This window comes from Mauremys mutica, chromosome 5 (assembly GCF_020497125.1).
Source record: "Mauremys mutica isolate MM-2020 ecotype Southern chromosome 5, ASM2049712v1, whole genome shotgun sequence".
Taxonomy (NCBI): Eukaryota; Metazoa; Chordata; order Testudines; family Geoemydidae; genus Mauremys; species Mauremys mutica.
Window position 1 is genome coordinate 5,838,120 of NC_059076.1, and position 72,089 is coordinate 5,910,208.

General features: G+C 45.6%; 1 long non-coding RNA gene across 1 annotated transcript; it reads left to right on the forward strand.

Moving 5' to 3' along the window:
- The first annotated feature begins 2,030 nt into the window (after positions 1 to 2,030).
- On the forward strand, positions 2,031 to 49,912 carry LOC123370975. The gene is made up of 3 exons (XR_006579676.1): positions 2,031 to 2,091; positions 25,763 to 25,876; positions 49,691 to 49,912. It is a non-coding gene; the product is annotated as an uncharacterized LOC123370975 (long non-coding RNA).
- The last annotated feature ends 22,177 nt before the right edge of the window (positions 49,913 to 72,089 follow it).

Consider the following 72,089-nt stretch of genomic DNA (forward strand, 5'->3'; position numbering starts at 1 on the left):
TGTCTAAGCCCCTAGAAAATATATTTTTGTTTTTTTTATCAAACACTTATGCAAACTGTAACCCTAGATAATGTACAGAATTAAATAATTTGAAACAGTAGATGAGAGACCTGAGACATTGCTGAAATCAAAGGGGTCATGATTAAGTCCTAATGCAGAGGGCCTGCAGGGGAAATGAAAAGGTACAGCCGAAGCGGAAGACAGTATGATTTAAGAGGGGTTCTGGGGCTACTTTGCAATGGTCCAGATGCCCCAACAGCCTATATCCCTCATACACAAGCGCTAGGGCTGGGTGGGCCTTTGTTAGCGGAACAGGCCGCTCATATACCTCTTCTTGTTGTTGACAAACTGTAACAAAACTTCACATATACTACAGGGGCAACCTACTGCTCTTTTGACAAACCCTACACCCCTTGCACTCCATAAACACGCTTCTCATCGTTATTTTCAACTGACATTGTATCTTACAACCCACCGTTTTGTTCCCCAAACACGCTCTGTTAGTGTTTTTTCTTAGCAAGATTTTGTAATTTGCTGAACGATGAAGACATTCAACATTTCTCATTAAACGTTTATCTGTTGGTTTGATGATTTCATCTAAAATGCTATTTGGGTCCTCGGCCTCTGTCACTTTGTCCACCAATTCTGCCCCTAGAGCTAAATGTTCCTGGGTTAAACAGAGGCACTACAGTGTATATCCCAATGTGATGATATTTAACATACTCTTCATACACAAACTACTGCTAATTTCTTTAATTTTACAGTTCACATAATCTACTTTTATAAATAGGTTCTCTGTGTTTTTAACCCAGGGCTGTTTTTGCATGCTAGTTTTCTATTGAAACACATATGCAAATGGGCTAAATGAAGGGATGTGTCTTTTCAAGTGTTTATATCCTTATAACCCTTAATATAACTTTCACCTCTATTTGTTAAAAAGTGGGGAAACAAGCAATCTTCTTCTCTCTGATCCACTGACTCACAGATGCTGTTTTTGCTGCAGCTTCAAATTGTCCTCACTAAAAGCACAGGGAAAAGCTTTTAAAAACTTTTTGTTAGTAAGGGTTTGTGGGTTTAACCCTGGGCTATTTCTGCATGCTCATTTTTTATTACAACACATGCAAAAGTGCTAAAATAAAAGGCTGTTTCTTTATATAAGTTTGTCTTTTCAAATGATTATTCCTTTACAAAACTTAATATAATTAATTCAGGAAAATTAATTCTAGGACACTGCTGTAGAATGACATCTGATTGATCTGATTCAAAGACGGTGATAACAAGTCTGAGGGGCTCTCACCCTGGGAAGTTGGTTCATTCGGCAGAAAGACTGGAAGGATAAACGTTTTCTCTCTCTGATTCAACCACGTGCTGTCTATCTTTACCCTTTGCAAAGGGGCTTTCTTTTCCCTTTTCTTGCCCTGTTCTCTCTCTTTACCTCTCTTTATATGTTTCTCTTTTATTTAATTGTTTTTTAAAATGCTCTTTTCTTAACCTACCCTGGTATTTAATAGTTTAAATGTTTTTCTATTCACTTTTTAACCATGTGCTTACTAAACAGGCTTTGCCTTAATAAATTCCCTTTTTAAACCTAGTTTTCAATATTATTTAATGTTTTGAAATGCTCATTTCTTAACCTACCATGATATTTCATAGTTTAAATGTGTTTTTCTTAGCCAGCCTTTATAGTTTTTACCATGTGCATACTAAATAGGCTCTGCCTTAGTAAATTTCCTTTTTTGGTCATGTGTGTTCTTTTTAAACCTAGTTTTCTTTTTTCTTTAACTCTTTTTAAATGCTCTTTTCTTAACCTACCCTTATGTTTAAGGGGGGAAGGAGGGGGGTGTTGTGTATTTGGTTGTCATGGGTTTTGTTACTATGGCAACTGAGTTAGACTATTAAGGGATAGCTCAGCCGGTTTCAACCGGCTGAGTGAGCTCTCTGTATCTGTAAATAAAATGGAGGTTTTGGTTAGCTGCCTGCTCTCTGGCCTCAAGTGATTGCTTCCTACACCGGCTGCCCCAAGGATATAACACTGGCGATGAGGGTGGGATCCTGGTGCTGCTCCAGTAACAGAAGGAAGTAGAAGTCAAGGTAAAGACCAAACAAAGAAAAAAAGCTGCTTGTTTGCACTGACTGTGAAAGTGAAACTAAAAATCATGGCTACTCTGACCAGGCCCCTGGAGCCTTTTGATGAGAATACAGAGCAGTGGCATGTGTATACTGAGTGTTTTGAGCTTTTTGGTATTGCAAATGACATTACAGAAGCGAAGAAGGTGCCAATATTCTTAACTGTTGTAGGGGCTAAAACCTACTCTCTGCTATGCAGCTTACTACACCCTGTTAAGCCTGAGACTAAATCTTACAGTGACATTGTGGAAATCCTGGGGTCTCATTTCTCCCCAAAACCACTGGTAATTGCTGAAAGATATAGGTGGGGGAAGGATAGCTCAGTGGTTTTAGCATTGGCCTGCTAAACCCAGGGTTGAGAGTACAATCTCTGAGGGGGCCATTTAGGGAACTGGGGCAAAAATCTGTCTGGGGATTAGTCCTGCTTTGAGCAGGGAATTGGACTAGATGACCTCTTGAGATCCTTTCCCTCCCTGATATTCTATGATTCTACACCTTTTACATTTATTTAATAACATACCAAACTAGGCCTTTAAAATCATCTCTCCTTACTCAACCTCACCAAATAACCTTTCTTTCCTCTTTTCCTTACCCAAACTTTCTTTTTAATCTTTAAACTCTCTCACTCTATTATTTCAACCTTTTCTCTAAATGTATCATATCACAAGCACACAACACTTCCGCTATGCAAACATAATTTTTTTTCAAAATGGCCAATGGTGCCAAACTTAGGCACCAACGGGGATGGAGAGAGGCACATAAGCCCTAAATGGGGCGTGGAAACCTATCAAAATACATGGTGATGAATGCTATTGAGGTATATACTACTGGCATCTATCACAAAGGGTCAGGGGGCAGATTTCAAAAGAGGCCATTGTAATAGCAATAGCAATCATGCAAGAAGCAGGAGAGGAAGGGAATTCTGGCAGGAAGGTATTTTGACAGCAGTCCAACAAAGTTTGTGAGGCAAACAGCTGACACAGGAAACAGATGTCTATCACATCAGTGGAAGATCAGTTTAAGCAGTTTGAAAGGGGTTTTGGCTTCCACCCAGGAAATGGAGGTCTTAACCTTTGCTGAGCTTTACTGCAGACATCCAGGAAAGCTGTTCTAGATCAAAGGAAGATAGTGTCTTTGCAATACATAGGGCCCTTACCTATTATAAGTCCAGCTGTGGGAAATTACAATATACCAGGACAAGATTGAGTAAGCAGACCTTTTTCTTTCTGCCTTTTGTTGCTGCAGTCTGTGTTGTTTGATATTTAATTCCAGCCCTTTATGCAGCTGAATATTTTTATATGATATAATAGAAGCTCTTTTTCTTTACCATAGTGAGCTCTTTAAATGGGTGTGTGTGTGGTTTGAAGTGAAGATAACAGTCAGATTTTCTCCTGTTACTGAAAGACAGAAGAAATAAGGCAACTGCAAAAAGTACAAATGTCACTGTTGTTAAAAAAAGAAGTGGTTGTATCAAATGAAATAGTTGAATGCCATCTGCTTGTTGTATGGCTCAAGAAACTTCCCGATCCTCTTTTTTCTTTTCATTATGACACTGTGTAACTGAGCTTTTCGTGGAATATCACAGCAGGCATTGATGCTACTCAGTGTTGAAATAGAAATATGCATTCTTTTTTTAGGGGGCAATTGTAGTTTTTGCCCTGAACATGCAATGTCCTTGGGGCCTAGTGGTTTGATCTCCACTGAAAATGTTATGAAAGATTTTTATACAATTACAACTCTGTGCTTCTGTGTTATCCTGTGTATGTAGAATCTCTTGTTTATTTAAATTTTGGTCTTATGCAGACTCCACACCAAGTGCTGGGACCCTGGCCCTGTGTAAAAGGAACAAGTAGCATAGGGCCTGGGTCACTTGCTGGGATAATTTGGGTATATCTCACTGAAACAATTCCCTGCCAATGCAGGCGCCTGGGCTTTGGTGCACCTCAGTCCCTCCTGTTCTGTGCTTGTGGCACAGAAGAGTTGACTCTTGTGAGGGCTGTAATACTTTAGTTTAATCCAGGCTATTGGGCTCAACTTGGGGTAACTGGGTGCAGATTAGTGGCCTGTGATAGGCAAAAGGTCAGACTGGATGATCGGGTGGTCAGTCTGGCCTTGAACTCTGCGACAATAGGGGAGATGCAAAGTAAGTCAGCAGAAGCAGCAGCACTCCTTCTTCCCACCCTAGCATGCAGCATTTGATCAGCCATGTGATCAATACAGTTTAAACTCCCACCCCAATTGTGCTTTTCCTTTCCCACTAGACAAAATCCCTCCCTCTGCTCTCCCCCAGTTGCTGCTCAGAGATGGGATAGAGCTGAGTGGTATGGAAATGCCAGCGTTTTTCCATCCCAAAGCAGGACAAGAAGCTAAAATTTGTCATGGAATTTGTCTGAAAAATTTCTGTTTTGGAAATAGCAAAACCCTTCATTTCACTGTTAAAGTGCATTTTCATATGGAACAGCAAGAGAGTTGGGGTTGGGAAGCCTGAAGCCCCCATGCTCTGTATTGGATGGGTTCCCTGGCTGAACTATATCTCCCATGGTGCACCACACAGCTTGGGCAGAGGGGAGTCTGCATTGCATCATGGGAGTTGTAATCCAGCCCGGGGAGCCTGGCCCATAGGGAAAAGTGGGGGCCCAAACTACAACCTCCATGAAGCGTCATAGCAAAATGTAATTTAATATTGAACTGACTCAACATGAAATGTTGAGTCAGTTCAATAAATCAAAATATTCCAAATTGGGTCAAAGTAACCCAAAATTAAATGTTTTGTTTCAATTTTCCTGACTGAAAATTGAAAACTTTCAGTGCAACTATAATTCACATGGGAAAACTACAATTTCTATCAAATTGATGTTATCTTGTAAAAAGTCATTGGCAGAAAACTCCCAACTGGCTCTAGTAGTGGCGTTAGCAGTATGCCCATTAGCTCAGCAAATTCAGGGTATTTTGGTCCTGGTTGGTCAGGACAGGGTCCTTAAAGTGAAAGTGGAGTGGGATGTACAATGAAGGGGATGGAGTGCAAAGATCTCTGCTGATTGTAACTGATGGCTGGGGGTAGGGAGAAAGGTTCCAAGCATTTATACCTCAGGAACTTAAACCCTACCTGGAAATCAATAGGCAGCCCCTGCAGATCCCAGAGCACTGGTAACATATGCTGTGACCAGGAGGCACTGCTTAACAAGCTATACATGCGCATGGATTTCAATGTATGGGTGTGTACTCACAAGTACAGCTCTGACTGATAATTAGGGGGAAACACTCCTTGTTTAAGCCATATGTGATGCAGAGGGGGCTTTTGCCATAAATGTTACCCAGAAACAACCCCTCCTCCAGTATAAGCGCCTACTCTTTGAGAATATGGGGCAGAAGTCTCTCTGAAGTCTGCTGTCTCGCAGTCATATGTGGGACTCAAAAGTTCAGTGTATAAACACATATTAGCCTTTGACATCTAGGCAGGATTTTCCTGCATACTGTGCTTAATTTCAGAGTCCCCCAATATCATTAGCGGGATCGAAAAGCTCTCTGCTCCTTCGTCTGCGTCTCCCACTGCTCTCCTTTTCCTCCAAATGTTCTCAAGATTGTCCCTCAGGCTTCCCTAAACTTTCTGAGCGTTGGCTCCTCCCTAGTAAATTCTGCACAAACGTAATCCTGTCTCTGTGACTTCAGAGAACCTGGCAATAATAGGTAAGAATCATAGAATCATAGAATATCAGGGTTGGAAGGGACCTCTGGAGGTCATCTAGTCCAACCCCCTGCTCAAAGCAGGACCAAACCCAACTAAATCATCCCAGCCAGGGCTTTGTCAAGCCTGACCTTAAAAACCTCTAAGGAAGGAGATTCCACCACCTCCCTAGGTAACCCATTCCAGTGCTTCACCACCCTCCTATGAAAAAGTTTTTCCTAATATCCAACCTAAACCTTCCCCACTGCAACTTGAGACCATTACTCCTTGTTCTGTCATCTGCTACCACTGAGAACAGTCTAGATCCATCCTCTTTGGAACCCGTTTCAGGTAGTTGAAAGCAGCTATCAAATCCCTCCTCATTCTTCTCTTCTGCAGACTAAACAATCCCAGTTCCCTCAGCCTCTCTTCGTAGGTCATGTGCTCCAGCCCCCTAATCATTTTTGTTGCCCTCCGCTGGACTCTTTCCAATTTGTCCACATCCTTCTTGTAGTGTGGGGCCCAAAACTGGACACAGTTCTCCAGATGAGGCCTCACCAATGTTGAATAGAGGGGAATGATCACATCCCTCGATCTGCTGGCAATACCCCTACTTATACAGCCTAAAATGTCATTAGCTTTCTTGGAAACACTGTTGACTCATATCCAGCTTCTCGTCCACCGTAACCCCTAGGTCCTTTTCTGCAGAACTGCTTCCTAGCCATTCGGACCCTAGTCTGTAGCAGTGCATGGGATTCTTCCATCCTAAGTGCAGGACTCTGCACTTGTCCTTATTGAACCTCATCAGGTTTTTTTTGTCCCAGTCCTCTAATTTGTCTAGGTCCCTCTGTATCCTATCCCTACCCTCCAGCGTATCTACTACTCCTCCCAGTTTGGTGTCACCTTCAAGATAAAGAAGGAGCATAGGGTGACCAAAGTGTGGCCTGAAGAGTCCTGCGATGCAACCCAAGGCCGCTCTTTCTTTTATAATGAAGGACAGCACCCTGAGACTACATGCTTCAACTCCCTCATGAGCTGAGTGGATAAAGGAGTAACATATGGTGGCACCTGGATTCCCCAGCCATTTAGAGTCAGGGCATCTGAGAGCACCTCCTTTTTATAGGAATGCGAAGAGGCCTTTTGACTCCTGCACATGGCCATGCAGCCCTCCCTTCGGCACTGAATGCAGGCTAGGTCCCTGTCTAGAATTAATGCACACACATGCCACATTGCATGTCAGTTAAGGTTAGTCAAATGCACAGGGTATCCAACAAAGCCACCAAAGCAAGGCAAAGAAATGTTAAAGCAATCAGCAGCACATACCCTTTGCTCCTCCAGCCAGAGACGCTAACAGCTAGCACCATACAGCAGAGATGATGCACCATATGGCAGATCCTCAGCTGCCGTAAATTGTTGTAGCTCCCTTGAAGTCTCAGTGGAGCTTTGGGCAGTTTGCATCAAGAGGATCTGCCCCAGTTGCTTTAACTCTGCCCTGCTAGGGCTGCCAGACTTTCAGCACCCCATTCCTGAATTCCACCACCCACACCACCACAGACAGATCAAACTTCTGCACAGTTCTGTGAAACTCCACATACTCAGGTTTGGGGGGTTGTCTCTACTGCAGTCCTTCCACTGTCCTGTTGTACACCAGAGGGGTTCTTTCCAGGTCATTGCACCTGCCTGATGCGGTATCTTTGCCAAATCTGTGTTTTTAGTTTTTGTAAAGCCCCAGTCCCCTGTCAGGAACCTGACAACTTTGTGTTTAGTTTAAAGCCCAAATAACAGCTGATTATGAACGTAAAAGACTGACTGATGCAGGTTAAATATTAGCTTTTTAATTCACAATCAATTAAAATCAAATTGAGATCTGTTAGGCTGTGGATTAGTCTGCCAAGGGAAACGGTGAGGCCTCATTGCTTGAGACATTCAAAACTAGGATGGACAAAACACTGACAGTGTAGGAAACAATCCTGCTCTGCCAAAGGGTAGACTGGATGATGGCAGAGGTGTTATCCATCTCCAGCTCCTGTGACTCTAAAATTGAAGTCATTAAGCAAATTCCCCCCTATGGGAGACGACAACAGAAATATTACTCAGGAAAGCAAAGATTTCTCTGGTTTAAAATCTAGAAGCACCTACGCGATTGTTTTCAATTTTGCCAAACGGAAAATGCAGTTGTTTTCACATACCAGCAGTTATCCTTTTCTGATAGTTTTCAGGAATAAGAAGTCTCTTGACCTGAAATTATACTGTCATGGTAGCACCACACAGTTCAGATAGTGGGTAGCTTACTGTTTCACAGCCAATTATTCTAACATCAGTGGGGTATCAGCCAATTAATGCAGTGGATGTTAAGCGCAGTCCCTCCCTGGAGCGAAGTGTGGCTGTTGGATCTATAGAAGGGAGAAGACAGATGATCTTATCTGTTGGAAGTGAAGGGGTTGTAAAACTCCCTCCCTGCCATCCCACACATCTTCCAAGCTAGCACCCAGATTACAGTAAAGGCAGGGAGTCGGGTACTTTGCTGCAGACTGCTCTGTCGGGCCTGGTCTTTCCTAGAACCCGCTCCAGAGGGCAGTCTTTGCCTTGCATTCATTCGTCATCCCCGAACAACACATGGGCTTTATTAACACAGAATAGGCATGTTTGTCACCGAAGTGCAAATGTCATTTTAGCACTTCACTGGTCACAACACCCTTTCTGGCCTTTATACGAAATGACATATTCCTGTGTTCTTTGTCTCCAACATATGCTGCAGTAGGAGCTGAGCATTTATTATGTTTTATAAGGTTGGCTGGAAGACACCGAGTGCTGTAGGCAGAATATTTCAGAGCAAGGATTAGGCTGTAGCATAGCTTGGGAGTTGGGGATACAGTATGGCAAAGAAAGATCGGTCTTGTTTCAGTGTTGGGTTCCCACAACCCGTTTCTTTGGCCTGAGCCACAACTCTCAAGTGAGGGTGGCACTGCTCTCTGAAAACTGATGTTCTGGGTTCTCCTCTGCAGCACAAGCACCTTCCTGAACCTGCCACCATCCAGACCCTCCGTGCTTGTGTTCTGAGGGGCAGAGATGCTTCTTGAGGCTGCTCTGTAGCACAGCGATGGGCTGTGCCAGGGATAGATTTGAGCCAGGGATAGATTTGAGCCAGGAGCCTGTGACAGCTGAGGGAAGGAAGGTTAGAATAGGTCTATGGCCTATTACAAGGCCGCTCCCTCAAAAGGCAATAGCGCCAACAAATGGCCAAGTCCTGTCTGCCTCTTCAAGATGCGGAAACTTGCTTTTAATTCCAATTCCAGCTGGAGCCCACGGTGCCAGCAATACAAATGCTGCAGGGGTATGCGCGAGCTGTCTGCTCTGCTTCCATCCCCACTGCCTGCACTGAAGCTCCGTGCCAAGCGATTGTCCCCTGGTTCTGCACCCCAAAGCTGGAGCACTAAAACCTCCTAGCCAGGGGTGGCTCCAGGCCCCAGGAGCCGCGGGACCAGCAGACCCTCCGCAGGCACGTCTGTGGGAGGTCCACCGGAGCCGCGGGACCGGCGACCAGCAGAGCGCCCCCTGTGGCGTGCCGCCATGCTTGGGGCGGCGAAATTGCTAGAGCCACCCCTGCCCCTAGCGTTAGTGCCACAGTGAGGAGCAGCACCCGTTTCCAGTGGCAGGGTTTGGCTTTGGTTAGAGCATGGTAGAAACAAAATCCTTTGAGGAAATGTATTCGGCTGCTTTTTTTCCACAACACGTTTTCATGCTGTAATATTGTCATTTTAGCCTATAGGGGAGAATAGATACATCACAGCAGATGTCGGTGGGAGCAAGGCCATGGCCTAATATGCTAATGTCTGCCATAATATGCTAAAATATTCTTGGTCAGCATGTGACATGCCCTCCCCGCCACCTGTAGCCTGAGGAGGGAAACAGCACTGGGGCAATTAGTTTTTGAGCAGGTAGGATCAGTGCACTGGGCTGGGACTCAGGAGAAAGGGTGTCATTTCCAAAGAATTCTTGTGGGAGGAAAAGCTGGGTCTGCATAGAGAACTTTCTGTGATTATAGTACATCCTGCAAAGTCTGGGGGGAAGGGTGAGGTTACAAGTGGAAGACATCATGGAGCATGTAGACCTATGAAAAGTCAGGGGAGGGGGGAACGGTCCCCCATGTCTAATAGCAAATGACACCCTTCCCCAGGAGACCTAAGGTCTATTCCCAGCTTAGCTACAGGCCTGCTGGGTGACCTTCGCCAAGTCACTTTGCTGCTCTGTGCCTCAGTTTCCCCATCTGTAAAATGAGGGTAGCAATCCTGACCATTGTAAAACTCATAGAGACCTATTGATGAAAAGTACAATCTAACAGCTGGGTATTATAGGCCCTAGCCAAGATCCTGGACCACATGCACTGCACATGCACACAGTAAGACAGTCCCTGCCCTAGAGAACTTTCAGTCCAACTTGACAAATCAGAATGCTCATCCCCATTTTACAGACTGGTAACTGAGGCACAAAAGGTCACAGAAGGCGCCTGGGGTAGCCCTGGGAACTGAACCTTGTTTTTCTGCATCTCTGGCTTTGTCTAACTGTGTGTAGAGTACATACGCTGCATGCCCCCAGCACAGGTAGGGTATAAATAGCAGTGCAATGGTGGGTCACTGCTTAGGCAATCAGAGTAGAGACACAACACAACCTTACGGGGTACACCCTTCACTGCTCTGTACACGCTTGGGCAGCACCTCCCTGTTTTTAGCAGTGTGGTGTCCCCTGCCAGCCCCTTTCCCCGCAGCAGCCGTTTGTGTAGCAGAATACATGATGTGTAGATTTCCATAACCCTGTCATCATAGGCAGGCAGGGTTCTCAGAGGCCGTGTGCATACTTAGGGGGTGCAGGCCTGGGTCACAGTGGGCTTGCACTGGAGTGTGAAAGGCATAGGGCTAAGCAGACTGGGTCACTGTCTGACTAGTTTCATTCCCTATTGCAGGAGGCTGAGTAAGGGAGAGCTTTGGCTCACATGCCTGGGGTCCCTTCAGAATCAAGTGTGACAAAACTGGTGGTGTGCTTTGGAGACAAGCCCTTACCTCGGGGAAAAGTTTTTGCAGTCAGCTACGAGCTGACCTCCCCCAGATGAAAGCCACGGCTAAACTCCCACACAAGAGCCAAGGGGCACAGCCAGAAGGTGCAGAGAAGCAGAGTGAGGAGAGGAGAAGGAGGGAGAAAAGGGATGATTTAGAAGGAAGAGTTTCCCAAGTGGGGAATGTGTTCTGCAGGCTATGGTGGAAGTGCCAGGGAAGGTAAAAGGGAGTTGTTGAGAGGGTATCCTGTGCCTACGCCTGTCCTTGGTTCAGCTGCTGGGACGGGATCATGGTCTGCTCCGAATGCTGCCAGACACAGCAGAAATCTCCAGCTTCTGTTCGTCAGGGCTCAGTCATTTCACAGGAGGCCATGCCAGGGGTGAGCGCTTTCTTTCAGGCCATAGGAGGGGGCATAGCTGATGGCTCAGGGACAGATGCTCTCACAAAGCCCAGGCCCTTCTTCCCAGACTGCAGGAGGTGAGATGGTTTTGGGTCTGGGAACCACTGCTCAGTGTGTCTTTGCTCCTCGCCGCCTGCTTACCTGTGCTGGTGAGGTGAAGCAGCTGGACTGCAAACGGGACACGCGTTTTTTCCTGCAGTGGGCAAAGGCTCCCAGTGGGGCTGGCAGGAGTAAAGTACAACAAGCCCCATCTCTCTTACTCCAGCGGTCGGTGCCAGGAGCATCCAGTTCCTCCCAGAGCCTCTGCTGTGCACGTCAGCAGCCCCTCAGGCAGACGGTGGAGCCCGGGCATGCCCTCTCCTTGCTCAGAGCCTCCCCACGCCCCCAAGCGCTTCCTGCTACTCAGCGGTGCAGAGGTGGCCACACTGGGGCGTTCCAGTCACTGCCCTTCGTCAGGGTGCATTGGGACTGCCTCGTGTGGCATGCAGGCTCGTTCCCTATGCCCCTGCGCTACTGAACTGGGTCTGGGCACTACAGTCCTCGCGTCGCTACCCTTTAAACACCTTCCTAACGGGAAGTTGTGGCAGAAGAGCCATTGCATGTCTGTGTGGAGGTCACTGCATTGCTCTCCGAGGGCCTTTCCCGAGAGCTAAGTGCAGGAGGCAGAACGGCTCTCACACTCTTCCCTGGGTTTGGTGTCTGGGCCATGCAGTCTCCAGGGCAGGGGCTTTACCCAAACCTGGGCAGCACTGGCCAGTGGAGGTATCAAGGAGGTGCTCAAGACACAAACTTAAAAATCCAGCGCAGTCAGTGTATGAGCTGGGGAATTTCCAACTGCTTTGTCAGCTGTAGCCATGTACAGTAACAGCAGCAATCCCTGTGCCCAGGAACGCTGACAGCCCTCCAAATCAGCCAGGCTCCAGGGGCGTGGAAGGGATGGGGTGGGGGAAGCCCTCTCCCTGGAGGCCGGTCATTTCACGGGGCCATACTCACCAAGCCCAGTTTGTGCGAGTCTGAGGGGATCACAGCAGTGAAGCTGCAGCAACATGGGCTTCAGGATGGGCTGTACAAGCCCGTCTGGAATGCTGGGTAATTACTGGGGTGGCTGGTCCGTGCTGCAGCGGCTTCATTGCTCTGGTACCCTAGCGAGCTAGATTAGAAGCAAGCTCAGGTGTGTGTGCCCAAGCTGCGATCACAGTCTGAGACTGCAGTACAGGCACGACCCGAGTCTCGCCTTGGAGTGGACCACTCCATGCAGCAGCAGGATGTCTACGTGATGAGCCATACAGCTAGCCCCAGAAATACAGACCCTCCATCGTCCCGCTGGGTGCATGCCAACAGTGTACGCCCATAACTGAGGGGTAAAACAGAGCAAGTCTGTGGCATGCATGGAGTTGATTGTGGGCACACCCTGAATTTCAGCATTCGGTTGAGACAGAAGCATCAGGTGACATTTGGTTAACATGACCTTGAAGTGAGAAAGGGGCCTCCCAGCCTGGAGATATCTTGAATAAATTACATTGCAGGTGCCCGGAGTCAGCAATTGCATGCTCTTAAATCTAAGTTCCGTGTAGTCCCGAGCAGAAGGAGTTAATTCAGATAACTGTATTACCGTGTGATCGCTGGTGTGTTCTGACTCCCTGCTAGTTCCTGCTCTTCCTAGGGAGAGCTGTCGTGTTCAGTTCCCCCAAAGTGCTCTTACGGGTCTCCTGCCAGGCCTCTGCAGTACTGTGAAAATGCTCGGTGGGGCGCTCTATTCTTTAAATGAAATCAGGCTTTGTCTCTCAGTATGGGAAAATATGAATACGATGCATCATTCATTATCCATGCAAGTTAAAAGGTAAAATGCGACAGGGAAAATCTCCATTTACAATCTAATGCCCCTTTTCGAAGGTCTTTTGTATTTTACTACTGATAACAGGCTTGATTCTCCTCATATTTATGCATCAGTTTCATACTGGTGCAATCCTACTGATTTCATTGGAATTACTCCTGATTTACACCTGAAGAGAATCAGGCCCCAAAATATAGATTTAAGGAGGATTTTCTTACAGAGTTGTTGCCTTACCCCTAAATAAACAGATTGACAAGTGTTATCCTCATTATTCCTCCCTTAATGACAAGGGTTTATACTGTATTACAGTACTGAATCCACCTTTGATCTTCTCATTGTATCCTGCAAAACATCAGCACTGTAAGCTCATTCCAACAATGTTGTACAATTGCATTAGGGAACTGGAATGATAATACCACAACCTGTAATTCTGAATATATTTGATCTTGGCTTTCAGCTGTTTCCCTAAAGAAGCCGGCTAGGAAACATGACTCAAACTGAGCAGAGATACAGGGCAACAAAAAATGGGTTTTCAATATTTCATCTGATGCCCTCCGTGTGGCTAGATACCCAGAGCCAGAATGATCTGCCAAAGTACAGAGCATCCCAATACTTACAAATCCTGAATCTGTAAAGTGGGCATTGTACTCCCCAAACCTTTTACCGTGAGGGACCAACCACTTTCTTTCCCCATCGTGCAGGAGAATAATCCCAGGGCACACAAGTGTGGCTGACGTCCTCTAAGCAAGAACCTAATAGGCAGATCGACCTCGCTGCTCCAGAGTAATAAATGTCGAAGACACCTCAAGACATGGCAGCTTCATTAATATGCACGCGCAGCCCCGTTTCACCGGGCCCAGTATCCAGTGCCACATCCATTTTTAATTTAAACAAGGCAGAACAGCAGCTGGCTAGCAAGATAGTGAATTCTAAGCATAGCTTCCAATTACACAAAAGGAAGAAGCATGCAGATGGTCATGAAATTTTTAAGCCCCTCTGTTTTGGATACTTGGGGCAGCCTGCCTTCTGGGCCACACAGTCTTCATTAGAGGGCCGTCTTTTTAATAGAAGAGACAATGCTGTGCAGTAAGAAAGGTTTTATTCGAAGTGCCGCCTATAGGGAGCTTTACACAAGGTTAAAATAGGACTCAGAGCTGAGGAGCTCTGTTATAGCAATAAAGCACAGCGTGGCATGCCCTTTCCCGTCCACACACATGGTGGGTGCGTCGTAAGCATGAAAGATGGTCTCAACGCAGGGTCTGATTCCTGGCTTTGCCATAGACTCCGTGCGTGACCTTAGGCAGGTCGCTTGATCTGTTCCAAGCTGCCCATACGGGACGTGCCCTCGTGGAGATGAAGTTCATTGGTGGGATGAGGTGCTCTGGGACTCTGGCAATGAGTGGCTACAGAGAACTAACTGCAAGCCAGTGGAGAGAGAGAGGTGGTAACAATGTATGAGCCACAGCATTTTACTGAGGCATCTGTCAAACTCTCTCTTTACAAACAAAACAACCTCCCTTCCCCGCCCCCATAAATCTCAGTCTGATCCTGTTTCACATTAGAGACTGTTTGGAAAAGTGGCAGCTCCCTGTCCTTTCCTTCCTCCATCCCACAGCCCTGTTCCACAGTGACGTTTATCTCAGTATCTCATCACATTTGGCAACCAGCTGTCTTCAGCTCCCACGCGTCCTTTCCCAGGGTCCCCGTGAAGGGAATGCAGGCAGAGCACGGGCAATAGCCATAGGAACTGGTGAGAGCCTAGCAGACCCGCTGTGCCAGGCCTGAGCCCATGCTGATGCACAGGCCTGCCCATAACCTTACTCTGTCGCCTACCTGTCCTTCAAGACGCTCTCATCACAGGGATATGGGGAAGGGACGAAGTTGGGGGTGGGTGCTGAAGGAGGCTTTGATGGTAGAAGGGTTAGTTTGCTGGGAGAACGATGCCGAAGTTACTGTACGCAGACTGGTGGATCCTGTGGCACTGTTGGCCAACATTATGAGCCTTGCTCCTGTGGTGGCTGGGGTTTGGGTGGGGCAGCTGACGTGGGAACTGCGGGGAAGGATATGGGGTGAAGGGACAGACTGTAGGAGTAGGTGTTCAAAGGGAAAAAAGCCTTTGCTTTGCAGCTCCCTGCTGTTTGGGAGCAGCTGCCAGGGGCAGCCCCTGGAATGGAAGGGGTAGAACTGGGAAATGTTTAGCAGGGCGTGGCCTCTGTTTCAGACTCTGCGTAGGGCTGGGGGGATATAGGGGAGCTTTGCCAGTTGGGCTGTATCAGACATGGGGGGTAATGGGCAGGTTAGCAGGCACACCTGTGTGTGGAGGAAGGGGTAGTGCTGTGGTCACCTCTGTGGGCTCCATTCGCTCTGAGGACACCACTCAGGGGATTACTAAGGAGGCAGGGGGGACCTGACCAGCGGGAAAAGTGGCCCCAAAGAGGCATTTTTGAAAACCTGAAGATGGGTCTGTTGTTTCCCTTGCCCTTGAGGGTCCCAGCAGCACAAAGGGAAGCCCCAGGGCTGAGGAGGGAGCACAAAAGCCTGGTGTGACTGAGGAACAGTGACAGTAAGGAAGGACGAGGCCTAAGAAGAAATCCCAGCCGCAGTCCCAGCCAGTCAGGATCGGGTTTCTGGGGAAAACGGCTCACAATGGAAGCATTGCCCTAGGATGCCCTGCGGCTTGACTACATGGCCTGGGGGACGTGGTCAAATGTCCAGGAGAGATTCTGTTGTTGGACTCTTGTTAAAACCCTTAACAGGAGCCGGGCAGGAGAGGCTGCCTGGGAGCTTTTTCTCTAACAGGGAAGGGGAATTTTTCTGGGAGAGGTTTGGCATTAGGAAGGGAACAAGGAATTGGGACGATATAGTAGCAATTTTTTAATTCCAACCTGCTCTTAAGCCTGTGACTCTTTTCTTCCTCAGTGAAAACATACTCAAAGTGGATGTTCTGCACTGGGTTTCATGTTACTCTAAAAAGTTGCAGCCTATAATTTGTTTGATTGATTTAGCATTTGGAATGGTGAATTTAAAGGCACCATTGAATTCCTCCGGGTTAATAATACAATGCAACGTCTCCCCAACATAATTTATTTAGGTTCTGAGCAGGGTTACTCAGGTATCCCTGGAAGAGTAGGTAGTCTGGGCAGCCAGGCACTTGTTTTACCAGCGGCTCTGCGGAGCGTTTGAGTGGGAGCTGTGTTTTGAGGAAGTGCATGTGCGTGGGTCTAGTGCATACCAGATTGAGGAGTGCAGGGACTTCATTAGTTTCAACACATGTGGGGGAAAATGGATTTGTTTATCGGCAGTGCCCAGCGGCATGGCACAATAGGAAAGACATCATTCCCAGCCTCGCAAGAACCCTTCCTCCTTCTCTGAGCCAACGGGTTGGAGGATTCCACTTAACCCCTTGAGGATTGATGAAAGCCCCGTTTTGAGTGCTGGGGCCTTTCTGTTTGAGGAGCGGAAGGACTGACTTTGTCCTTTACTGATACGAGATTGGGAAGGAGTCAGGGTGAGGGAGTGGGAACTGTTGAGATCCAGGATGATACAGGTAGGGACATGAGCACTGGGAATTTGGGGGGGACTATTGGAGATGCAGTGGGGGGAAAAAGAGAACCTGGGGAAGGAACATCCACAGGCGCGACTGACTATGCCGTAATCCCTGTCACAAAAGGAAGGGGTTGCTGGGCTGTGGCAGATCCTGTAGTTGGGAAGCAGGTTTTGTTGGGCTCAACTTCAGGAGCCGGAGAGATGTTTGAAATCAGACAGGGAAAGAGGATCCAAGAAGTCCTGCTGGGGTTATAGCAGCTGAGGGTGACCTACAACTGACCTAACCAAACAGCATTTCCACAGTTCAAATGGTTAACGGGTTTTCTGTATTCGGCCCCGTTGTGGACGAGAGAGACCAGAGAGAGGAGCCTATGGATGTGTAACAAGAATATGCACTGGGGGAAAGGGACCCAGGAGATACTGGGTTTGAGCAACGCCAGAAAGAATGATCAGAGTTGGGGGTCAAGGTCTGGGGACTCAGGAGGCCGCCCAGGTGAGAGTAAATGAGCCATTTGACAAGGAACAAGTGGCTAAAGAAAAGGAAAGAGCAAGTGAGGGGGTGAGTTGCGGGTTTCATAGCAACACCAAGGCAATCACCATGACTGGGATCTCAAATACTGTAATGACTCAGACCTGAGCCTGTGTTTCGATGGTGCTGAAATCTGCAACTTGGAACATGCACTCCCTCCTGAGTGTGTGCTGGAGGCAGATGAGCTTGCAGTTTTTGGAGGGGCAGGATTAGTCTTGTTTCCTGGATCCCCACTAGGTCCTATGTGACATTTTGGGAGCTCAGAGGCACTGGAGGAAGGGTCCATATTTTTGGTCCCCGGGGCCTGATACTTACGCTGGGGTAGGGGAATGGTTTTATACTTATGCAGGATTGGTGCAGTGGGTGGTAGAACTGTAGCCAGGGAGGAGTTTCATAGTTGGTTTCTGTTATTTGGGTGTGAGGTATTGTTGTGTCACCATCTATGGCCCACACCATTAGAAGCTGAGGAAAGATCTTTTTAGAGAAGTTGCTGCTTTTTTATTGACTGTCAGCGCGAAGCAACCTACAGGGTTACAAGCTGCTGAAACTCACTTACAAGCAGTGTGTGATGCCGCTGGCTTAAAGAATGGCTTTGGGCATGCTCATTTAAGGATGGAGGAGGCAGTTATGTTTTTAGAAGGGAATCTGGTAGACAATTGGACAGGGTGTGTGCTAAAGCTACCTCAATACCAGACAACGTTATCGCATTCCGGGGTGCAGCTCAGACCCGTAACCCTGAGTGCCTCAAAATGTCCTGCTACTGTAGCTCCATTGCTGGGTGCTTCCAGCCAGCATCTGAGCATACACTGAGTGTCTTTAAGCGTTGTTACATCCCTGCCACACTCCAGCCTCCATCCACCTTAGTTACACCTGGCAAGGTGACCCCAACAGGCCCTATTTCCAAATATTCCCCAAACTGTGTGCTCTGCAATGTCCAGCCCTCTCCTGGACCGTTCAGAGAGAGATTAAGGTTTGTTTGTTCCTTTAAAGATACGATACTCAGTAGCTTGCCACATTAACTGGAGCTGACATTCACTTTAAATCAAACACAGCATTGGGTTGGTTTCGATTAAAAGTAAACTAAGTAATTGACAAAAGGAGGTAGGATTTTAAGTAAGTTCAGGTACAGTGTTAGAAATGGTGACAAGCAAAATAAAGTGAAAAGCACTTTCTAGCAGCTAAGACTTAACAAAACAAGATACAGCCTTTGTTCAAGATAGTTTCCTTACCAACCTACTTTTCAGCAAGGTGGCTGACCACCCCTTGGTCAGGATCTCCCACCAAGTCCAAAGTGCTTGGTTCCTTTGTCTTCTTAGGTTGAAAGATCCCCTGGGGTTCTCTGCCCTTCATTATAGTCCAGTGACCCTTTGAAATGGATTCTTCTGAAGGCTATCCCCCCCGCCCCCCATGCCCAAGCTGTGAAAAAGGAGACGTGAAGTCTCCTGGTGAAGGAAGTTTCATGCTGGTGTCTTCCTGCACTGGTGTTTGCTAAATTGTAAATTGATCTGTTCCTGCAATCTCCTCCCCTCCCCACACCATCATGATGATCCTGATGTAATTTGCATCCCCATTGTCTCTTAATGTACCTTGGAAGTACCTTCAAGGTGGCAGAACCACATTCCTTTGTCTAGTGTGGGGTAATTTCAGCCCTGTTTGGCAGACACATTTTAAGAACATAATTCCGAGTATGTTTGTAATTTTGAATTTACATAAGAACATAAGAACGGCCGTACCGGGTCAGACCAAAGGTCCATCTAGCCCAGTATCTGTCTACCGACAGTGGCCAATGCCAGGTGCCCCAGAGGGAGTGAACCTAACAGGCAATGATCAAGTAATCTCTCTCCTGCCATCCATTTCCATTCTCTGAGGAACAGGGACACCATTCTTACCTATCCTAGCTAATAGCCATTTATGGACTTAGCCACCATGAATTTATCCAGTCCCCTTTTAAACATTGTTATAGTCCTAGCCTTCACAACCTCCTCAGGTAAGGAGTTCCACAAGTTGACTGTGCGCTGTGTGAAGAAGAACTTCCTTTTATTTGTTTTAAACCTGCTGCCTATTAATTTCATTTGGTGACCCCTAGTTCTTGTATTATGGGAATAAGTAAATAACTTTTCCTTATCCACTTTCTCAACATCACTCATGATTTTATATACCTCTATCATATCCCCCCTTAGTCTCCTCTTTTCCAAGATGAAGAGTCCTAGCCTCTTTAATCTTTCCTCGTATGGGACCCTCTCTAAACCCCTAATCATTTTAGTTGCCCTTTTCTGAACCTTTTCTAGTGCTAGAATATCTTTTTTGAGGTGAGGAGACCACATCTGTACACAGTATTCAAGATGTGGGCGTTCCATGGATTTATATAAGGGCAATAATATATTCTCAGTCTTATTCTCTATCCCCTTTTTAATGATTCCTAACATCCTGTTTGCTTTTTTGACCGCCTCTGTGCACACAGCATACAATAATATTAATGATCAGTGAGTTGTTAGCTTTCTGTTGGTGTCTTACATGACACCTTTTGGATATAGGTTATGACATTAGTGAGATGGGGTGCACTGAAGTGACTGGGCTTGCTGGAACTCACTACAAGGGACTAGCGAGCCCTTCGCCATCTTGCACGGGGATACTGTTAGAGTCACAGATGGGCAGTGCAGCCCGTAGAATTTTCTAACCTCTGTTGGTCCAATTTGAGCTCAGGGAGTAGGGAACAATGACCTTTGGCTGTGGTTATTGGAAACGAAATACTTGCTTCCTTAATAATGCATTGGCAATTAGAAAGTTTGAAGCATATTTATGGAACAAGAAACAGTTTGGAAGTTTTACTCATACCGGATGGAATGGTGAGAACTGACAAAGGGGAGTCTGGTGATCTCTCGACATTCCTTTTCAGGACATCTGTATACATCTGATTACAAACAGTATTTTGCACTGCAGAACCATTTGAGAGATTTTCATAGTTGACTGCAAGCTGGGGGGCATGCATAGAAATAAAGGTCTTAGAAGAGGTAAGACGGAAATGGTTCAGTGCCACAGAAGAAAGCTGGAATCTGCTAAATTAGCAAAGGATTTTAGGACAAAAGGTGGGGCAGCCTCCTGTAATATATGTGCAGGATGTAAGGAAATGAGACTGCAGTGGGATATGATGGGGTTACAGGATCTCAGCACTGGATGGGTCCTCAGATACCCTGCTGGCAGGCGGACGTTAGGTCAGGAATATTACAGCGAGCTCTTTCAGGGACAAACCATCCCTCTTTTCTAGGGAAAAGAGGTGCAGTGTTGGGGTAGTACTGCACATTTTCCCATATTGGCAGATGAGGATTAGGACTCGCTTGTGAGACCAGTAGAGGAGATGGAGGTTCAGGCAGCTATCTTGTTGCTGAAGTAGACAACTTCCCCAGAGGTGGATGGTGTGACAGTAGAATTTGATCAGAGGTTCATGGATCCCCTCTCTGTGGTGCTCTCGTGATTTCAGTGATGCTGTGACCATAGGCACATTGGGAGCAGAAATGGGGGCAGAAATGGGATTTGGAAGATGTCAGGAAGGGGAGGCCTATTGCCCTTTGGAACATGGGTTACAAAATTTTGACTTCTGATCTAGCCAAGAGAGTGTGGAAAACAGCAGGGAGATGATTGCATGCCAGTCAGTCTAAAGCAGTTAAAGGTCACACAGTGGCATCACTTTGTGAAGCTTGAGGGAAGCATTTGAACTTGGGAGACAGGGAGAATGGCAGCATTACATTTTGGCCTTGCTGATAGTTGCCCCTGTCTCAGTATGGTATTCCCTCCTGTTCATTAGCTGGCGGTGGCTGTTCCATGTTGGGCACTATGTATCCCACTAGGAAACAGGTAGAGGGGTGAGGCTGCAGATACATTCTGGAGCAAGGCAAGCTTGTCCCCTGAGTCCATTGTTGTATTATTTGCTATGGACCCTGGACTGTGGGCAGTGTGGGGTAACGGGATTTCAGGGCTTAAATATGAGGCTCAAGTGGGAGAGGAATTTCACTGAGTCAATGAAAAGTTTTACCCACATGGATGATATTGCAGTGCTGGTGGGCTGGACAGAAGGCAGGGATGTATTGTTTGGTGCTTTACATAACTATTCAGTAGCAGCCAAAGCAATGATTAACATGAAGAAGAGCAAGGTTTTGTGGGTGGGGATTTCAGGGTGCTCTTGTGTTCTTCTGGAGGAGTTACAGATTGTGATGAGCCCTCCTGGGGTTAGAGACGTTTTGAGACTCCCCTTCAGCAGTGATTCAGTAGTCTCATTCAACTGGGAGAAGTGGTTTGCCTCCTGCGGGGCACAAGGTGGAAGAGGTGGACCCTGATGTCAGCAGAAGGGGTGATGTTAATTAAACATTCCCGTTACCTCTTTGCATTTATATGGCAGATGCACATCCTCCCGCTAATTCATTGTTGGTCAGATTTTTTCAGATACTCTGGGTGAATAAATGTAACCTTGTGAAGAGAAGAAGAGTCTACTTTCCAGTGAAAATGGGGGCTTGAGCTGCCCTGAAGCTTTCTTACTGGTGTTTTGTTTTTGTTCTTTAATATTCATTGGGTTCACATGGGTGGGGGCACAGGCTGGGCCACTCATTTTCCAGCATTAGTAGGAAATAGGGAAACTGGTGGGGAAAAAAGGAAGGTATTTTTCCCTGCACCAGCAAAGCAGGATTTCTCTTAGATACGACTTGCCTTTAAGATGCATATCCAAAGCACTTTATTATTCTGCTCCTTTAACATCCACAGTTGGGATTTGTTGCCTTCAAAACGTAAGAGTTCCGCTGTTGTGTGGCCAGGCTTATGGACGGTTGGGTTTGGGACTTTTTCAGACAGCAGAGGACTCAGCATCTGCCTTGATCAGGAAGGAGAGACATTTGCCATGTAGGGTTTTTGAGACCCTGGGAGTTGTTGATGCAGTGCTCTTATACTGTTTGGTCTGTCTTCAGGCACAGAATGACACACCTGAACCTTTAGTTCAAGCTATTTGTCCATGGGGGGCAGGACAGCCTTGGTACCAGATTAACCTTCTCGTTTTCAGGGCAAGAAGTCTAGAGTGGAGGGGGTTTGGATGGTCTCTTTTTATAGCTGTGATTCCTTCTGGTTGCAGCTGTAATTTTTGGTTTCTGTTTTGAAGTTTTTATGTCAGTAAATAAGAGCAAAGCATCTGCAGAAGGTTAAATATAACCCGTCAGAAAAGGAAAACATCTTGAGGAGAGAAGATTTTAGAGAAAACAAACATTTATAAAGGATAAATAATAGAAAAACTACTCAGCAGGTAAAGACACATCCAGGGACAGGGAGAAGTGAAAACTAGGGAGAGAACAAGGCAAAGACACAAACAATTCAGGAACTCACAGTGGGTTTAGTTACACAGACATTTTGCCTGATGCACTATAAATGCATGATTGGCTGGTGCCCGAACCTGTCTAGATGTTAGGGGTTGACTAAACAGAGAGTTAGTATGTGGCACGCTGGGGTGTAAATGTATAGCACACTAGCTGGCTGCTCGGTACTTGGCTGAGGGTTGTTTATCGTGAATGCTCTATATATGCTGTCACCGTGCCTCAGTGGGGACCACTCATCGGTGGCACTGACAACCTTCAGCACACTCCAAACATAAATCCAACAGCTAAACAATTTCCCTGACCCAGGGCTACCCTGCCAATGTCTTGCTGCTTCTGACAGATCTTCTGCAGTCCTACGATCCGGTCTGCGCGGGGAGCCCCCTGCTGCAGAGCCAGTCTGCTTCTTGTAGCTGCCTTCCCGAGATGGAGCTCTGGGAGTCCCTATAGGAATCAGGTGCTCATCAGCCAAGCACCTGACCCTTTGCCTGCTGGCTCTGATCATCCCCTTCCACCCAACCCAACAGCTGTTCTCAAAGGGGGCTCCATCTCTGAACAGGGCTGGCTGGTGCTTAAAATGACAGGGCCACCCTGTTAAAGTGCCACTGAACAGCAACCATTCCACAGGCATTGTGCGTCACAGGTTCATGGATTCATAGATTCTAAGGCCAGAAGGGACCATTATGATCACCTGTATAACGTAGACCAGAGAACTGCCCCAATGGTGACACCATGGTTGGTTGGAGTGTATTTGATGCCCGTGCCCAAGGATTTGTGAGCCTGTCTTGCGGAGAATATGCAGGTTGCTAGGGAAGGGGCGTACGTGGAGGAGGAATGGATGGCAGCCTCATGAAGTGATGGATACAAGTGTGGCGGGCTCCAGCAAGAGAGATGCAGAGATGATGCCTCACTGTGCTTTTATTCCCGGTTAGCGGATTCCTTCTCATACGGCCCCAAAGCATACGTGCACACTGCCACAGAGAACAATTCCTGAAGGGCTTGTGTTATTCTGCCAGGTTCAGATTGGATCAGAACCTTCTCCTGTATCAGCCAGGAGAGCCCAGGGTACAAGCACACTACAGCCGCCTGCACACATGTACCCTGACCCCCTTCCTGCCTGCAGCCAGCAGTCCAGCTGAGCCAGAAAAGCTCCTGTGCTTTCTTTGATTCTCTCCCCTGTCCAGTTAATCCTGCTGCCCCTGCTTTCACTGGCTGATAGTCCTGTCCTCCCAATTTCCCCATTGTTGGGGCATCTTCAAAAACGCTGGCCCAACTCTGCGTCCATTGAAGTCAATGGGAGCTTCATTGACATTACTGGGAGCAGGGTTAGGCCAATGCCATGCACTTCTGAAAATCCCACCCAGCATTTGCCAGCTTTAGCAGCACTACAACAAGTACTGCCCGACAGGAAACTTTTTGTCCTAATTTGTGCCTGCGTAGGGTAGTGCTGCTCTTCTTTATCTGTGTGCAGTTGTATTGGAAAGTTTCTTTTTTACAAAATTCTTTCTCTGGTTCATCCAATAATTCTGAGAAGTGAAAGATCTTTTATTTGTTTGTAGACTGGAGCAAAACTCTGTGCTGCCCTTCCTCAGGGACCTTTGCAGAAGCAAGTTGTGTTTTTCAATGGGCCATTCCAGTGATCAAACTCTTAACAAATGAATGAATTACATTAACCAGTGAGTCTCAAAATTGTCAGCTGGTTGAACTGACTTTCTTACAGCGAGCCTACATAGTTCAGTTCTCGGCCCTTAAACACTATAGAGATGGAGACAAATTGGACAGAGTTCAGCAAAGACCCAAAGATATTAAGAGGCTGGAGATACTGGCTCCTGGAGGAAAGATTAAAGGAGATGAATCTATTATGTATTTGACAGATACAGGGGGAGACATGGTTCTCATCTACAGATATCTGAAGAGTGCAAACACAAAGGAGGAATGCAAAGTGTTTAAGGTGTGTAGGCCACAAGGGATTAGAAGGAAGAATAATGTGATAAAAAATAAGTTGAGAAAGCTAGGGATAGGGAAGGTTCTCCCAAGGGTGCAGGACTTGGGGCATTCCAAACTAGAATGCACAAAGAACTAGAAAATATTCTGCACTGGCTTCCATGCAATGGGTTAGATGAGCTAATAGGGTGACCTATTTGCTAGGAGTAATGTTTGTTTCAGATTTAGCTTTTTAGTTCGCAAGCCATTCAGAAATCCATCTGAATTTTCTTTGAGTGTATCCATTATTTGTATGCATTAGCCAAAGAGTTTGGAGTAATAATTTTCTGACTATGAACTGTTTGCTCTGACCATGTTATTCATGGAGTGCCTATTGGTTAGGTCAGATGTTGTTATCTCTTCTCCATGATTTAGTGACAAACTTCTGGAATAAGAACAATGATGAATGTATAGTGAATAACACTCTCCTAGGATGAATTTTCTGGTAAATAATCCTTCAAAAGTCAATTTTCACCAACTCTTCCCATAGGTCTTTTTTATCTCTAATTTCTCTGTTTCTGCTGCAATAATCCACTCTAGAGGAAGCCAGGCTGTAAAATACTCAAAACCAGCTTTTAGACTGACTCCCAGTGGTCTCAATGGAAAAGTCACCCTTTGCCAACACTTACAACACAGTGGCATCTGATTTAGCACCATTTTTCTCTCTTCTTAGAAGAGAAAATAACTGTGGTGACTGTGTGGTACCTGCAGGCAAACTGACTTTTTAAATGGGCAGCTGTTCCCGGTACATTGAGGAGTGGTTGTAAAAGAGCACTAACTGCTATGCCAACTGCTCAGGCTTTTGATGGGCGTTATGCCTCTCGTGGATCTGGGGGTATACCCCAAAAATATTGCAAATGCAACATCGGAACAAAATCGGCCCAAGCAAGAACAACAGGCCACTAAATCAACCACATTGTCAAATAATAAGTGACTAACCAGAATTATGGCAATTTTGAAACATTATTTCCTTCTTAATGGATGTGGAGCCTTTTAAAGATGTTTTTCTGCACTCTATTTATTGAGGCGAATGCATTAGAGGATCAGAACACTAATATTATCTCTTAAGGCCTATTTGTGAAAAACAACATGGAATGAAAAACACCATTTGCATTAGTATTTTTTTTGCAGAAGCGTGAGGGTTTTTTGATGGATGCCATTCAAAAAGAGTGCAGGGAGACTGGTAATTAGCATGCGAAGGAGACCAATATTGCACTTAGCTAGTTGAAATGCCATTGATTAACTGACTGTTACGTAAACACCTTGGACTTGCTTTTCAGAGGCATGGAGGGAACATTGGCAGCTCCCATTGGCTTCAGCTGGAGTTGTTGGTGCTTAGCATTTCTGAAAAGCAAGCCCCAAGACAGAGGCAAGTGTAATGAAGCTCAAGAAGGGTAAGATTACAGGGAATTTCTCCCTCCCTCACTAAGGAAAAGTGATACCAAATTAGATTACCCCTAGACTTCATTTTGAAGTTTGAAGTTCAGGATGCAGATCATAAAGATGAACTAAATTCTCTATCCTTCGTTTTTTCATCTTTTCTTTATATTGTTGCCCTTTCTTCCATCACGAATTGCCTATTCTTGCCCATATATCTTCTGGTAGCCTATGTCTAGCACCTTAAAGCTCATCTTCCAGTGCAAAAGCAATCAATGACATGGACTCTGGGTGGATTCTAAATGTAACTTGCTTTATTTGTACACATACCCCAGTCCTGGTCATCTCACAGCATGCTGGCAATCCTTTCTTCCAAGAATCTCGACCCAATGCCTGTCCCCAGGAAACAGTTCTGCCTCCAGAATTGACCCTAATCAAAGACCACTGCAGACAGCTAACTCTGCCGTTGCTTATACAGCTCCCACTCTTAGGACCACTGCCTAACCCAACTCTGCATAACTTTGCATAACCCAAAACTAACATTACCCAGCATGTCTTCCTGAGACTGAACATTTGCTCACACATGAAGAATAAAGAGCGTGGAAGTCTATGTGTAACAGCACCACTTGGTGACATCTGCCATAATGGCATTTTGGGCTGTATAAGTAGGAGCATTGCCAGCAGATCGAGGGACGTGATCATTCCCCTCTATTCAACATTGGTGAGGCCTCATCTGGAGTACTGTGTCCAGTTTTGGGCCCCACACTAAAAGAAGGATGTGGATAAATTGGAAAGAGTCCAGCGGAGGGCAACAAAAATGATTAGGGGGCTGGAGCACATGACTTATGAGGAGAGGCTGAGGGAACTGGGATGTTTAGTCTGCAGAAGAGAAGAGTGAGGGGGAATTTGATAGCTGCTTTCAACTACCTGAAAGGGGGTTCCAAAGAGGATGGATCTAGACTGTTCTCAGTGGTACCTGATGATAGAACAAGGAGCAATGGTCTCAAGTTACAGTGGGGGAGGTCTAGGTTGGATATTAGGAAACACTGTTTCACTAGGAGGATGGTGAAGCACTGGAATGGGTTACCTAGGGAGGTGGTGGAATCTCCTTCCTTAGAGGTTTTTAAGGCCAGGCTTGACAAAGCCCTGGCTGGGATGATTTAGTTGGGAATTGGTCCTGCTTTGAGCAGGGGGTTGGACTAGATGACTTCCTGAGGTCCCTTCCAACCCTGATAGTCTATGATTCTATGAACTGTATAGATGTAGTTCCCAATTCTCCAGTTCCCTACACCTTGCATCATCAGTTGCACCAATGCAAATTAGACTTCTCCCCTCCCTTACACCAGGGGCAGCATTTTACCCCCACTTTGCACAGGTGCCAATGACAAGGCAAGGTGCCTAGCAGCAGAGAATCAAGTCCATAAAATACACATGGCAATGAATTGCTGCATTTTCAACAGCAGATTTCTCTCCCATCTGGGGTCTCTCCAAACAGTAAGCCTGAACTCTTTCACATCCTGGGCAGAACAGCTTTTCCTGTTTCCTAGTAGTATTTTGACGGCAGCTCATTGCTACTTATCCTGGATTGGAAATGTTTAACAAATAGTATTAAAGAACATACACATTTCTTCACTAACTGCCAAAGAAAGGAATTCAATCAATGGATTCTGTGGCTCCTGGTCTTACAAAAGATGAATCAGGGAATGGAGCTCACAAATATGTTTGAATTAATTGAATAATTCAGTTTAGCATTAATAAGATGAAAGTACAGATCCCCTGTTGGGAATGAATATATAATGCATACGTGGATTTTTCTGCATCTCTTTTATTATTCGGATCCTATTAAGCAACCGCAATCATGAAGATGATGTGCAAACAATTAAAATTTAAGCAAAGGGATTTTTTAAAAAGAAAATTTGAGTGTGTAAATATTTCATACGGGAATTTTTTTTTCTCCTTCAAAGAGAAGAGAAGCAGCAGAAGAATTTTAGAGCATAAACATAACCATTCTGTCTCTTCCAGGGGAGAATGAGACTTGTGCCTGTTAACTATAAAAGAACAAAATTCTAAGCTGCAAATGAGGACATATTTGCATAATGTATTTTATTTACATAAATTACATTGCTTATAGCATTGCTCTGCTATGACTTGGCACAGGTAGGAGACAACAGTTCAAAGTGAATGCGAAGAGAGGAGTAAATAGCTTGTTATGACACTCCTCTCTATGCAGATGTAGCCTCTTCCCTGGGTCTCTGTCTGTGCATGTCCTCTGTCTTGTACCATGCTAGAGAGCACAGGATTAATAGATGAACTCTTCAGCCTGATTATGGCCTTCTTTAGAAAGGGAAAGCAGTGTAACCGTCAACCCCTCCCACAGAGCTCGTATGTTCACTTCTGTATGTTGGGATTTGACAGGCACTGGCTGTGAATTTTCTCACCATAACAACCGAATACAAATGTCAGCAACAGCTCTATTTGCTCAGTGGCAGTTTTCCTCTCTCATATACAAATCACGCTTTGAGTACAAAACTTTCCTTGCCCTAGTTTCAGTGAGCAGAACCCCAGGGACAAATCAGGCCCTGAGGATTGTTTGTATGTAAGTGCTTGTGAGATATTTCATTTTCTCTTTGTTCCTTTAATTCTTGAATAAAACAATCCATTGACAGCAGCACACATGGCTGCTCAAGAGTGATTCTGCTCTGAAATATGACAGTGTTAAAGCAGCACCTTCTTACTCATCAGATCTGCTGTTTGTGTGTGCATTAGGAGTCACAGCTGCTGTTGGTAATGCTTTTAGTACTGCTTATTCAATGTGAGAGCTGGAATTGCCATCCCACAGGAAATTCTGATATTTCAACGTTTCTTTTTGTACTGAATCGGGCCGAAAAGCTGAAATATTGACATTTTTTGTGCAATTAAAAAGTTCCCAAAATACCAATTCAGAAATGCTGAAATGTTTTGTTTTGACATTCTCGAATCAAAATGTTTCAGTTTCTTGAAGCGAACAGGAACTATGCAGTGTAATTGCAGCTGTGTCGATCCCAGGATATTAGCGAGACAAGGTAGGGGAGGTAATATCTTTTATTGGACTAATTTCCATTGGTGACAGAGACAAGCTTTCGAGATACACAGAGCTCTTCCTGGCGTCTGGGAAAGGAACTCCCAGCATCCCTTCAAAATGCCAGTTAGAACAGATTGTTTAGCACAAGCATAAGGGACTAGTTAAGGTAGATACCACTCTACTTTGAATGGTACTAAAGAAGAGCTCTGAGTTGGTCCAATTAAAGATATTGCTGCACTATTCATTTCTGGTCAGTTCAGTATTGAACAGCCAACGGTGCCACATGGCCTCATGGGATTTGTAGTTCAGGTGCCTCATGCCTCCATTCTCCCCTGTGGGCTGAGCTCCCAGGCCAGGCTACCATCTCACATGATGCAGTTACAATCATGTGGCTCCTGTGATGCGCCACAAGGCTCAGTCATTTCAACCAAAAATTCATGACCAGCCCTGTTCAACACCGCTGTGGGGGAGAGAGCAGGATTCCCTTCCTTCCTGGGCACCTCAGTGGGCATGACTGCTAGGCTCCAGCCAGTTACACCTGTACCAGCCTAGGTCAGACAGTGGTACTGCCCAAGTGTCTCTGAGGGCCTAGTCTGAGCAGCCAGGCCTTTGTTATAGGGGATGATAAGTGAGGAGGAAAAACCAGAACTTGATACTGACCTGCAATGAGAAAATTGGGCCTTGCTGACAATGGGAGTTGTTGACAATGGGAGCTGCAACAGGTGCAGCTGAACCTGTGTTAGCTACCAGTGTGAACAAGGCCAAGCAGCTGAGCACCATTTCAGAAGACAAGAGCCTGGGGTCTGAACACACAGATGGCAGCGCACATGTCTACACTAGCAATTGAGTCATGCAATACTGGTGTAGCACCTGCCTGTTGTCAACTCTGGGTAATTTTCCTAGTATAGACAAGGCTTGAGAACTCATGCTGAGTTTGCAGGGTTGGCAGGTAGAAAATAATCACCCTCTTTATACTTGTAAACTGAGTGTTTCTGAGATAAAATAAACGTTGGGCCATATTTAGAGACACTCACTTCAGTCAATCTATCCATTCTCTATAGTGCCTTCTCCAGCTCTCACATAGCAATTTCGTCCATGCACCCTGGAACGTACATTGTCTGCCAATCCATTGCCAGAGCTCCATTGCAAAGCAAGCTTTGGCCCAAGCTCCATGCATCAGGACCAGGAATGTTGTTGTTATAAAGGGACAGGTATTGCTAGATTTTTTTTGCCAGAATGCTTTTTGCAAGCAGTGATGTGAAGGAAGCTGGCATGGTTCCCAGATCCAGAGCTGGGCCACAGGTTAGGTTGAGGAGTAGCTGCCATCTCATTATTTCCTTGTAGCAGGCTTGCTCTGCACACCAGCTGACACGTGGGATCAAAGTAAAAATGACTGTTGTCAGTTAAGCTCTGCTAGTGGCAATGATTCCTCACAGTCCTTCTGTCTCCTTTGGGGCAGACAGCTCAGTCTGTTTCCAGAAGCGTTAACCTCCTGGGGAGGCCGACTGTTGTCTGCTTCCACTCCTGGAAGCACTGGGTGATTTGTTTTAATAATGGTTTAGGGGCTGAACAATTAGTCACTGTCACCCAGATGAACAGAAAAGGATATTTGGGAGCTGGGGCTACACTCTGCCAGTGAAAAGCAAAATCCAAATCCATAGCAAGAAGGGATGAATACTGCGTGCCTGGTTTTAAAGCAATATATCTAATGCTGCTGCCCTGGCTCTGCACTCCTGCCTCTCAGTGTCTGCTTTTGTTAAGGTTACAAATCACTTCGGGATGTCTGAAATCTCTCAAGGCTTCAGTGACCCCCGCAAGGCTAGTCTGTCAATAGACAATGCCTTATATCACTAGCTCTGGACTCCCTGCTGGAGAGGTTAGCGTGGCTGCTAGCTTTCTTCTCATTCTCTGCTTGAATAATAAGATCATGACCAGCAAACATTAGCAAAGTGGCTTGACCAGTTTTTGACACTTGCTTTTTGTGCCCAAACTCACAATGAAGTGGGATCAAGTCATCGGTGTCAATAAATGAAAAACAAAAAGAGTTTTGCCTCCTCCATTGGCCCTGATGATGACACACTGTGTAACCTCTCCTAGCTGTGTTCACAGGTCAAATCTATAAATGCAACAGATGAACTACTTCTGAGCTGCTCCGCTAGACACAGATTCCAGCTTTGGCAATTTATTTTTAAACACTATGGGCCAGAGTGTGCCCTCAGTTACTGAGCTGTAAAAGCAGAAATCAGTGGAGTTACTTCAGATTTACACCTGAAGTTCCCCTAATGCTGTACTGGAGTTGTTTTTATACATTGGCATTTGTAAACCATGAACAAGCGATAATATAAAAATATGCAATGGAGCAGGAAGTTGTGCTACAAAAAAGACGTCTCAGGAGCAGATTCCTTACCCGAGTATCTAGGGCTGGAGAGCATCCAGAAGCAGGGATAAAGTAGCTGCACCTCTTTTCCTCTGGATGCACCCCGTTCAATGGTGGCTGGGATGAGAGCTGCATTTCGAGTTGGGCAAATCATGGACTTGTGGGTGTGCTGGCCGTTCAAAAACAAATGTTGGTTTCAGGTTGAACAAAAAATGATTTTTTTTTGTTAAAAATCAGCAAGACAAAAAATAAATAAAAATGTGGTTTAGGGTGGACAATGAAATATTTTGTTTGACCCAAAGTAAAATGCTTACTTCTGATTTTGGGCATTTGGAAAACATTTAAAAAATATTAACGAAAATTTTGAAATAAAAGGCTGTTTTGGCTAAACTTTTCCATTTTGGGCGGGGGATAATTTTTGTTAGGGTTCCCTCCCCTCAAAACATTTTGGTGAAATTGACATGAATTAATGAAATGTTTTGGTGTCATCAAATCTGCATTATTTTTTTTAGGAAAAAAGGTTCACTGGAAAAATTTTGCTAACTCCAGCTGCATTAAGAATCGCTGTGCGGCTGTATGCCAGCCAAAGATTCTGCTGCACAGGAGGGATCCTCCAGCAACCAGATCTGCTGGCTTCCTGGTACAAAACTACCATTGCAGACCCAATATTGGCCCTACACAGAGAATCTATACTGTGTCTCTGTCTATGTACAGATGGATGCCATATGTATATGTGCAACATGTATCTTTTGCATGTGCTGTCTGACTGTCTAGACATGCAGTATCCATCTATCTCGTCAGCTGTATATATATATGCAATATCCATCTGGCTGTGCCAAACTAGTTAAAGAGTTCCAGCCTCACCGACTCAGATGTATTAAAGGGGAGATGTTTTAAATAGGGTTGCCAACTTTCTAATTCCAGAAAACTGAACCCCCTTGCCTTGCCCCCTGCCCTGTCCCTTCCCTGAGGCCCTGCCCCCTGCTCACTCCATCCTGCCCCCATCGCTTGCTCTCCCCCACTCTTGGTCATGGGTTCAGTTTCACTGCAAGGCCCAAACAGGCACCAGGAGAAGGTCAGGAGCTACAACAGTTTGAAAGTGGGAGATGGCAACTGGACACCTGGTCACTGTAGCTGCAGGAGACTTCCTGTGCTCGCGGGCCCCTCGCCCAGGGGGCTGCAGCGCATGAAGATTGGGCCCGGAGCGAAGGGGCTGGAGGCTGGCTGCCTGGCACCGACCGAGGGGGCTCTGCTCTGCCTGGGCCCCGGGCTGCTGGCTGAGTTTCATTGTCTGGCTTTATTGCCTTTTTCTTTTTTCTCTCTGATTATGATGGTACTCGGGAGGACTCCACTGTTCCAGTGGCTGCCTAAATCACTCAGCCAGGAAGGGAGGAGGGTGGGCTGGAGGGGAAAAGATGGGGGGGTGAGGAGGAGAGAGGATGGGGAGGGAAAGAGGCCAAGGACGAGAGCAGGGTGAGGGTGAGAGGGGGCAGTGAAGGAGAGAGGCATGTTAGGTGGATGGGGACGCCGGGGGAGGCAGAAGGCTACAGGTGCATGCGCATGTGGGGGGCACAGGGGTGTATAGGGACATAATGGGAGTGCAATAGGGTATGGAGGGGGATGAGGGTGCAGGGGGTTGGGACAGGGAGAGATGCAGGGATGGGGATGCAGGAGGGTTGGGACAGGGAGGAATGCAGTGATGGGGGGATGGGGAGGGATGCAGTGATGGGGGTGCAGGGGGGGTGGGATGGGGAGGGATGAGGGAATGGGGGTGCAGAGGGGTTGGGACGGGGAGGGATGCGGGGATGGGGGAATGGGGGTGCAGGGGGTTGGGACAGGGCAGGATGCAGTGATGGAGGTGCAGGGGGGGTTGGGACGGGGAGGGATGCGGGGATGGGGGTGCAGGGGGGGTTGGGACGGGGAGGGATGCGGGGATGGGGGTGCAGAGGGGGTTGGGATGGGGAGGGATGCGGTGATGGGGGTGCAGGGGGGTTGGAATGGGGAGGGATGCGGGGATGGGGGTGCAGGGGGGTTGTGACGGGGAGGGATGCGGGGATGGGGGTGCAGGGAGGGTTGTGACGGGGAGGGATGCGGGGATGGGGGTGCAGGGGGGGTTGGGATGGGGAGGGATGGGGGGATGGGGAGCAGGGGGGGTTGGGAGTGGGAGGGATGCGGGGATGGGGGAGCAGGGGGGGTTGGGACGGGGAGGGATGCGGGGATGGGGGTGCAGGGGGGGTTGGGACGGGGAGGGATGCGGGGATGGGGGTGCAGGGGGGGTTGGGACGGGGAGGGATGCCGGGATGGGGGTGCAGGGGGGTGTGTGACGGGGAGGGATGCGGGGGATGGCGGTGCAGGGGGGGTTGGGACGGGGAGGGATGCGGGGATGGGGGTGCAGGGGGGGTTGGGACGGGGAGGGATGCGGGGATGGGGGTGCAGGGGGGGTTGGGACGGGGAGGGATGCGGGGATGGGGGGATGCAGTGATCGGGGTGCAGGGGGGGTTGTGACGGGGAGGGATGCGGGGCTGGGGGTGCAGGGCTGGGGTGGAGGAATTGTCCAGAGTCCAGGGCTGCTGGGGCCAGTGGCGGACTCAGGAGAACTGTCCCGGGTTGGTGCTACCAGGCTGGACTGGGTGCTGGGTTTGTCTCATTCTCCTCCCCTCCAGCAGCCCCATTCCCAGCACTCGGAGACGGGGATTCATACCTCGAACTCCTGGGGGCCGGCGATGGGGCGACGGACAGACCGCGATTTGCCGCAGGGCATGCGCCTCAGCTCGAGCCCAGGCACAGGAGCAGTGCGAGGAGAAGAGGGCCAGGCTGCAGCAGGGCAGGTGTGTGCTACAATCCCTGAACATCCACCTGCTGAGCGCTCGCGAGTCGCGCTAGTTCGTCCCCTGCCCTGACCCGGCCAATGGGAGCTGCACCTGCGGGCGGGGGCGGGGCAGGGGACGAACTAGCCCCGGGCCACCCCTTTGTCCTATGAACTGGACATGCTGGCTGCCTCCCGGGAGCAGCCTGGTACTGCACGGTGCCACCAACCGGACAGTCAACAGCCTGGTCAGCGGTGCTGACCGGAGCCACCAGGATCCCTTTTCAAAAACCGGACACCTGGTCACGCTAGCAGGGAGTGTAGAGACCTCCCCTTTCCTTCTCAATTTTCTTTCCAGTACCAGTCTTGGCTTGTCTTCACTGCAGCGCTAGTTCAGGTTATCTAGGCTACGGCATGTCTGCACTACAAATTTATGTCAACACAAGTTACGCCGCAGTTTGTACATCCTTGTGCGTATGTCTGCTTGGCTGCTTGTGTTGGTGATGCGAGTATTCATCAGGAGTGCCTGTGTCGATGCAGAGTGTGGTGCACCACCTGCCACTGTCCAGCACACTGTCTTGTGGGAAGTTTTGGCAATGCATGATGGAGCCAAAATGAATCACGCAGGGGTGATTGGGAGCATGGGGTCAATTTCCCAGTGTGCAGCTGTCTCCATCCAATAATGTCATCTGTAGCTCATAATTTTTGCATCTTTTTTCAAAATCCCACAAACCCGCATGTCCCTTCTTGCTGTCCGATATCTCTAAAAAAGCATGGACTCTGCACAGCTCTGCACTGTTGTCATGAGCATTGCATGCACAGAGCGCATGATCCTGAAATATTTGCAGAGCTGCAAGAAGAACCACGGAGGACAGATTGCTGTGGATAGAGCGAGAACCAATTCAAGGTTGTTGTTGGTGGCATTCACAAAGCAGCTGCAGATAATGGGCTTCTTGGCCCAAGATATGAGCACTGACTGGTGGGATCACATCATAATGCAGATTTGGGATGATGAGCAGAGGCTGCAGTACTCTTGAATTCGCAAGGCCACATTCCTGGATCTGTGTGCCAAGATCGCCCCAGCCCTCCAGTGCAGGGACACCTAAATGAGAGCTGCACTGACAGAAAACTGACAGTGTCAATCACACTGCGGAAACTTGCAATGTCAGATTGCTACCAGTCAGTCAGAAATCAATTTGTTTGCTCACAAGATTGGACCTTAGTGAGAAAAATATCCCATGGTTATAGCTGCCTGCTATGTCCTGCATGAGATCTGTGAAGGAGAGGGGGAAACCTTTCCACCCGAGTGGAGGGCAGAGGTGGAGCAACTGTCTGCTGAGTTTGAACAGCCAGACACAAGGGCTTTTAGAAGAACTCAATGTGGAGCTGTATGGCTCAGGGACGCTGTGAAAGACCATTTTAACAGTGAGCCTGAGAAACACATTTTGCTGTACTGTGCTCTGCTTGGCCCTGCTCTTTTGTCCCCTGTTAGGACTTGTGTGGGGATTGCTGTACATGTAGGACTATAACATTGTCAATACACACAGTAATTTTGTTTGTGGCTTATCCTATCAGTTGTGTCACACTGTCAGTAACAAGTAATTGGTTGCTTTCAGACCTGCTAAGCACTCGGTAGCAGATGGTTCGAACTAATAAAGATGAGTCATGTTTTAAATAATAGACATTTATTTTGTAACAGAATTCAGTGCAAACTCCCCTCTGAAATGTTAAAACAAATACATTAAAAAATTACTAAAACTTGATAAATTAAGGCACAGAACTAATGAAGGGGAAAGAACATGCACATCCATTTCAGCTACACGTACACCAACCGTGGCTTTCACAGGCCTGTGTCTGTGAAGCTGCGGTTGTCTTCAGTGTCCTCCCAGCCTAGGTGGAGTGGTAGGGGTAGTACAGTGACCCCGATGCCACGTGGAACGTTGGGGGGAGGTTAATGAGACGGTCCCGCTATTGAGTTTGCAATGGGCTGCAGAGGGAGGGGAGCCCAGGCTTGTTGAACCTGCAGGTCCAGCAGAGTCTGCAGCATCTGTGTTTGCTGTCTGAGAAGCTCCATTATGTCCTGGTGCCTCTCCCTCTCCTTTTCCTTCTGGGACTCCTGGGCCTGTCTCCTCTCCACTCTTCCCTTCTCCAGGCTGTCCGCAGTGTTCATCCTCCTGGCCCTGTGCTTGTGGTCCGATGCAGCGCTGGCTTGCAGGGTCGCATTGAACATGTTATCCCGAGTCCTCTTCTTTCTTCCCCTCATCTGGCTTAGGTGTCCTGTGGGTGTGGGGGGGAGACCCTGAAGGCCACAGTGGCAGCAGCTGAAGATACAACACACAGCGGTACATTATCAGCACATTCACTACAGAGAGTGAAACTACTGCTGCTGAACTCACTCCCCTTGCTCCGCTAACGTTGTAAGCTCTATATTCTCGCTTGGGATTGGGATTGCTTGTGCACGGCCCCACTCACCACACCAGCCTGGTGAGTATGACCCACTGGGGTTGGGGAAATGCAGAGGGAATTGTTCGCTGGCACGATTCTAGTAGCACAGAGCAACGGCACTGAGCACTGGCACCGTTTTCCACAGGCAGGGGTGATTTTAGCTGATCTCTCACTCCTCAGGGTAACCATGGCAGAGAGAGCAAAGCTGCTGCTAGCATCCCAAAGCCACCAGGGTCCGTGTGCTGGTAACCTGCACGTTTCAGTGGTGCCTGCTGAAGTTATCACTGACTGGCATGGGAAAGTGTCCCACCGCGGCGGAAGAAATAAGGCTGCCTTCTCTAGAAACCTTCGGCAAGGGGTTGCAGACACCTCCATGAAAGTTTCCTCGAGATCTCGATGGAGGATTCACAAGACATCCCGGTGCATGTAAACAGGCTGCTCCACTTGGCCCCCTTGGCCTAACTCTTGAGGGAAATGAAAAGCAGATGACAACTCTACCTCTCTTGGTTGTACCACTGCCTCTTCTAGCACGAGTAAAGTAATGAAAAGTCAACAGCTGTGTCCTGCCATTTTGGGGGTGCCATCCCTGTAATGGAAAAGTTATCTACATACCTACCCGAGGTTCCTTCCTCTGCATCAGGCTCACCTGTGTGCCACTGGTGGGACTGGCTGGACGGCAGTGGAGTCAAAAGCAGGTCCTGGCTTGCTGTGCAGGTGGATCCCACCGGTCGCGTGACCCCATACTTCTCCTCTTCTTCCTCACCCACCACCACCTCCTCCTCGTCGTTCACAGCAGGGACCTGTGGCTCGGGGTCCTCAGAGGTATCCACTCTAGTCTGGGGGAGTGGAAAGCAGCTCGTTGTAAAAGTGGTAGGTCTGTGCTCAGCACCGGATTGATTGTTGACCTCCCTGGCCTTCTGGTAGGCCTGCGGCAGCTCGTTGGCTGTGACATGGCACTGCTGCTGGTTCTCGTCTTACCCCTTCTCCTGCAATCTGCTCATAGACATACTGGATTCCTGGGGCAGCTCCAAACCAGCATAGAAATGAGTATCTTTTGTCTACTCCAGGCCAGAGCATGTCTGGAGTGTGTAGCCAGCAGTCAGCTGACAGTTGGATGCTGCTAGGTGTTCTCACCAAGCCAGGCAATGAGGAAAAGGACTTTCAAAAATTTGCAGAGCTTTGAAGGAGAGGAGTGATTCCAGTTTACATGACTCCTGGGCATTGGAGTTCACAATGGTGATCAGATGGTCCCCGAAGAGCATTGTGGGACAGCTGCTGGAGGACTGTCAGGGCTGACATAGGTAACAGTGTCTACACTTGCGCCTCCGTACATTGATCTGGGCTCAACATTGCTTAGGGAGGCGGTGTTACTATGTTGGTTTAACAGACCACTTACTTGGGTGGGAAACAAATGTAAGTGTAGATACATGCACAGCTAGGTTGATGCAAGGCAGTTTACATTGACCTAACTTTGTAGCGTAGACCAGGCCTTTGTCTACACCTAGAAATGCTACCGTGACACAGCAGTGTTGCATCTGTGCTGCTGTAGTGTAGACACTTATTACAGAGATGGAAGGGGTTCTTTAATTGCTATAGTACATCTACCTCTCCAACAGGCAGTAGCTAAGTCAACAGAAGAATTTTTCACACCCCTGAGGAACATAGTTAAGCCAAGCTAACTTTGTAGTATAGACCTGTCCCTACACTTGAGTTAAGTCCTCTCGAGTTAGCTTTGCTCAAATGAGAGTAATCACACTACAGAGCTACCTTGGAGCTGCACAGAGTTTGGACTAACAGCATGGAGTAGCTGAGTCCCCACTGCATTACTAGCTCAAACAGCAGCAGCACTTGAGCTTCAGCTCTTCTGCTCTGACAAGCCAGCTAGCTCAAGTCTAAGGGTATGTCTAGATCATAGAGCCTATACTGGCATAGTTCTGTAGACCAAGCCTAAAGCTCCAGTTAACCCGAGGTAGAGACTGTTGTGTATGGATGGGAGTCAGGCTAAGGGCAACACTTGAGTTACATCTCAAGCTAACACAGCAGTGCAGACAAGCCCCGTGTCTAGGTGCTATCCTATGAAAAGTCAGAGTGGGCTTGTCAGGGTTCCTTCCCCACTCCGAACTCTGGGGTACAGATGTGGGGACCTGCATGAAAGACCCCCTTAGCTTATTTCTACCAGCTTAGGTTAAAAACGTTTTCAAGGCACAAGTTCCAGCTTGTCCTTAAACTGTATGCTGCCACCACCAAGTGATTTAGACAAAGAATCAGGGAAAGGACCACTTAGAGTCCTATTCCACCCCAAATAGTCCTTGCTATTACTTACTATTCCTGTAATATTAGATGTATCATTTCAGTGGGAGCTGGATTACTTGCTTGGTCTTTCCCTTTGTCTCTGGAGAGAACACCCACACAGCACAAGCAAAGCCTCCCCCTCCCAGATTTGGAAGTATCTTCTTTCCCCATTGGTCCTTCTGGTCATGTGCCAACCAGGTTATCTGAGCTTCTTAACCTTTTACAGGTAAGGAGGGATTTTATGCTACCCTTAGCTGTATGTTTATGACAGGGCTCTCTTCATATCCCTCCAAAGCTGGACTCCCATCGCACAGAGACCCTGTGGTGGAGCTATCATGCCATTGTGGGTGGCAGGGAGGGGTGTACCCATGAGACCACTCACTGACTGGGTCTGCACTCTGTGGATGCATAGGCAGCATAGGGTTTTGGAGACAAAGGACAAAAAATGATGGTCACTTTAAAGATGTGTTTTTTATAATATCGTTTATTTAATATTGATATATAAAATTATATTGAATATCTCTCTGCCTAGAACTTTTTATCTGTAGACCTCAAAACACTTTACATAGTAAGTCAGTATCATTATCCACACTTAATGGATGGGGAAAACAGAGACCCAGAGAGGTGAAATGATTTGCCTGTGGTCACCCAGCCAGCCAGCAATTGAACCCAGGTCTTCAGTCCTAACAGGCCACATTGCCTCCCTTGTAATACTGGAGAAAAGTGCTCGAATCTCTCAGCTGCCTTGACCCAGAAATCCCAGTAGCCTTTATTTTTCTGCTAGATTTTGTTATATTAGAAATGTGGGTCTGGTCTAGGCTGGGAAACGCAGTGCTGACTGGAGAACTGGTGTTTCTGGTGTCATTGCAAAAGCCAAGAGTGGGAAAGTTGAGCTAGGAAGGGATTTGTAGCCAGACCATTTAAAACTCTTTGTTTTTGTTTGTTCTTGCAAACACCTATTTAACATCAGTGAATTATTAACATTTTGAATAAAGGAAGCTTTTATTAAACAGTCAGTACCTTCAGCCCTCAGTGTAGGTGTTAAGAGCAAACATTAAAAATCCCTTAGACTTCCCAGTAGTACTCCTGCAAATCCTGGGAAGTTCAGATTTTATGTCTTTATGGTCCAGATATTTCTAAGGTGTAAATAAGCAAATTTGTTTTATTATTAAAGAAAAGCCTTGCAGGCCTTCTTTCTCAATCACAGAGCAGCTCAAAAGACCACAAACCCAGTATTTTAAAAAGGTCACCCTGTAAGTGAAAGAGGGTGGAAAATGTTGCTGGATTTAGGGTTCAAGACGACAGCTGGGCAGGAAATGGTTTTACCCTTCATCCAAAATTTTTCACCATTTCTTGTCTTGAATCAGCACAAAAAGTCAATCTCAAGAATTTTCATGAATCAAAAATCTGAAAAAAAATCAGTTTGGATGAATCAAAACGCTTTTGTTTTGATCATTTAAAAACATTTTTTTATTACAATTAAGCTTCAGTTTCTAGGTGGAAAGTTGTTTAGAACCAGGAAACCAGGAAATGTTTCTTTTTGGAAATGTTGAAAGGTTCCATTTCAACAATCTCAAAATACTTTTTTCCAAATATTTTTCAAGTTGAGAAATTTGTCAAAACCAACCCTTTCTTTTGGCTTTGATGGCTCGGCATTTTGTGATGAAAAATGTTTCCTGACCAGCTCTATTCAAGTCCCTTTCCTGCATTGATTAGTGCAGAAAATTGGGAGCCAGGATTTACTGGGTGAAATCCTGCCTCCCCACCCATTGAAGTGAATGGCAAAACCCTCACTAACTTCCATGGGGCAGGATTTCTTCCACAGGTTCTATTCCCAATACAGCCGCTGATGTAACTGGCAATAGTTGTGCTGTATTTAAAATTACAAGCTAGCACTTTAAGTTTGAAGAGGTTTTTCTGGTCCTCCTTGCAGGCTATGGTGCTCTCTAGGCAAGTGTGTGATCAGACAGGCTATAGTAAGGTTGGGTGTGTTGCACCTCTCTGTTCTAGGGAGCAGCCTGTTTCATGCTCTCTGTTTTTGGGTTCTTGTATCTTATCACTCTGAACTCTAAGAAATAAAGTACTGTTATATTGCCACCTTCCCATGAGAGGATTTATCTTTGCGTATAGATCTTGAACATATGAGACTAATTGAGTGGGATCTTCAAATCCCACTGAATTCCAATAGGTCTGGGTGTTAAGCTTCCTTATGCTGCTTTGAAACCTTGAACCCTATTCTTTCTGTGCCTTTCTTTGTCCATCTGTAACATGTGCACGGTAGCATTGACCTATCTTGCAGGCATGTTGCAACTCAGTTTTATTATATTGCGGTGCCTTTTTGAGATCGTTCTGTGAAAGCACCAGTAGAAGTGCAAAAGTTTACTACATTTTTACCAGTATCTGCTTATTAGACTTTTTAAACAAATGATCAGTTACATATATCAGGCCAAATTCTACTCAGTAGCATCAGCACCAGCCAGGAGCCTTAATGAAGTCAGTCTTGGCTTAGTTAGATATGCTGTACACCAGGCTGGTAACCCAATACATCTGAACTGTCATGCAAATATAACTCATCAAATTAAAGGTACAAGCCGGACATCCGTATTTTTGGCCTTCCTCCAAAATGTTGAATACAAACATATTTGCAGGGGTTGGACTGTGACAGATTTATGTTACCAATTTGCTTGGGACTTTAGGTGATTAGGCTGAGGCTGCAGGATCTTTAGGGGAGTAGATGAAGGAGCACACCAAGTGACTAAGTTTAAAGCTTTATTAACCAAATAACAGCGGTGAATGCTGGGCGTGCCCACTCAGAGGGAGGAAGAAAGTGTTAGTGCCTGAGCCTTAACCCACTTTTATACTTACACATGCACAATCCAAGGCTGGCCAAGCCTGGGTGTAATGTAAGAAGAAGAAGGGGGACGGGCAGATGAGAGTTTTGCTTTGTGCACAAGTTGTTTAGGGTTTGCTGTAAATTTTTGTTTTGCTTTAGCTTTTGGGACAGTTTTAAGCCCTGTTTTTTTGGGGGGGCATTTTGTTTAGGGGCTTTTGTTTTTTTTGTGCTTTTTGTATTAGTTTGAATTGGCCTTTTGCAGCTTTTTTTGCTTTTTTAAAACACGCCAGTTTTAGGGTTGAGACTGTTGTGTTTTTATTTGCTGGCTTTTGTAATTTTATTAGTTTTGTAATTTTTATAGTTTTGTTTAGGTTTTTTTTTAATGGCTGGCTGGGGTCGGGATACAGGTTTTTGGCTATTTGGCAGCAGAGAGCTTGTTTGTGTGTGCTGGCCATGGGCTGTAGTTTTGTTTTTTATTTTTGGGCTTAGCTGGATTGTTGTAATTTTTTTTTGGCCTTTTTTAATTTGCAAAGGAATTTTTTATTTTACATTTATATTTTTAACTTTTTAAAAGATACTTTCCAATGCATATAGAGGTGTTAGCAATATACAACTCTGGGGCTTACCCATGGGACCCCATGGCGGGGAGGGATTTTATTGTGACAGTCCCCCTTTTGACCCAGAATCAACACCCCGGTGTGAGGGGTCATCACTTAGGTTTTTACCCTCCCTCTGAAGGTTTTTACCCTCCCTCTGACGCTGTGGCTAGTGTTACCGTTGGCCTTTTACACAAACAGCAATATAGCAAAACCAAAATGATTAGGGCAGCAATAATTGCATACACAAGCCAGTGGTGGCTTCTGGCTTTGTTAGCGACATAGCATAACACATTTTATTTGAATGGCTGTGGCAAAGGTAACTTTTTAAAATTGAATGTGTGCTGCAACACTATGAAGGAGGAGGCATTTGTTTGGAACAGGGTAAGTTGCTTCTGGGTGTGCGCCAATGGAGAAAAACATTGGGTGTAATTTATGAAAAATTAAACAAAATATAGTTAGAAATATTAACAATACTTTGAATAACAGCGGGCCAATTCACTGAAAAATTTTGCACTTGAGATTGTAACAGCAAGATGAGGAGCACCCTGGGGTAGGTGGCCTTTTAAACACATGCAGAGGCATTGGTAAACAAATGTACCTTAGTGGAGGCGTATTCCGATGCCTTCCCCTTTTAGCAGATGTGTTGAACCACCTTATAAAAGCGGCCTGGCATTCCTTTTTTTTTTTTTTTGCACATTATTTGAGGGGGCTTTATAGGCCATAGTTGCTAGTTGTTGCCCTTTGCAGTTTATATGTGCTGATAGTCAGGGGATGCAGTCAGCACATACTGCTAACCGTGTTGTTGGGCGGAGCTACCTCCCACACATTGCGATGGACCACCCCGTCCCAGAGGCAGCCTTTTTACAGGCATGGCTGGATTTTTATAGCAGGGGCCCTGTAGTGGGGTGGTCACCTGCTCCTGTCTGGAAGGGCTTAAAACAGCCCTGGAGAGGGCTGTGGCAGGGGGGAAAGCTGGGCTGATTGGGAAGCAGCTGCAGCTGGGGCCACACCCCAAACAGACCCAGCTGGCCCTATAAAAGCCACAGAAGCCAGGAGTAAAAATAAATAAAATAATAATTGGAGATATACCAATCTCCTAGAACTGGAAGGGACCTTGAAAGGTCATTGAGTCCAGCCCCCTGCCTTCACTAGCAGGACCAATTTTTGCCCGAGACCCCTAAGTGGCCCCCTCAAGGACTGAACTCACAACCTTAAGTTTAGCAGGCCAATGCTCAAACCACTGAGCTATCCCTCCCCCCTGTCTGCTTGTAGAGAGAGAAGTCTGTCTGCTTGTAGAGAGAGAAGGGCCTGGCTGCAGGGAGCCAAGCAGGGTACTGGGAGTGGAGCAGGGCTGGGGAAAGGCAGAGGAGCTGGGGAACTCCAGCCTCAAAAACCCCAGGCTGCGGCCTAGCAGAAGGCCCACAGGTACTGGGGGTTGCAGAGGGCAGCCCAGGGGTAGGCAGAGGCAGCAGGTCCAAACCCAACCTTGCCCGTGATGAGTAGGCTGATACTGCAGTCTGCCCCAGGGCGTGGGGCTCATGGGTGACTGGCAGTAACCTACAACTGAGGCAAGGTGGGGATAGGGGTTGGGGGTTCCCCGGGGAGGGGAGACCCTGAGACTGTGGCGTGTACGGCAGGGGTAGCACCCTAGATAATGGAGCACTGGAGTCCAGGGAGGGACACGGGGGCCAAGTGGCAGTGGGACTCCGGCCTGCAGAGGGCGCTTCAAGGCTGGCAGAGCTAATTCTCAGAAGAGACCAGCAGGAGGTGCCGCAGAGGTGAGTCCCGCCAGCCCACAGGCCCATATTTTCTTTTACTAGGCCATGAAGGAGCAGGCTGTGCCTGTGCACTTTTAGTTAGTGAGCCTTCAGGAACAGTGGAAAGGACATTGCTCCCGGGGAATCCCTGAGTGGGAATGGATTTCCCCGGGCTAGGCTTTTACAGTTTTTTTGGATGCTACGGACTCTTTAGGTTAAATACTGTTGGAGCTGGGAGCATGCAGAATTCCAAGCTAGCTGGTCCCTGGCCTTGATTATGGCTTTCATTAGTCCATGCATGGTGTTCCGTGTGTGGAGGGCCAATTCAGCAGTATGTCTGAGGGCAGAGGTGGCCACTGTAAGGTGGGTGAAATTTGCACATGTGACCTGCCCCAGGGCTTTTTTCAATTGTTTTAACCACTAGTTTTTTATGGCCCCTTGCTGAATATTTTAAATGCTTGCTGCCGAATTGGCCCCATCCCACAAGGAGCTTACCAAGGTTTGCTTTTTTGGGTGGGACAACGCTTGCGTAAGGAGGGCAAGTTGGAGGGTGGCCCCCCCGGTACAATTGGAAAGGAAGGCTGGGACTTGAAAGCGTGTCAGAGGCAAGTAAATGTTTAAAGCTTTTAAGGTGGTATTGAGGAGGATTCAACATTGAGTGGCTGCCTCCCATTTGGTGGCTGGTAAAATTTGCCACCACCGTGGGTCAGGGGAAACATGGAGGTGCTTTTTTAGGGTTATTTTTTTGAAGACTGGTGGCTAAGCGAAGGAGGCTACAATTTAAAAGGGATGTTGGAAATCGCTTGGGGCACGTGATATTTACCTCTCCACACTGGCGGGATGTGTGTGTGTAGAAGCAGGTGATATAAGTAATATACCAACATTTGGAACTACGGGGATTGGGTTGAACCCTACACCATCCGGGTGCCAATATTGCAACCACACCCCGATGGCAGCTGTTAATGTGGAGCACTGGCTTTGATGGCATGTTGAACTTTTTTGTGATATTGAAAACCTTTTCATGTAGCTTTTCATTGGTGATTTACTCAAGCCATTGCTTTTAGTGGTTTTTGTTTTCTTGTTTTTTTTTAAAGATAGGGGCTATTGTTCCCAGGTGGAAACAAACTTTTTGGGATGGGGGCTTAGATGGAGATGGGATGCAATGTTGTCCCGGGCAATGCTGCCTTGCGGGCTATGGGGTTCTTCAGGGTTAACCCCGTTTGGGACCCAGTTGGGGAGGGATACGCAGGGCCAGGGAAAAATGCCCAGGTAATACAAAGTGGCACATGATGTGCCACAACAGCCCCCCAGCCAATGGATAATGGACCTTTTTTTTTTTTTACCATGGCCAATTTTGGATAATAGTAAAATTAACAAAGCGTTGGAAACCCAAGGAGTCCCATAAAAATATGCCACCATACATACATTCTATTACAATAAAGGATTGTGCAGGCCTGAAGCAGCAAGAGCGATTCCACCACTTCTGTTCGGGGTGTCCCTGGGCTTTTGCTATTACTTTGACTTTTTGTTATGGATGTTGTTGGCTTGGTTGAGGAGGTTATAACAACAATATTGCATTCAGGGATTAGAAATTACTATTGCTTGCTAAAGGGCCTTTTATTTTGGTTTAGGCTATTATACAAGGAACAGGGTTTGTCCCTCTGGGGTTCAGGGGAGGTTCAGGGCCACCCATCAGTATTTTGCTGTGGCCCTACTGTGTTTATTCAGACTATGCACTGCCTTTATGGCTTTTTTTTTGTTTGTTTAGCTTTACGCCACACTGTGGTTTGGGCCCCATTAGCTGCTTGAACCAGGGAGAGCCTTTGGAGATACTTTTTTTTTTTTTTTTTAATAATTATAATTATTTAGATAATTTTATGAGCAGGTGGCGACCCGGATAGTCCAGGCAGATGGCAGGTCCACAACCGAAGCCCATGATGCCATGACCAGAAACCTAGGGAGAAGCGTATGTTTTGCACTGATTGGCATGCGCCCATTTTAGTTTGCCTGGTAGCTGAAGCTGGTACACTACCAGGGAGATGTGATTTACAATGGACTACGAACACAACCACTTGGTGTTCAGAGTGTGGGCTGCCTTTTTCAGCTTTTGCAACATTACCTTGTTTTTAATTTCTTATTTTTGGATGTTTTTAATAACAATTTTTTTAATGCTTGGGTTTTTTTTTATTTAAAGCGTCTTTTACAGCTTTGCGGGTTTTATATATATAGCTTTTTTTTAATTGAGCAAAGTTGAGAATTATTGGTTACATCAAATAGTAAATGTGATTATTGGTAAATACAATATTGACATTACATTTATATTTGTTTATTAATGGGTTGCTAATATTTTTATTTTAAAAAAATATTTTTAGGAATTAATACATACACATTGCTTATTATACAGTATTTAGGTTTTATTATTTAATTATTGATGTTATTGATTTTATTTTTAATTTATTTTATATATAGGATTTTAGTGAAATGTTTTTTTACTACAGGGCTTCGGAGCAACAATCAAGGACAAGCACATTTACTTTTGAGGAGTTTACTTGGTACAACCTTTGGTGTTTAATAGCTCCTTTTAAATTTTATTTTATTTTATTTTATTTTTTTAGCCTACTGGCTTGAAGTTCGGGGTAGACAGAAGGATTTTATGTGCAATATGAGGAGTGGGCTAACTTTTTATATTTTTGCTTTTCGGGCTTGTTGGTGTGCGTTTTTAACAATTTTTTTTAATGAAAAGGTTTGGTTTTACTATGCTAGAAACATATCACATTTATTTGTATTGATAAGTATTAAACAGTGTTTGGTGTTTTTTTTTGCTTTAGCAAAAACCTTAGTGTTTTTTGATATTACCCCAAACATTTTGTGTGTTAAGGTGGACAAAGCAAGTATTTGTATTTTAGTACATTTTATAGCTATAGCAGTATGGTTTTTTATTTTTATTTGTTTTTGTATTAGGCTGTTTTGTAGCTGGGATAAAGAGCTTAATTTATTTTTAATTACTTTTAGGTTTATGGTATTTATAATTTTCATTTTAAAATTATTTTTTTTAATATGGTGTTTATTACCTGAGGATATTTTTTGCAGTTATTTTCAAAATAGAACAGAGCTAACAACAAGACAAATAACACAAGACAAAACATAGACCACAAAACAGAATTTTTATTATGATAATAGATTTATGGTATTTTGGGTTGTTTTTTAGTTGGTATTAGCTTTTGTTTTTAGTTATTTTTTTGAAAGACAAAAAGAACATGTTTTTACCCCTTTGGGGGTGGAAGACTATTGCTTAAAATATTTTTTTAAATAAATATTTTGCTGATTGCAGGCAAAACAGAGAAATTACCCCCATATTTTTTGTTTGTTTTATAGGAAGGCCAGGTTTTAATGGCTTTTATTTTTATTAGTTAGGTAATTTGCATTAACACAGACGCTTTTTGGCTTGCTTTTGGATTTAAAGCCCTTAGCAGCTTAGAGACTTTGTCTTAAAAGGGACACAATTAATTTTGAGTTTTGATTATTTTTAATTTTTAATTTTTGCTTTTAAAATATATAAAATTTGGAAAAGAAAACACAACCCATTGCTCTCCTTGGAGCCCTAATAAGATTTTAATTAAGTAGCATGGTATGTTTGCATTTTTTTTTATAATATATATTGCACATGTTTTGGGGAAAGTGCATATTTTTTACACTGCTTTGTTTTTACATAGCTGTATATAGATTACATTTTAAAAATATATTTGGGGCAGTTAAGATTTAATAGAACCCCCTTATATTTTTTTTAGCAAATTTGACTAAATTGTTTATAATTAAATTATTTTAATTAGATAGTTTTTTTGCTTGGCTTATTTACAGATTTTATTTTTAAAGGGCCAATTTTTTTTTTTTAGAATAGCTGCAAAGAAACCAAGATTTTTTAATTTTAAAAAAAATATTTTTACAATGTTTAACTGTTTAATTTATTTTAGCTTTTGCAGAGTTAATTTTTTATTTTTTTTTAATTAGTTGCTGATTTTGTAAAATTACACCTTTATTAATTTAGATTTTACCATTTTAAGTATAGTTTTAGGGATTAGAATTTTTATGCTTGTACTTATTGCTTTTTTTACTTTTGCTACTATGCCCTTAACCTGTTTTTTTAATTTTTTTTATTTGTTGCTTGCTTGCTTTGGCCTGATATTTTTGCTAAACTTTTTTTTTTTTTTTTTATGGACACAGGCTTTGTTTTACTACCAATTTAGCAAGGAGAGTGGGCTCTTCAGCTAGCCCCCACCCCTCCTGGTCCCTTTCCGTAAATATTTTTTTAAATTGTGAAATTACTACAATATTAGGTACAAGAAATACTATACTGCCCAAACTCCTATATTTGTCAGAGTTTGATTTAACAGAGCAAGATTTTTTTAAAGGAGTAATTTTTTGAATAAAGTGTGATTTTTGGATTTAAAAAAAATATTTTTATATAGGTGCTACCATTATTTGTTTATACTTTTATATCTTTTAGGGTTGGGTTTTATATAGAAAATACTGCCTGAACATATTTTTTATGATTTTTTTTATTTTTTGGCCTAGCTGCATTGTTAAGTTAATTTTTTTTGGTTTTTTGTAATTTGCAATATATATATATATATATATATATAACATTTATATTTTTAACCTTTTTAAAAATACTTCCCAATGCATATAAAGGCATTAGAAATATACAACACTAGTGCTTACCCAAAAAAAACCATGAAAAAAAAAGCAGTTTATTGTAACAGGAGAATGTCAGGTATGTTGAATGAGGAACTTGTAAGCGGGGTTATAAATGTTTAGGGATTTAAATACTGCAGATAAGGATTCTTTTCCCTTTACCTGGTGTTGATTTGGTAAGAAATATTCACCATCTCATTTTATAGTGTAGGAAATAGAACAACTGACATGCTAAGAAGCCGGTAAAAGGACCAGTGTCCTGAATACTTGCATTGTTTCTTCTAGGTTGAAATGCAATAGAGAGCATTTCCAAATTCTTGTGGAGACAGCTGTTTCATTAAGAATATTCAAACTGTTGTGGCCTAATGTGTCTTTTGTGAGAATTGTGCATTTGTCTTCACTTTGTTTGGGACATAAGGGAGAATTTGGTATAGAGTATTCATGAGAAATTTGTAAAATTGTCAACTCCTAGGCCCCATCCTGCAAACCTTTCCTCTCCTTAGAGGCAATGGGGTTACTCCCATGAAAAACAATGACGCACAATTGTGATTGGGAATTTGGAATACCTGCCTCTTTAAAATTAACCTTGGCAGAGGCTTCCCCACTGGCTCAAAAGCATGCAATTTCAGGAATCACTGTGCTATCAAAATCCTTTTACTACATCCACCTAATCTTACTCAGATAAATGGGTTAGCTGGATTGTATCTCTGAGGTACTAAAGTCTGTGGTAAAACTTTAATAGATAATTATAGCTTTATCATGTTGGCATGTTTACTAGGATATTTTTGTGGAAGCTTTAATATCACTGCAGCATCACCCTTTTGTAAAAGAGGGGTTTAGTGATTTAGCCGTAATGACCATTGCCTGAGCTGTAATGGAGTTACGTCACTCTACTCATTGTAAAGACCAATGTTGCCTTGGACCAAGGTTTAAAAATGCCAGCTCAAGTTGTGTCTGATTCCCTTGCAGGTCACGATGGGTTTGTCATCGTTGCTCCGGCTAGAATTAGAACGAAATGCTGAGTTATTGGAGCTACCTTTCAAAGATTTCCATCCTCTCATCAATATATAGCTCTGGACAGAATTCATGCAGTCAACAGGAAGGGATGTTTTTTCTCCATTCCAAGAATTAACGAGACCAGAAAAACTCAGGCATGATTTCAATGCAAAATGACCAAGGCTACATTTTATCACTGAGGAAAATGAATGACAATGACACTAGAGTGAAATTCTATTAGTTTTTTGGAGGGTGCGGTGGGGGTGGGGGGAGTTGATTTTTATTATAGTCCTACTTGTTTTAACACAAAATAGAGAAGTTTGATATTACCATTAAAATAACTTTGCATGCCCAGCTGGCCTCTGTTGATGAGTACTTCCTATATAATTACTGTACATTATTTTTTTGATGATTTTTGTCAAACCATTAAGTGTAGCAAAAAATACTCATGAACCCTGGCTATTTGCATGCCTGCAGTATTGTACAGGTGCGGAGGAGTCAATGATTGTGCATGGGTGGGATTGAGAATTTGGCTGGCAGTTTGTATAATCTCAAGTGCTACCATTCCACCACTGCTCCTACTTGACCAAGTTCTCCTCTTCTTTAAACCACTGATGCCAGTGGGGCTTCAGCTGGGAAAGCAGAAGGAGAATCTGGATCTCTTCCTTTCCACCTCAAATCTACTGGAGAGTTGAATGTAATTGCTGTAAATCAATTTGTGTTAAAATCACTAGGGTGGGAACAGGATTGGACCCACTGAGTGCAAGCTGCACACTCTTAAAACCTGCTTGCTCTCGATTGACTCACTGTCACAGAAGCAGATTCACATTGAGATCCATCACATGTGAGGGCCGAATTGCCTTAGTCACAAAGATGCCACATCACTGAATTTGGATCCAGGACTCAGGTGGTCTGGTAACTTTTGCTGGGCCGTGTACTGTGTGAACGTCTTTCCAATGACAGGACTTTGTGAAGGGAGCTCTGGAGGAGATGAGATCCGACGTGGACATCTTGTGTGAGTTCAGCATGGAGAAGGTCAGACCTAAGATTTATGACTGGTGAATCTTTAAAGAGCTGGTCAGTTAGTTCAAAACAATATTTATGCACCTTCATTAGAACCCAGAATGGGTGTTTGGATTGACCAAGATCCAGTGGATGGAAGTTGAAGCTAGACAAATTCAGACTGGAAATAAGGTGCAAATTTTAAAAGTGAGGGCAATTAATCATTGGAACAAATTACCAAGGGTTGTAGTGGATTCTCTATCTCTGGCAATCTTTAAAATAGAAAAAATATCCATTTTTAACTTAAGAAGGAATGAATTTAGGGCAGTTCTCTTGCCTGTTACACAGGTGGCCAGACTAGATGATCACCTTATTCCCTTCTGACATTATAATCTATGACTTTGTTTTTATGCTTAATACTGGCTGTCTAAGAACATATGGGAGTTCTTATTCACATGGATGTTTGGGGAATAGCTGTTCCTGAAATAAATAACCGTATCTGCATGTAAGTAAAGGTATTTGGGCATGAACAATAGAAGTCGCTCTTCATTAGTCATTGGTTGCTATTTGTTATTCTCTTTTTATAATGTTTTCATCATCCTATCGGAGCAGAACCAATCCTCTTTGACTTATGTGGCCACTCCCATTGCCCTAATAGTATCATATCATCACAATGACCAATTCACAAACACCCCATGGGCTGAAATTTGTTCACTGAAAGTGTTGGGCGAGTATTTCTGTGTAATAGTCTCATTCATAATAATCAGTGCTAGGGTCCAAACAGCTCACAATCAGGAAAAAAGAGCCTGTCGGATAATTGATCTACAGTGAAAAATTTGAACAGCTCCAACAAATATTCGGATGTGAAATGTACTGAAATTTATTTGAATCTCTTCTAGTGGGTAGGAGTCTGTCAAACACTCATGATCAGAAGTGATACCTTGGTTGGTAGATTCATTTTAGAAACTAAGGATTGAACTGGTCTGCAGAATGAACTACACTTTGAGCCCTAAAAGCTTGGAGAGGGTGGAGGTACATTGGTAGGTCAGAAAGGAGAGACTCATACACCTGGCAACCACACTGTGGCTGTTGCATGGATAGATAGAGTATTCTGCTGCTTTTAATGTAGCACCTTTTCTATGCACTGAATTCACATGAAAATTTAAATTGAAAAAATTTGAGCTTCCTTCTTCTGGAAGCTGAGCTGGAAATCTCATGGGATCAAGGTTTCTTGAGAGATTTCCAGCATGTTTTGTTGTGGATTAGCAAGTCACATGGCAAGAACGGTGGTGTTTCAGTCGTGTATCTCCACTGCTATTCACAGATGAAGCCAGCAAGGGGTGAGGGCTGCAAATATAACTAAGGCAACCAATACAAATCATCTTAACTTTTTCAGAATTCAGGAGAAGTTCGTTTTTGGTTCAGTGCAAGTTTTGGGGGAAGTTTCAAGTCAATCCTGACATCACCAGAATGTTTTTACCTGTTTCTATTCATATCTCTTCCTATAGAGTCTGTTGGCCTATGTGATCAGTGACTGGTTGAGGAGAAGGAGTGGACTGTTGGCCTTAGAAAGAGGGAATTTGGGGTCAGAGGAAAGATGGAGCTCGGTTAGAGGAGAAATAATATCTGACTGGGTTGGAAGCAGTGAGAAAGAAGGCTGAGAGGCAGCTACAGAGGGAGACCTCAAAAGATTCAGGCCTGGTCCATATTAATACATTTCAGGGTTTATCTCTACCTCACCTTCATACTTTTGAGGTCACCTATGATGCTGGCCTGCTCTTGTGAATACTGGCTCACACAAGGAATTCTAATTCACAGGAGCTCCCTGGCACTACTTGTGTGTGTCAGGGCTTGCAGAACTGAGCCTTGTGTTTGTTGACTCAGGCAAAGGCTTGTGCACTTGCTTAACTTTCAGCACGTGGGTAGTCTCACCCAGCTCAGTGAGACTATTTATGCTTAAAATTAGGCCTGGGTGTAACCCATTACAGCATTGAGGCCTATAGCGCTCTGCACTGCCCTGAGAAATCCCAGGTACACTTACAGAACTGAGTTTGGAAGAAAGTAGTCTAATATTATATTGATACTTTAGATAAATCTTCTTAGGCTACTAAAATTACCAGAAAGCCATATATAATTCTCATTTTCAAGAGGAGGAATTTTCCAAAGGGGGGGGTTGTTACTTGCCAAGTAACAGAGGTTCCCAATTTCCTTGTTGTTGGGATCCTGCTTTATGCACGAGTTGTGTTTCAAGAGGTGTTTGTGTGTATATGGGGTTCTGTCCACCCTGTATGTCCTCACTAAGCTACCATCCCTCCTTCTGGAGTGGGCCCAGAAGGTAGACAAAACACCATGAGGAGATGGTGGCCTGGTGTTCTCGGAAGTGGGGATCTGGGCCCTGTCTAGGGCCAAGGGGGGGCCCTCGCCCCTACTCCCACCCCACTCATCGTGGACCCGAGTTCACACCATTCCATTTTGTACACAATAAAATGAATCTCTGAAAGGAGAATTACAATAGATCCCCATTTTGCTTTGTAGGCTTTCAAATTAGCCATAAAAAAACACATTCAGTGTCACACCCTTTGATAGGAATGCTGGAGCTAAAATGTTGTTCATTTGGAGTGCTACCAGAAATGGCACAAACCAAGACATTTAGACATTCCACTCACACCAGCAAAAAAGGCAGAAGTCCTGCACGGGCAGTAATTAGCATTCATACTGGGAAAGAAACTACATATTAATACTGTGTTCTTTTATTGGGTGACTCATTTATTTACAGTGACATGTCTGTGGACTTAACTGTAATTCTTCAGAGAGACTTGAAATGTTGGTGCTACATGCTTTTCACTGCATTAATCATGGGAATAGATCAAATAAACACTCTCTGAGGGCTTTTTGTATTCAGCTAGTGTCCAGAGGCTGGAACGTTTCTCTTTCAGGGTAGCCAATATAATCAGACCAAAAGGGGGAAATAAACTAGGGTAAAATGTACAGGAAAGCAAGGGACATCTCATATTGTAATGAGAATTCAGGCCATCCCGAAATGTGACAGGCAATTGCAGACAAATAGTGGAGTCTGTGTGCCACCACTCTTTGTTTGTTTTAATTATTAAATGCTAGAACCAGCCTAAATGCTTAGAAAAGAAAACAAGCACACGTAGCTATCTGGAAGCTTTATTGGCACTGAATCTGCTCAGGGTCTGAAGGGCATTGCTGTGTCTGTGCAGCTTTTTACCCCTCATGAGTGGGATGTTCAGAAGTGCTCAGAGATGGTCTGAACACTGCTGTTCCCATTGAAGTGGGTGCTAAAGCCCCTTTTGATGTTAATGGGAGCGGTGTTAAGCCAATGATGTGTTCTCTTGGAAAAATCCCATCCTGTGTGCGTAAGTGTAACCCTCTGGTAGTTGTGTTACTGGGTCCCCTCTGTGCCTGATCTGCAGGGGATTAGCAGTCTGTTAGAGGCACCAATTGCAGAACTTTAGCTTAAGCTGTATAGCAGTTCCTGCTTTTCCAGCCCCGGAGGCCCTAGTGTCTTGGCCAAGATGGCAGCCGTCACAGAAATTCCTCTCTTTCAGACTTAAGAGCTCCTTCTGGGCTCAGCTGTGCTTGGTAGGTGCAGCCATGAGCACAGGGTGGTGCAGGGGCCTCTGGGAGGGACAGGACAGCATGTGTGCCGCAGCACCCTGTCACAGTGTGCAGCTTACAATCCCCTATGCACCTGGCCAAGTCCCCTACCAGCATGGGGGGGAAGGGGGGAGATTGTGTGTGGCCCTGCCTCTTCCCTGCCCCCTTTGGAATGGCAAGTGACCATGGGAAGCAGATCTTGTGATCTTGGGCAAGTCATAGACACATAGAATCTCAGGGTTGGAAGGGACCTCAGGAGGCATCTAGTCCAACCTCCTGCTCAAAGCAGGACCAATCCCCAACTAAATCATCCCAGCCAGGGCTTTGTCAAGCCTGACCTGTAAGGAAGGAGATTCCACCATCTCCCTAGGTAACCCATTCCAGTGTTTCACCACTCTTTGAGTGAAAAAGTTTTTCCTAATATCCAACCTAAACCTCCCCCACTGCAACTTGAGACCATTACTCCTTGTTCTGTCATCTGCCACCACTGAGAACAGACTAGATCCATCCTTTTTGGAACCCCCCCTTCAGGTAGTTGAAAGCAGCTATCAAATCCCTCCTCATTCTTCTCTTCTGCAGACTAAACAATCCCAGTTCCCTCAGCCTCTCCTCATAAGTCATGTGCTCCAGCCCCCTAATTATTTTTGTTGCCCTCCACTGGACTCTTTCCAATTTTTCCACATCCTTCTTGTAGTGTGGGGCCCAAAACTGGACACAGTACTCCACATGAGGCCTCACCAATGTCGAATAGAGGGGAATGATCACGTCCCTCGATCTGCTGTCAATGCCCCTATTTATACAGCCCAAAATGCCATTGGCCTTCTTGGCAACAAGGGCACACTGTTGACTCATATCCAGCTTCTCGTCCACTGTAACCCCTAGGTCCTTTTCTGCAGAACTGCTTCCTAGCCATTCAGTCCCTAGTCTGTAACAGTGAATGCGATTCTTCCGTCCTAAGTGCAGGACTCTGCACTTGTCCTTGTTGAACCTCATCAGGTTTCTTTTGGCCCAATCCTCTAATTTGTCTAGGTCCCTCTCTATCCTATCCCTACCCTCCAGCATATCGACCACTCCTACAAGTTTAGTGTCATCTGCAAACTTGCTAAGGGTGCAGTCCACGCCATCCTCCAGATCATTAATGAAGATATTGAACAAAACCGGCCCCAGGAAAGACTCTTGGGGCACTCCGCTTGATACCGGCTGCCAACTAGACATGGAGCCATTGATCACTACTTGTTGAGCCCGACGATCTAGCCAGCTTTCTATCCACCTTATAGTCCATTCATCCAGCCAGTACTTCTTTAACTTGCTGGCAAGAATACTGTGGGAGACCATATCAAAAGTTTTGCTAAAGTCAAGGAATAACACATCCACTGCTTTCCCCTCATCCACAGACCCAGTTATCTCCTCATAGAAGGCAATTAGGTTAGTCAGGCATGACTTGCCCTTGGTGAATCCATGCTGACTGTTCCTGATCACTTTCCTCTCCTTGAGGACCTGCTCCATGATTTTTCCAGGGACTGAGATGAGGTTGACTGGCCTGTAGTTCCCCGGATCCTCCTCCTTCCCTTTTTTAAAGATGGGAACTACATTAACCTTTTTCCAGTCATCCGGGACCTCCCCCGTTCGCCATGAGTTTTCAAAGATAATGGCCAAGGCTCTTCAATCACATCCGCCAACTCCTTTAGCACCCTCGGATTCAGTGCATCCGGCCCCATGGACTTGTGCTTGTCCAGTTTTTTTAAATAGTCCCGAACCACTTCTTTCTCCACAGAGGACTGGTCGTTTTCTCCCCATACTGTGCTGCCCAGTGCAGCAGTCTGGGAGCTGACCTTGTTCGTGAGAACAGAGGCAAAAAAATCATTGAGTACATTAGCTTTTCCCACATCCTCTGTCACTAGGTTGCCTCCCTCATTCAGTAAGGGGCCCACACTTTCCTTGACTTTCTTCTTGTTGCTAATATACCTGAAGAATCCCTTCTTGTTACTCTTAACATCTCTTGCTAGCCGCAACTCCAAGTGTGATTTTGCCTTCCTAATTTCACTCCTGCATGCCTGAGCAATATTTTTATACTCCTCCCTGGTCATTTGTCCAATCTTCCACTTATTGTAAGCTTCTTTTTTGTGTTTAAGATCAGCAAGGATTTCACTGTTAAGCCAAGCTGGTCGCCTGCCATATTTACTATTCTTTCTACACATCGGGATGTTTTTTTCCTGCAACCTCAGTAAGGATTCTTTAAAATACAGCCAGCTCTCCTGGACTCCTTTCCCTCTTATGTTATTTTCCCAGGGGATCCTGCCCATCAGTTCCCTGAGGGAGTCAAAGTCTGCTTTTCTGAAGTCCAGGGTCCGTATTCTGCTGCTCGCCTGTCTTCCTTGTGTCAGGATCCTGAACTCGACCATCTCATGGTCACTGCCTCCCAGGTTCCCATCCACTTTTGCTTCCCCTACTAATTCTTCTCTGTTTGTGAGCAGCAGGTCAAGAAGAGCTCTGCCCCTAGTTAGTTCCTCCAGCACTTGCACCAGGAAATTGTCCCCTACACTTTCAAAAGAACTTCCTGGATTGTCTGTGCACCGCTGTATTGCTCTCCCAGCAGATATCAGGGTGATTAAAGTCTCCCATGAGAACCAGGGCCTGCACTCCAGTAACTTCTGCTAGTTGCCAGAGGAAAGCCTCGTCCACCTCATCCCCCTGGTCTGGTGGTCTATAGCAGACTGCCACCACGACATCACCCTTGTTGCTCACACGTCTAAACTTAATCCAGGAGACTCTCAGGTTTTTCTGCAGTTTCATACCAGAGCTCTGAGCAGTCATACTGCTCTCTTACATACAATGCAACTCCCCCACCTTTTCTGCCCTGCCTGTCCTTCCTGAACAGTTTATATTCATCCATGACAGTACTCCAATCATGTGAGTTATCCCACCAAGTCTCTGTTATTCCAATCACATCATAGTTCCTTGACTGTGCCAGTACTTCCAGTTCTCCCTGCTTGTTTCCCAGGCTTCTTGCATTTGTGTCTAGGCACTTAAGATAACTCGCTGATTGTCCTGATTTCTCAATCTGAGACAGGAGTTCTCCCCTCTTGAACTCCCGTGCTTGTGCCTGCTCCCGGTAACCCATTTCCCCACTTACCTCAGGGCTTTGGTTTCCTTCCCCCAGTGAACCTAGTTTAAAGCCCTCCTCACTAGGTTAGCCAGCCTGCTTGCGAAGATGCTCTGCCCTCTCTTTGTTAGGTGGAGCCCGTCTCTGCCTAGCACTCCTCCTTCTTGGAACACCACCAGCCTCCTTCTCTCTGATGAGGGGCCTGTGCTATAGTTAAAGCCTTGTGTAAGGAAAGTCACCTCACAACAGCTGACAGAGAGCCAGTAGTATCCCCCGAACTGCACAGAAATACAGGACTCCTGCCTCTAACTCCTCCTTCAGATGGGCTTGGACATTGGGACTACCTGGGCCTGGGTGTGACCTCTGTGTTGCCAGTGTGAACCGGGAGTGACTCCAATGAAGTCAAGGGTGTGAGTGAGATCAGAACCAGGCCCTATTATTTTTTATACTACACCTTAGAACAGGGCCCTAGTGTGGTAAGTGCTGTGCAGACACATAGGTCTCTGCCCCAAAGAGTTTAGTCTAAATAAACAGGACAAAGGAAATATTATAATCCCCATTGTACAGATAGGGAACAACCGTACAGGGAGATTAAATGACTTTTCCAATGTCAGAAAGTGAGTCTATGGCAGGGACTTAAACCCAGGTATCCTAAGTCTGAGACCAGTGCACTTAGACCATCTTTCCTCGCTGTCTGGAGATACCATTCTTGCAGACGTACTGTGGCATTGTTTCATATAAGCATGGATTGCATTCACATAGGGTCTGAAATTTGAATGGATTCAAGAGATGGAATGTGAAAATCTATTGTCATGTAGGTTACTATCTGTGGCAGGAAATCATTTTAATGAAGCTGGCCCTGTTCAAAACTGTTTGGGTCTCAGAACATAAAAGAATATGAACTAGCCAAGCAGGATTTGGAATAACAGAGACTTGGTGGGATAACTCACATGATTGGAGTACTGTCATGGATGGATATAAACTGTTCAGGAAGGATAGGCAGGGCAGAAAAGGTGGGGGAGTTGTGTTGTATGTAAGAGAGCAGTATGACTGCTCAGAGCTCCAGTATGAAACTGCAGAAAAACCTGAGAGTCTCTGGATTAAATTTAGAAGTATGAACATCAAGGGTAATGTCGTGGTGGGAGTCTGCTACAGACCACCAGACCAGGGGGATGATGTGGACGAGGCTTTCTTCCAGCAACTAACAGAAGTTGCTAGATCACAGGCCCCGGTTCTCATGGGTGACTTTAATCACCCCGATATCTGCTGGGAGAGCAATACAGCAGTGCACAGGCAATCCAGGAAGTTTCTGGAAAGTGTAGGGGACAATTTCCTGGTGCAAGTGCTGGAGGAACCAACTAGGGGAAAAGCTCTTCTTGACCTGCTGCTCACAAACAGGGATGAAATAGTAGAGGAAGCAATAGTGGATGGGAACCTGGGAGGCAGTGACCATGAGAGGGTCGAGTTCAGGATCCTGACACAAGGAAGAAAGGAGAGCAGCAGAACAGAGACCCTGGACTTCAGAAAAGCAGACTTTGACTCCCTCAGGGAACTGATGGGCAAGGTCCCCTGGGAGAATAACATGACGGGGAAAGGAGTCCAGGAAAGCTGGCTGTATTTTAAAGAAACCTTATTGAGGTTGCAGGAACAAACCATCCCGATGTGTAGGAAGAAAAGTAAATATGGCAGGCGACCAGCTTGGCTCAACAGTGAAATCCTTGCTCGTCTTAAACACAAAAAAACAGCTTATAAGAAGTGGAAGATTGGACAAATAACCAGGGAGGAGTATAAAAGTATTGCTCAGGCATGCAGGAGTGAAATTAGGAAGGCCAAATCACACTTGGAGTTGCAGCTAGCCGGAGATGTTAGGAGTAACAAGAAGGGTTTCTTCAGGTATGTTAGCAACAAGAAGAAAGTCAAGGAAAGTGTGGGCCCCTTGCTGAATGGGGGAGGGAACCTAGTGACAGAGGATGTGGAGAAAGCTAGTGTACTCAATGCTTTTTTTGCCTCTGTCTTCACAGACAAGGTCAGCTCCCAGACAGCTGCACTCTGCAGCACGGTATGGGGAGGAGGTGACCAGCTCTCTGTGGAGAAAGAAGTAGTTCGGGACTATTTAGAAAATCTGGACGAGCACAAGTCCATGCGGCAGGATGCGCTGCATCCAAGGGTGCTAAAGGAGTTGGCCGATGAGATTGCAGAGCCATTGGCCATTATCTTTGAAAAATCATGGCGATCGGGGGAGGTCCCGGATGACTGGAAAAAGGCTAATGTAGTGCCCATCTTTAAAAAAGGGAAGAAGGAAGATCCAGGGAACTACAGACCAGTCAGTCTCACCTCAGTCCCTGGAAAAATCATGGAACAGGTCCTCAAGGAATCCATTCTGAACCACTTAAAGGAGGGGAAAGTGATCAGGAACAGTCAGCATGGATTCACCAAGGGCAAGTCATGCCTGACTAATCTAATTGCCTTCTATGATGAGATAACCGGCTCTGTGGATGAGGGGAAAGCAGTGGATGTGCTGTTTCTGGACTTTAGCAAAGTTTTTGATACAGTCTCCCACAGTATTCTTGCCAGCAAGTTAAAGAAGTCTGGGCTGGATGAATGGACGGTAAGGTGGATAGAAAACTAGCTAGATGGTCGGGCTCAACGCGTAGTGATCAGTGGTTCCATGTCTAGTTGGCAGCCGGTATCAAGTGGAGTGCCCCAAGGGTCGGTGCTGGGGCCGGTTTTATTCAATATCTTCATTAACGATCTGGAGGATGGTGTGGACTGCACCCTTAACAAGTTTGCAGATGACACTAAACTGGGAGGAGTGGTTGATACACTGGAGGGTAGGGATAGGATACAGAGGGACCTAGACAAATTAGAGGATTGGGCCAAAAGAAACCTGATGAGGTTCAACAAGGACAAGTGCAGAGTCCTGCACTTAGGACGGAAGAATCCCATGCACTGCTACAGACTAGGGACTGAATGGCTGGGCAGCAGTTCTGCAGAAAAGGACCTAGGGGTTACGGTGGATGAAAAGCTGAATATGAGTCAACAGTGTGCCCTTGTTGCCAAGAAGGCTAATGGCATTTTGGGTTGTATAAGTAGGGGCATTTCTAGCAGATCGAGGGATGTGATCATTCCCCTCTACTCAGCACTGGTGAGGCCTCACTTGGAGTACTGTGTCCAGTTTTGGGCCCCACACTACAAGAAGGATGTGGATAAATTGGAGAGAGTCCAGTGGAGGGCAACAAAAATGATTAGGGGGCTGGAGCACATGACTTATGAGGAGAGGCTGAGGGAACTGGGATTGTTTAGTCTGCAGAAGAGAAGAATGAGGGGGGATTTGATAGCTGCTTTCAACTACCTGAAAGGGGGTTCCAAAGAGGATGGATCTAGACTGTTCTCAGTGGTGGCAGATGACAGAACAAGGAGTAATGGTCTCAAGTTGCAGAGTGGGAGGTTTAGGTTGGATATTAGGAAAAACTTTTTCACTAGTAGGGTGGTGAAGCACTGGAATGGGTTACCTAGGGAGGTGGTAGTATCTCCTTCCTTAGAGGTTTTTAAGATCAGGCTTGACAAAGCCCTGGCTGGGATGATTTAGTTAGGTTTGGTCCTGCTTTGAGCAGGGGGTTGGACTAGATGACCTCCTGAGGTCCCTTCCAACCCTGAGATTCTATGATTCTATGATTTGACTGGAGGCAAACACTATCACCCAAACAGCGCATGTATAGAGTAAAAGCTACGAGCAGCAAAAGTGGGAATGAACAATATCTATTTCACTAAGTGCTTTATTCTTTCTTCCTAGGTTTTGTGTTTGTTTTTAATGCGATGGCTCAGACCCCGTGAACCAGCTGTTTTTCCCTGCAGTATTTATAAGACACCTTTCACCTTGGTAACTAACTATGGGGCAGGGTTGTGCAAGCAGCGTAGTACACAGCCTGCCCTTTGATTAAAATTACCTTTCCAGATGATCCCAAAGCTCAAAGTCGAATAAATCAATTACTTTATAAAATCAATGTATTTGAGTGTTGGTCTCCCCCCCACCCACAAGTGAAAACCAGCCCTTTCAGAAAGGAGAACCCCAGGGAGGGACGGCCGTGTGCACTGGAGCCCCGAGCACCATCCAACATTCATTAAGGATGTGGACTCCAAGTACTTAGTTTTGTATGAGAGTGCTGAGAACGTCTGATGCTTCACGGCATCTTCATGCATTCAAGGCAGAGCTGCTTGCTGTGGGGCAGTGGCCTAGCACTGGGGGGTGTGTGCGTAGTGTCATGCTGCTGGATGGATTGCAATCGGTCCCTCATCAGTTTGGGAGGCTGGGGACGGGTATGGTACCCAAGGGAAACTGAATGTAGTTAGCAGCAGGTTTGAGACTATTGGCTTTAAAGAGAAAAAGCAATAATGATTTGCTGACCCACAGCCCCCTGAAATCAATGACTGCCTTTCCACTGACCTCAATGAGGCTCCAAGGCCCCAGTTCAGGGAAGCATTTAAGCATATGTTTAACTTTAAGGACATGCTTAAGTTGCTTCAAGGGGATTTAACTTTAAGCATGTGCTTAAGTGCTTTTCTGAATTGGAGAAATGGGGTCTAAAAGCTTTATATATGAAGTTCCTCCCTCATTTATTTTTCCTTTTAAGGTACACATAACACAAAAGCTGGATTTATACAACGATACACGTGAGATGCAAAGCCATGGAAACACATGAGAGAATGGGCCAACTCCGTCCCTTGGGTAACTCTCTTGAATTCACTCCATTGTATACCCTGGCAAGATTATTTTTCTGCATTATTTGTATATAAAGTGGTAGCCACAACACAGAGCTACCACATCATTAACACATTTTCCAAGTATTTTATCACATCACTGGTACAAGCCACTAATTACCATTGTGAAGTAAAGAGACAGGCAAATTGGTTCATGATAGGAACCTCCCTCAAACCTGGAGCCTTCATCCATCACTCAACTCCACCCAACAGGATCCTCTTTCGAAAATCAATAGCATTTTATTTTTCATTATTGTTCCTCCACACTTCTGGATTCTGGCTAGAAGCACTGGATGCCAGCCTGGCTTTGCAAAGTGAAAAGGGAAAGAAAGTTCAGATCTCCCTCCAGCTTTGGGGTGTCGCTGCAAACTGAACCTAAACTCCAACTCTTTTGAGAAGTTCTAGTTGAATGAAAGAAAAACACTGCTTATGAATAATTATTGGACAAACAGTGCTCAAATTTGCCAAAAATATTATTCACGCTTGTATCTTTCTTATCTTTCTTTTCAGTGGGGTTTGATTGAATGATTTTTGGCTTTTTTATTCTAGGCCAATGAAATATCCAGTCTGACTTTATGAGTGGGACACTAATGCTCTGAGTGTTCAAAAGGCATGGCTTGATTAATCAAATTCAAAGCGACTTTCTTTGGCTGCCCTTTGCTGGCCTACAACTCTGATCTGATTTGAAGGGGATTGTGTAATGAATGAGCAATGGGCATGGGCATTATTCAAGGGAGCCTTTAATTTCCTTGTAAATGGTTGGACTTTGTGGTACTACCATTATCTAGTGTAGTCACACAGGCTGAAGATATACACATGCCTGTATGTATATATATTGAAATCAATGGGAGTTATATGCCTAGATGCTTTTGAAAATACCACTGTCCACCAATCTGCATATGTAGGCACCTAGTTGCCTTTAAAAATCTCACCCTATGTCTTGATTCTTAATTATAGAATTCCGCACAAGGGGTGTGACTCATCTGTTGTCCCTCATCCAATCATAACTCTTGGCCAATGGGAGTTTCTTCTGAGTGGGGATTTGCAACATCAAGGTGTAGGCCTTGATTGAAATGCTATCCCAACACATGGGTGAGACGGACAGAGGGAAAAGACTCAGAGGAGAAAAAGAATAAGATGTGGGTATAAAATATCTGATCTGAATTTGAGGCTCAAGTAGAATATTAAGGTAGGCAGAATATTTCCCATGTCAGTGGTAAAATGGCAATTAAGATAAAATGCAGAGGGGTGAGAAGACAGCATTTATTTGTACAGCTCTTGATGAAATGGAGCTCCTGGCCACCCCCTATCATGTTATAGTGGGACCCCCATGGAGCACACATCTCATCTTTGAGCTAATTAGGAGCATCTTTGCTGTAAGCTTGCAACTCGAGCATATTATTTCAACGCTTAAGCTGTGCCCATCTGAAGCCGAAAGCAGAATGCCAAACAAGTGTGTCATCTTTTCAGGAAATGCATGACTTTAACCGGCTTAATTTATTGATGAAAGAATGGCTCAGGAAGCTATATACTTGGGCGTTTTATTTTAAATGTGTATTTTTAGAGGACTAATTGTATTTTTTTATTGAAATAATCTGACCACAATCTTCTTGAGTAGCACTGTAATTAGAGTAGCTTGGCTGTGTCCATCCAGCATTCAGAAGAGAGGAGAATTGGCCGTTGTTTCTGGATTACTGAACAGATAACAAGCCTTCTTTCAGAGAGGAAGGAGTTGTACATTTAAATCAAAATTTTAGCTTGAAGAATTGTTGACGGCTCTGTGTATGGGCTATTTTCCCCATTTGTGCTATATTGCCTTTGGGACTCAGTGTTACCAAACATCTCGGTTGACTGTCTCCTCCTTTTTCCTTTCTCTGGCATTTCTCCAAGCGTGTGTCTTTCATATTTGCAGTTAGCCTTAGGATAGTCGGCTAGGCTCTGCTTCTCCCCACCTCCTCCTCTCTGCTAGGATGATCTCAGTATGTTGTGCTTTCTCTCGCCACAGTGGCTTGAGTATGATCAGCATGTAAGACATCAAGGCAACACATTTCCAATTCTCAGCAATGTCATTCCTGCAGAGATGGATAGGCCTAACTAGGGTGAAAGCTACAGTCTTAAAGCCCCACTGCCAGTTATGTCAGGGAAAAGGGGAAGAAGTGAAAATAAATCTGTCTTCCCCAACAAGGGTAACTTGACCCTGAACCTGGAAGTGTTGGAGACTTTGGACTTAATCCTGAATGGTGCTGAGCAGTTAGAAGTCAACCTCAACAGGAGTTAGATGTGCTCAGTAACATGGAGGGTTTATACAAAACCTTTGTGTCACTTCACCTTCCATGCCTGGTAGGGACACAGGATAGGCGACTGTGCAGGGAGGTGTGTACATGCCAGCCCAGCTTGGGCAGGGCAACTGGGGAATGGGAGATAGAAGGGGCTACTGGGTCTGTACTTGTATGATCCTGTGGCCCAGAACTCCTGCAAAGGGACTGTGTCAATATTCTAGCACAGCAGCAATGGAGGGGTTGCAAAGCATCCTCCCACACAGCCTGCCTGATGGTCGGGGCTTGGATTCTCACCCTTCACTCTTTGCACGGAGCCTAACTGCTGGCTGTGGGGTTTCATGTCACCCACAACATGCAATTGTTTGCTATGCATTGCTGACCTTTGTCCCCTAACCTCATTTTGAGAAGAAGTTATATAATTTATGTTAAGAAATGGGCCAACAAGGAAAGCAATTAAAGCTGTAATGCAAGTAGGGAAACAGACAATTTATAAAAATATTTGTTATAGGTTTTGCATTACGCTATTTCAGAGCACTTTGCATCTGTCGCTCTCAAAGCACTTTACAAAGGAAGGCTGGTCTTGTTGTTCCCATCTTATAGGTGGGGAAACTGAGGCACAGAGCCTTGATGTGATGGGTCCGAGATCACACAGCAAACCAGTGGCAGAGCTAGGGATTGAACCCACTGGCCTCCTGAGAACTAGACACAGTTTTTAAAATGTGCTTATTCCTGATGAGTCTTACCCTGCAGCCCTTATTCATGTGAGAGGGTTCACTGAGGCTATTATTGTGCCTAAGGATTACTCAGGTTGCAGGCTTGGGCCCTAGCATTCCAGCCCAGGTCACTGGGACACACATAGTGCAGAGACGATTAAAAAGAAGAATATTGCAGGTGTTCCGTCCTCCTCCTGCACTCTTCCCCTTACATTAGACACTATGCATATTAGTATTTACATTACATTAGTGCCTAATGCCCCTGGCCAAGATCAGGCCTCATTGTGTGAGGTACCTAGCCAACCACGGTCCCTGCCCCCATGAGCCTTACAATCTACATAGATGGGAGGGGGAGCAGTGATGTAGTGACTGGCCCAAAGTCATATAATTGGTTAGTGGCAGAGCCAGGCATAGATTTTCTGACTACCAATCTCATGGTCCATCCACTAGACCATGCTGCCTTCCTCCCAGTTACGCTCACCGAAATGCTCATGCTAAAACAGAGTGACATGACATTTCACCCACAATTCTTGCACAAAGAAAGTCAAAGATTGTCAACAGTGCCGTCACCTGAAATATCTATTAGCTGAAATTGTTGTATCATAGAAATGATATGTTTAATGTACAGGGTGTTTGCTCATCTGACCCTTCTGGAAATGCTTTGCTAATAAACAGAAAAACCTTAAATTCCCTGAAGTGCTCTTCTGACATATTAAAATACATTTACATGTCTTCAAAAGATAATGTTGCATTACTCTGAAACAATGCTAAACATTGTTAGTGTTGTCTAGGGAGATTATGAGGTTTGCAATTTGTTCTCTGTTGACATGCTGACTTGAGACTTTTACAATGTGAAGTGACTAGCATTTCATTTTACACCACCATTTGACACCTTTGTGTTAGTGCGTTAGACCATTGAGCTGCAATCTACAGAAAGCAGACAGCTATGCTGTTTGGTTCATGGGAATGGCATGCATTCTGAGCTAGCCTGTACAGTTAGATTCAGTGTGTAGCTTCAACGGCTCCCAGGCTGACACACAAAGACTCTTGGAATGACTAGACATAGCAGTCAGGTTTTATGATCGTTATAGCCAACTACCAGATTAGATATGATTGTTCTGGACATGATTAGAGAGAAATTACTCTGCCATGGAGAGCTACCAATATCCAGTCCCAAGGGTTTCTGATACAGTATATGAGTCATGCACTGAGCGATTATGTTTGGCAGAAGTACCGACCGTAACCATTTCCTGCAAACAGTCCTTGAGTGTGAACACCCAGAGGAAACATTCTTATGGTCAGATGGCTGCTGGCCAGATTAATTTCACTAGAGAACATCATGGAAAAGTGGAAGGATCTTCCCTGGCTGCACTGTAACACCTGTGAGCAGCAGTAGAGTTGGAAATAATACAAGGATCCTGAAGGAAACCTGTAACAAATAGCATGGGAAGGCAGCAGTGTGCGAAGACTAGCAAAAGGGGGGCTTAGGAGAGCACAGGCAGTGGCAGAAGGATTGGGAGGACATAAAAGCAGAGATTGTGTAATGGGAAGGTTACCCAGAGCTTTAAAGGTGAGGACTGGAGCATGGATGTGTTGCACAAGATGCTGGGAGGCCAATGAGGGGCGACGTGGTTACAGCACTGGGAGAGGAAGATGATTTTTCAATAAACAAACTGAAGTGTGAGGAGGCCACAAGGCAGGCAGTTCACTAACTGAGCCCAGAGCCCACCAAGGCAGGGAGCAGGGTGGTGGTGGTGGTGGGGTCAGAGAGGAGTGGATATCGCTGAGAAATGCGGCAGAGGGGAAAGCAAAAGGATCCGGAGAACAAGAGGGGTCAAACGTGACCTGGGGATTGTGAGTTAGTAACAGGACCATAGTAGGGGTGCCAAGAGCTCTGAGGAAGGGAGGTGAATATCTGAGAGGTACAATATGTCCATTTATCTTCTGGAACTTGGGTTTTCCAGAGCTGTACGCCTCTCAGACCACGCTGATGACAGAGTCCCTGTTACAGGAGAAGTTAGGATATCAGTGACAAATGCAGGCAATCTGGCTTTGCTCTTGCTAAATCCTGCCTGCCACTGGAAGTTTTACACCTTGTGTAAAACTCTCTGGAGTGAAGCTTTGGGGCCACCGGAGACCACAGAAGATGATATCCATGGTAGGTGGGAACAGGGATACGAGTATAGTACCACTGATCATAAAACACAACAGTCCATGACTTGGCTTTTCCATTGAGCACTATGCGGCCCACTTGTGATGTGACGTGGACTGGAATGAGGACTTTACCAGTAAAAGCCATATAGCTTATGGGAACAGAGGACACTCGTGCAACCAAAAACTATTTACTGCTCTCCAGTTTCACTATAACAGGCATGGGTTTGGAGTAGCCTAATACTTCATCACTGAGGGACGTTGTAATTAATATTTACACTGCACCGAATCATCAAACAAAATGCCCTTTTCTGGTTGGCCTATAGGAAAGCTACTATGGAGGGCAATCCAAGACTGAGAAGGGAGCTCTGTTCTTTCCTTCTCAGTTGGCAGGCACGGTGCACACTCACAGAGCGGCATTCTCATGCCCTGACTAGAGCTGTGTGAATAACAGATTTTTCGCTTCACTGGTAATTCCAAGCGATTGAAATAAAATTCTTTTGAGGTGACCTAAAAATAATATTTTTCAAAATTTTCAGTGAATCAAAATTAAAAAAAAAATTCAGGTCAAACTAAATGCTTCGATGGTGAGAGGGACAGCAAAAAATCCCTTCTCTAGAGTGGATTGACATTTTTTATGCAAAAAGTTTTCCCGCCAAATAATCTGGTTTCATCAAAACCCAACATTTGTCACAGAATGATGTCACTTATGAAAAATTTCAACTTTTCCCACAGGAAATGTTCAAACTAATTTGTTTTGTTTTTCATAGACCTTAAATGTCACTTCATTTCAGACTTTTAGTTTAAAAAAACCTGAAAAGAAATGATCTTTTATGTCAAAATGTCTATTAGAAATGACCATTTTCAGTTTGACTTAGTGTCTTTTTTTCTAAATGGAGGCACCAAAGCTCAGTTGCCCAGCCTTGCTCTATCCCAAGACTTTCAATGGAAACCATCAGAGATAACTGCAAACAATCAAGCTACTTGGAGGTAAGAAAGGGACATGACAACAGAGAGGGGCTGGCCCTGCCTATGAAGCAAGGCAAAAAGCTGTAACACAGAAAGGGGCCTTTTACCTAGAAGGCATCTTGAGGAACGGGGGTGTTCACATGGAAAATTGGATCCTGGTCCCTGTGAAGCCAGCGAGATCAGCAACAGACTGAACTTTGTGGGGACAACCTACTTCATGAGCCAGGAAAGGGCATATTAATACGTGTGGACCCAGGTTTGCATTTTATGACTTTGTTTTGTGTTGTAAGCCATTGTTTCCACCACTCCCTCTTGATGCTGGTAGAATCTTTTCTTAAATAAACCTCCTTTGGCTTTGTTACAAGCGCTGTGTGTTAAACAGGAGAGGGTGTTTAAGTAAAGTGGGGCACCTTTGTGGGCCAGAGGATCTGGATTTCTGTGAGTAGCCAGTGTCAGGGGCTGCATCTCAGAAGGGAACGATTCAAAGAGTCTCAGGGACTGGGGTGCATCTGTTGTTAACCTGCCAGGTGAAGACAGGGCTGGCATAGCGGGAGGAGAGCACTTAGATGGCTGACAGGCTGGTGATGGCAGTGCACAGGCACGACTGCCTCACACTGGAGAATGGGGGAATGAGATGACTCACAGTCCCAGTTATCCCGAGAACCATCACAGGGGTCCCTTGCACATGTGTACTTCCCAGAGAGGTATTTATCTACGTGCCTGGCCAGTGTGGACGGGGAGTAAGGTAGAGCGCTCTAGGAGGCTTTATTGCGGTATAAAGTGCCAGTGTAGCCAGGCCCTGAGACTCTGCAGGAGAGCAGGTGATGGGATGGTGCTGTCCTGCTGAAGGCAGGGCTGGACTGATGAGCTGGGGTGACCCATATGTGAAGGAAAGGCTCTGGCAATGGCAGCAAGGTAAGGAAAGCAACAATTAGAGGTGGGAACAGCCCTCCAGGGTGGCCCTTGGGCTGTCTAAGAAGAGACATTCTGGGAACTGTAGTTTCCCTGGTCGGGACTGAGAGCCCAGAGGGCACATGACCAGGGAATGAGGTGACCACATTTGGAAAGCCTGAACACTGCATGAGAGAGCTGAAGGTGGATGGGGTGGTTGTGGTTGAGAGGACTTTGAGTTAGAATCATAGAATATCAGGGTTGGAAGGGACCTCAAGAGGTCATCTAGTCCAACCCCCTGCTCAAAGCAGGACCAAGTCCCAACTAAATCATCCCAGCCAGGGCTTTGTCAAGCCTGACCTTAAAAACCTCTAAGGAAGGAGATTCCACCACCTCCCTGGGTAACACATTCCAGTGCTTCACCACCCTCCTAATGAAAAAGTTTTTCCTAATATCCAACCTAAACCTCCCCCATTGCAACTTGAGACCATTACTCCTTGTTCTGTCATTTGCTACCACTGAGAACAGTCTAGATCCATCCTCTTTGGAACCCCCTTTCAGGTAGTTGAAAGCAGCTATCAAATCCTCCCTCATTCTTCTCTTCTGCAGACTAAACAATCCTAGTTCCCTCAGCCTCTCTTCATAAATCATGTGCTCCAGCCCCCTAATCATTTTTGTTGCCTTCCACTGGACTCTTTCCAATTTTTCCACATCCTTCTTGTAGTGTGGGGCCCAAAACTGGACACCGTACTGCAGATGAGGCCTCACCAATGCTGAATAGAGGGGAGTGATCACGTCCCTCGATCTGCTGGCAGTGCCCCTATTTATACAGTCCCAAATGCCGTTAGCCTTCTTGGCAACAAGGGCACGCTGTTGACTCATATCCAGCTTCTCATCCAATGTAACCCCTAGGTCCTTTTCTGCAGGACTGCTGCCCAGCCATTCGGTCACTAGTCTGTAGCAGTGCATGGGATTCTTCCATCCTAAGTGCAGGACTCTGCACTTGTCCTTGTTGAACCTCATCATATTTCTTTTGGCCCAATCCTCTAATTTGTCTAGGTCCCTCTGTATCCTATCCCTACCCTCCAGCGTATCAACCACTCCTCCCAGTTTAGTGTCATCTGCAAACTTGCTGAGAGTTCAGTCCACACCATCCTCCAGATCATTGATGAAGATATTGAACAAAACCGGCCCCAGGACCGACCCTTGGGGCACTCCGCTTGCTAGTGGCTTTGTTGCTTTGTTCTATATTGGGATGTTTTTGCTGGATATTAAGGAGAGCCCACAGGAAAGGGCCTCGAAGCATCTTAGCTGTAGAGCTTCAGTTTTACATTCCCTGGCTGCTGAAACTTACAGCGGGATTTTCAAAGCCACCTAAGTGACTCAGGAACACGAGGTCCATTGACTTTCAATGGGACTTGTGTTCCTAAATCATTCAGGTGCTTTGGAAAATCCACCCCTAGCTGTGCGTGTTGCAGTGTCCTGCGAGAGAGGCTATTCTTGCAGAAACAGGAAACGCAGCAAACCTCCCAGGAAAGCTGCTTCTTGTGAACCATCTAGAACCCTCCACTGGTGTTAATTGGCCACTTCATTTAAGTGGCCTCTTACCACGTGTTCATCCCTTATTCGCGACGGTCTGTTCCACCTTGTATTTAGCTTGGACACTGGTTATCCTCCCCAGCTCTGAAGAGGAGCTCGCTGAAACTCCAAAGCTTGTCCCTCCCAACAAGAGACACTGGTCCAATAACCGGTATTACCTCGCCTGCCTTGTCTCTTGCATACAGCCAGGAGGTTTAGAAAAGCAAACATTCAAATCCTGTGTGTTCACCCAAACCTCCAGCCTGGCTGGAGCTCACTGCACTACCAGCAAGGCTTGTTTCAGAAGGCACAAATGCCAGGTGTTTAGGTGCTAGTCACCCAGTGGAATCCACAACCCCTGATATAGGCACCTGGACTCCCTATACAATGCACAGGGAGAGAAATGCTCCTGCAAGTACGATCCCCAAAAGCAACCCTGGGCAGGGAGACACCCAAGCCAGCCAATGGGAGATCCCAGCTAGAGGGGTGAGCTAATCCTTACCCATCTCAGGGAGTTAGGAGCCTACATCCAGGCCAGAGTCAGGAGCGTGTCTCTGCTAGTGATCCAGGTGTCCTGCCTGTCTCCACCTGGTGTGAGGATTGTGCTAGGGTGTAGGTGTAAGCTAGGCAGCTGGGGGCCTGCCTGAAGCAGCAGTGGGCATGCTCAGAAGAAAGAAATTGGACACCCACAGGACTTGTACAACAAAAACATAGGCACCGAGTGAGTTCAGTCATCTCCAGGGGGTTAGACAGCAGCGCAATGGGGGCTCTGTGGAGCACAGTGGAGCCTTTGTCCCTTTGTGGAATTTGGCCAATGGTCTGGAGGCACGATTGTCTCTCTAATTACATCACTGATGCCTCCCATTGTTTAAAACAGTGTGCTGGGTTATAGGCTATTTTAAAAACCAGTTGCAAGAACTAGACTTGGGGTTTCTGAAGGCGAAAAACGGAGAAGGAAATCAGGGTGACAGGAATCGGGGGCTGGACTGCTGTGATTTTCAGTACAGAAACGGTGCCTCCCAGTATCAGAGCACCTTTCCGAGCTGCAAACGTTTAACGGATATTGGCCCCAAATAGTGAATAAAAGCTTTGCATGGTGAGCCCTCTGTGCAAAATCAACTCCCAGGGCAAAGCAGAGGCTCAAAGTAGGGATTTCTAGTGGCTGTTTTATTTAATACACTATGAGACAAGCCTTTACATATGAGCAGTGTGACCCCCCACTATAAGGGCCTTAGCCTGGAAACCATTCCATATGGATGTGTGTGAGCAAAGGCTACGCATGTGAGCAAGGGTTTACAGGCTCAGGA